Below are 71,513 nucleotides of genomic sequence, written 5' to 3'. Positions count from 1 at the left end.
AAATAAACAGATGGAAAGAAGAAAGAACTTATCGGTTGAGGCGTGATTTCACTATCCTTAATTAGAATAGATCGCGCTCTTCTGAGAATGAATATCGGCGTAGCAGGTAATGGCGGCCTATCCTCCAGGATACAACAACCGCCTTAGATCTGATAGGGCTTAAATAAAGAAGTATAAAATTTAATAATCATGCTCAAGCCCAACTCCTGCACCCACGCAGGGGGGGTCCCCCCTGCGCGCGATGATCGTGCACGACGCGCCCAGTTAACATGTTTCTGGATCGGATCCACCAATTTTGTCTTGGACCTCCATTGGGCTTGTGCGTGCGTGGGCTACTTACTTTCTTTGCTTCACCAAGTTAAAAGGTTGAAGACTATTTAAAGACCTTTTGAGTTTCATCTCCTTCCAATGTGAGACTAAAGAAAGTATACTGGACAAAAGATAAAAGACAAAAGACAAAAGACAAAAACAGGGTAGATTTGAAATTTTGAAATACTCCAACACACAATCCAATAGAATAAGATTACTTGAACACAAGCAGTGATTAATTCATCTAGTAATAGAATTCTGAGTTTGTGCATGGAGAGTATAAACTTGTTTTTGACTATAAGAGGAAAACCAGTACAGGAATATAATAATTGAGCTAATTGTGCTTTCATCCCCAAAATCCTTATACATGCACCTTCTCTCAACCCAAAGAACATTCTCACCCCCTTTCCACTTATATGTACTTCTCATTCTCTCAATGCATATATGTACCAAGTCAATCATCGCTTGCTCACCAAATCTATCGCATGCTCACCATGTCTATCATTTGCTCAACAAGTCTATCTCCTGTTCATCAAGTTTATTTAGAATATGAGCAACACAACAATCTTCATCTTGGTGAATATTATTTCCCATCTTAAAGATTAGTTGTAGCTTCACCTGCTTGAAAATGCTACAGAAAATAAGAACCATTGGTTTCAAGTCCAGCAGCTACCCATAACCCAAATCAGCAGCTACCATTGGTCTAATAGGCTGAATGCTATTGGATAGCAAATTGCATTACCACTTTATGGAACATTTTGATTTTCACCACCCGAAAACCCAAACATCATAAGTAGGCCTATCACCAAGGGAAACTATAACTCTCGTTGGAACATATCAAAATATTCATTCCTAAAGCACCATGCAAAGCACAAGAAAAATCTAATATCTAAATATCATGAGAAATTAACAGTGCCCATACCTCTGGATACTGTGATGAGATCTCTAATATCTACCGCTGCTAAATAACTCAGACTTGAAGCATCACTATCCTTGACATGGCCTAATTATTTCCACTTATAATACTGAATACACCCTTCTTATTGACCCAGGATCTAGACTGGCCACTCACAAATCCCCTGTCAATTGATTATCCTTTCAAATTCTCACCCCTAGTAACAAATGCAAAATTATGTTCCTCTTCATTGTTTGATTATTTCTAAGTGTCATGAGACAAAAGGTGTGGCCTGTACTTGGTCTAGATTCACTGTGCCCTCACTATACAATAGAGAGTACTCATAAAACTACTATACGAATCGCAAAGCAGGTAAGAAGTAAAAGGGCTTTTTATCCTTTTCCTCAATCTTGACATCAACTTTCCACAAGTTATCTCTGTCGAACATGCTCAGGTGTTTCATGAGATTCCTGCCTTCGTCCCTCTTTAGCCTATAAAAATCGCCTCTTCATATGTAACTTCTTGATCAAGCTCTTAGCCCTATAAAGTTTTTCCAACTTTCACATATGGTCGGCACCGTATCTTCATCCATAACATTGTTAATAATGTTATTGGTAATACAAAGTTGAAATGTATCGATATACCTTGATTCCTACTCCTGCCACTCGCTGTCCCTCGTCTTCTTTGGCTTCCCATCATGTCCTTTCAATACTACAGCCAAGCCTATTGAACAAGGATATCTTTCATCCTTCTCTGCCAAAGAATGAAACTATTTTTTTCCAGCAAATTTCTCAACATAAAATTGATGATTGATATCCATCATCATAGCGCCACTACAGGAGAAAGAGGATTTTCCGACTCTTTTCCGCCGACGCTATAAAACAGCATCGCTAATTTACTCACCGCGCCAAATTTTACCTACGCGAGTGGATGGCGTTGGTATATTACAACGCTTAAAAGTGTGGATGCAGAAAGAAAGCTACGACGATGCTTTTAAGCGTCGTCGGAAACGTCATCGGAAACCTTAGTGCACCAAGGCGAAGCTTTACAAAGCGTCGTCGGACGCCTAATCGTTTCCAAGCCTAATTTCACCCAAAACAACGCTTTCTAAAGAGTCGTCGGAGGCCAATCGCGTCCCTCCCTCCCCCTTAAATCCCAAATCATCCCGCCCCCCACCCCATCAAAAATCTCAAATCGTCCCTTCCCCTTTTTTCCCCCTTCCGCCTCCCCATCAAATTCCTAAAACTAGCTGCCATCATCCCCAACCCCCCTTCCTCCCCGATCCCAGCCCTTTTTGCATCATCCCAATCCCCTTTTCCTGTACTGCCCCATCAGCCGGAACAAGAACAACGTAGCAGTGGATGCGGAGGAGGGCCGTCGTCGGAGAGAGGAGGAGAGCCTGCAGAAGAAGCACCACGAGGGCATGCAGGCCTAGCCCTTCCCCCCCTCCTTGATCCACACCTTCGTCCTCAAAAAGAAGGTGATCTACTTTGCCCTTTTGATCTGTAGTTCTAGGATCCTGGATCGCTAGATTGGCTCGACCGATGGGTTTGCTAGGGTTTTCCTAGTTGTAGGTCTAGGGTTTGGGATTTGGAGCTCACGATCCTTTCTTGTTTTTTTATGAATTTGTAACTGGAGAGCTAGGGTTTCGTGGTTGTAGGTCTAGGGTGATCTTCGTCCTCAAAAAGAAGGTGATCTACTTTGCCCTTTTGATCTGTAGTTCTAGGATCCTGGATCGCTAGATTAGCTCGACCGATGGGTTTGCTAGGGTTTTCCTAGTTGTAGGTCTAGGGTTTGGGATTTGGAGCTCACGATCCTTTCTTGTTTTTTTATGAATTCGTAACTGGAGAGCTAGGGTTTCGTGGTACCTCTTCTCAAGGAGTGGGGAGGAGGAGGAGCTCAAGGAGTGGGATAAGGACTTCATCGAAACGGAGAAGCAGGAGCTATTGGAGATTGCCATGATTGCCCACTGCCTCAACTCCCAGCTGTTGTTCGACCTTTGCTGCCAGGCGATGGCCGACACCATCAAAAGGGGATGCATTTGTTTTCTTGAGGTAAGGGTCCCCGCAAGAAAGAATTCTTCTTCTTCTTCTTTTTCACCATTCGTGTGGTGTCAAGTGTCATGTGCCAAGCCGTCAGACGTTGGATGCGTTTCTACAGAGGGAAGAGCGGAGAATTGTGTGTAGGAGAGCTTGAAAAGCATGATTCCAACATTAGTGATATCGAGCCAGAGTATGCATCTTGGAGTGCTTGCAACTGCATCACATGCTATTTCAACTGGCAGTCTGTTCATCGTCTGCTGCAAACTAAGGTTGGGAATGCTCCTTCAATTTGTCTTTTTTTGTTTTCCGTTTTGTGAGTTGATGTGATTATTTGCGCAAACTTGTGCCCTGCGTTTATGTTATTCATCGTGAGTGTTAACAAATACTTGGAAGCTGTTAAGAACGGATTCACAATTGGGATGAGATATAGAATGAGATTTGAGGTTGTTCGGATTTAAAATGTGATATTAGAGTTGGAACTCTAGTTTCCAATTTTAAAATTTTTTTAAATTATTTTTTAAAAAAATGTTTATAACGATGCTTTAAAGCAACGTTATAAATGTTGGTGGTGAACCGACACTTATAAGGGTCGACAAAGAACTAGGATAATCTAACAGTTAAAAGCATCGGCAAAAGCTTCTGTCCACCTCATTTGTCCGATGTTTTTGCGATGCTTTTGCACGAAAATTGCCGACGCCTATAGGCGTTGGTATAGGCTCTAAAAAACATTGGAAAAGACTATTTTTATTGTAACGTGCATAATCAATAACCAAAGCTTGTAATTCGGACATCATTTTGTTGGGGCAGACAAGACCAAGTGGAAGTGAGCTGATGGTGAGATTCAATAAAAACACCTTGTACACTCCAATTTAATGGAAAAAATAAACAAAGATAAATTAATACAAATGAATACATAAGATTTACATAGTTCAAGAAATACTTGCCTACGTCCAAAACGAGAATAATTTTGTTCTTCATTATGGGAGAATCACCGGCACAAGAATATAGCAACTGAGTTTTCATTCATAAAATCCAATCCATGCATATATTTATAGATACCAATTACTTGTTCAGCAAGTCAATTATTTGCTCGCCGAGTTTACCGCTTGCTCACCGAGTCTATTTAAGCGACATACGCAGCATTAGTAGAGCTCACCGTTGTGATCGATACCACATTCCTTCATGCCTAGGATGAAATTTGATAAGTGCTTAATAATCTATAATTTAGTTATCTTTCCATAGCACTTATCAATATTTTTAAGCTGATAAATATATATTTTACCATAAAATTAAATAAACATTGAAATGAATTTAAAATATGGTAAGAGGTAAATAATTTTTTTCTCAAAACAGACTCTAAACTTGTCTCTCTCCTGGTTATAATCTTTCATGAAAATATATAAGGAGAAGATTGTGTTGACCCGATTTGGTAACCTGATGGAGTTGTAATCAAGCTAATGTTATAATTAAATGGGTTTTGGTCCTGATTCGACCGAAAGTTATAATTAATTATGTATGGGGCAAAGGTTTGATTAACCCTTTTATTAAGTCACAGTCTGGTCTGGTTGAGTTCAATCTGAAGCGGTTTAGTAAGAATTAAATGTCATTGGGCTCAAGAACAAGTTCAAGCAAATCAACAATCATGATCCACCTCAAATCTAAAGTCAATTCCTTGCGTGCCTTCATATAAAATTTATAATAAAAAATAAAAATAAAAATAAAAATAAAAATAATGATAATTTCGGGAAGAAGCAATGTATTCACTGTTGATATGAACAGTTTCCCATGAAAACACTGTTCATATGAACAGTGCACAAAAAAATATATACAAAAAATATAAATAAATAAAAACATAAATAAATAAATAAATAAATAAATAAATAGATTCCACTGTTTATCTTCTTCTCCCGCTGCCAAACCTTCCCGTGATCTCGCCTCGCTCACAACCACGGCATCTTCCCGTGGATCCCGCGGCGCCTCTTCCTCCTCTCCCGCGATGCAATCCTCCCCCGCGTGATCAAAGGAGCTCGTCCCAGCCGAACGCCCCAACATCGTCGTCGTCCCCGGGTCCTCCGCCATCAACCGCGTGCGGCGTCTTCTCCTCCGTGATCCCGACGTCCCAACCGCATCCAGCGCCTCCGTTTTCATCCGGATCCAATCCCAGCAGCCATAGCCAGATTCTCCGCACGTTCCCCTTTCTCCCGCGATGCATCCAGCCAGGCATTTTCCGCATTCAAGCACCTGTGGCATCGTCGTTGTCCCCGGGTGTTCCGCCTGCGACCGTTCCTCCGTCGATCCCGCAGCCAGCCATTTTCCACATCAGCCCGTTCCAGCAGCATCCAACGACCACACCAGCCACCAGCATCTGCAAATCTCGTCCCGGAATCACAGCATCCGCGTGCCAATCTTCCGCCCGAAATCCAGCCACGGATTGACGCCCTCCGCCCTCTCCACGCTTGCTGGGGACCTATAAAAGGAGGCCATCGTTCGGTGGCAAGGGGAAGAGGAGCTCGGATCGATTCAAAAGAAAAACAGGGGAGACCCCCTGTTTCAGTGAAAAGAAGAAAGCCGAGATGGAGATGAAGATGGGAGGACTTCCGGCCACCATGAGCAGCTAAGCCTCGGTTTAGGGATTTGATGAAGCCATGGATGAGTATTTGTGTTGCATTTCTTTGATTTTTAGCATTGTAAGACAGTTGCATACTCAATGAAATTATGATCTTAAAATGTCTTGTTTAATTTATGTAAGATGTTTATCTTGTAGAAAGTCTTTGTATGAATTAATCTAGTTTATCGAAATTGAATCCAATACCTGTGGTTTGGAAAAGATTGCTATGCAACTATCGGACTTATCTTTGAAAAATTAATCATCAGATGAATCATGCTAAATAGGACAGACCATGCCTATCCTTAGAAAAGATGGTTTGTGCCAGGCTTAGATGACTCATACTGTGGGTTAGATTTCAGCTTTTTTGTATGATTGCCCTAACTTGTAGTTAAGAGCAATCAGATCATACACGCATCTAAGTCATTGAAAGCATCACACTTACGAATCCATCGGTGGATTCTAGCCCTAAACACCTCTCTCCATAGATAATTCATACTACTACACCCATATTAATTCTTAGTTTTTATCATTTACTCTAGCTTATCCCCTTTGAAGTAATCATTTAATTAGAAAAAATAACTTGTCTCCAATCCCTGTGGACCGACACCCGTAATCACTATCCTACAGGATACGTGCTATTGCGTGGTTTATTTTTGAAATTGAAATAACCGATCAATTTTTGGCGCCGTTGCCGGGGATTGCTAGCATAGTTATTTTTCTTATTAAAAAAAATTATTTAAAAATTAAAAAAAAATTCTTTAAAAAAAATTTTTTCTATTATTGTTACTTTTCTTATCTTCTTTTTCTCCCTTACTAATTTTTATTTTATTTTTTATATATTATTTGATCAGGAATCGAGAAAAAAAATCTGGGATGATCAAAAGGAGAACTGCCGGAAAAGAAATGCTGTAGAGGTTTGCAAAAAAAAAAAAATAAATAAATTGCTGGAAAAATTCTCTTTGGTAACCTCTAAACTTTTCTTATTTAAATTAATTATTGGTTTGAAATTTTGTGGTGATTGTTTGATTTTAATTATAGCAAAATTGTGAATGCATGCTTGATACACATACACAAATCAATTTGCACATAGTAAGGGCAATCACCCCAACAAGATAAGAGCCGGATTTCATCACCGGACTCTTGCCCAACTTAGGTGAACTCAATCTCACATAGTGTCATCTTTAATTAAAATCAATTAGACGTTGGCCCCTAGGGACATTCGAGCTCAATAGGACGAAGATCACCGAAAGTTGCACCAATTTCGCTCTGTGGCTTAGTTGATGTCTAGGCAAGCTTTGTCCCTATAAGGGAGACAGTTCATCTGTTCGAGGCAAGTGGGTTTTAAGTGGGACCTTTGCGAACGCATCGTGACCCCTCCACTTACCTGGGAGCTTACCTGGTCAACTCGGTTCATTAGACCGGATTGGAGGCTTAGGTGCCCTCTTCAAACCAGTTAGGAGCTGTCTAGTGATTTTAGGACAAAGACTAGGATTGATATGCTTTTCTGTTTTATTGCATGCTTGATTGATCGAGTACTAGTGTATGCACGGTAGTCGTTCTAGAGTACAAAACCTATTACCTATTGACCCTGAAATAGAACGAACCCTTAGGAACATTCGAGCTAAGATCAAAACATTAGGATCATCCCCACCTCTTAAGATGGCTGAAGAACAACCCAAACTCCTGAGGGAATATTTTACTCCCACTATTTACACTTCCCCATCTTGCATTCGATTACCTGAGGTAGCAGCTGTACAATATGAAATAAAGCCTAGTATGATCCAAATGCTTCCATCTTTTTATGGGCTCACCAACGAAGACCCATACAAACACCTAGATGAATTCCTTGAGATTTGCACCACTGTCAAGATTCAAAATTTTACTGATGATGCGTTAAAACTTAGATTATTCCCCTTCTCCCTTAAAGATAGAGCTAAGCAATGGCTGAATTCTTTAGAGGCCAATTCGATTCATTCCTGGGGTCAAATGCAACAAGAATTCCTTAAAAAATACTTTCCCATAGGAAGAACGAACCAGTTTAGACGTGCCATTACAAGCTTCTCCCAAACTGAGGAAGAAGAATTTCATGAAACTTGGGAGAGATTTAGGGACCTAATCCGTAAATGCCCTCATCATCAAATACCTAAGTGGCAACTAGTGCAATGTTTTTATGACGGATTGACAGAACGAAACCGTCAGATGATCGATGCTGCATGCGGGGGCACTTTTATGCTTCAAAATGAGCATGAAGCATGGAAATTATTTGAAAATCTTAATGAAAACTCCCTCCACCATGCTTCATGTTCTCGTCAAGCACCCCCGAGTTCTCAAAGAAAAGGGACCATTTGTGAAATAAGTCATTCTATGGACCTGTCTAGCAAGGTAGATGCATTGTCCCATAAGATTGACCAACTGATGATAGGTGGGCATTACATGAACTTTTTCCAAGCACAAGTGTGTACTATTTGTTCTAGCCCATCCCACCCTATTCATGAGTGCCCCTCAGCGCCCCAATTCCCCGAACTCGTGCAAGAACACATCAATGCTGCTCAAACACAACCCAGACCGGGTAATGACCCATTTTCCAATACATATAACCCGGGATGGCGAAATCATCCAAACTTTTCTTGGAAGCAGCAAGCTTCGAATACTGCCCAACCTTATTCCCAAAACTTTCCAAACCCTCAGAATTTTCAAACCCCACAAAATATTCATCCCTACCGTCCCTCGACTCAATTTCAACACACTCCTCCTCCACCCCAAAGAAACACAGCCTTTGAGGAGAAAGTGTTGAACGCCCTTCAAGGTTTGGAAACCATTACACAATTAGTGCACTCTCATACGCAATCAATCGCCAAGCTAGAATCCCAAATGGGTCAACTAGCTAATGCACTAAACAAACGAGAGGAAGGAAAGCTTCCAAGCCAACCACTAAGTAATCCTAGGGGACAATACATAGCTCAAGAAAATCAATTAAATGCAATTCATCATGAACAAGCCAATGCTTTGACTACCCTAAGGAGTGGACGTATAATAGATAATAAGATTGGGGAGGACAACAATAAGGAAGGTGAAGAAGAGGATAGAAATGTGTCAAATGAAAATCTAAAACCTTCTTCTTCTTCTTCGGCTAGTCCATCTTATGCCAAAACTCACATCCCAAAGGCCCCATTTCCTGAAGCTCTTACTTCACCCTCTCCATTTGGCAAAAAGGAAACTTCATTAGAAGAGATGATGGAGGTCTTCAAACAAGTTAAAATCAACCTCCTACTCCTTGATGCCATCAGACAAGTTCCCTCCTATGCCAAATTTCTCAAAGACCTTTGTACACAAAAGCGAAAATCTAGGACACATGTGCCTAAAAAGGTCTTCCTAACTGAGCAAGTGAGTTCTATTCTCCAACACAACACCCCTCCAAAATTCAAAGATCCTGGTGCTCCCACGATCTCCTGTGTCTTAGAAAATAATTTCATTGATCGAGCACTCTTAGATCTAGGGGCAAGTGTCAACCTTTTACCTTATTCAGTTTATGAGAAACTTGGTTTAGGTGAGTTAAAACCAACCTCGGTATCCCTTCAATTGGCTGATCGATCTGTAAAAACACCACGTGGGATAATTGAAGATGTTCTTGTCAAGGTAGACAAATTTTATTTTTCAGTAGATTTCATTGTCCTTGATATGGAATATGAGCCCAATCCTAATAAACAAATCCCCGTGATCCTTGGGCGGCCCTTTTTAGCAACAGCCAATGCATGCATCAATTGTAGAACAGGGGTAATGAACATATCATTTGGGAATATGAAGGTAAAATTAAATGTGTTCAATGCAGACGACCAACCCGCGAGGAAAGTTGAGTGTTTTATGATAGACAAAATAGATGAACCCATAAAAGAAGATGCAAAAACTACCTGACTGTGTCTGGCTGAAGACAATAAACTTAGCGCTTGTTGGGAGGCAACCCAATTCTCTTAGATTTCTTTAACATTGAGGACAATGTTAGGTTTAGGTTTGGGGATATTTTTGAGTATTTTTAAGAATTTTTGGTTTTGTTTGCATCTCTTGCATTCGTTTTCACTTCACAATGTCAGGTTTAGGTTTGGGGGTATTCATCTTGATTTTCATCCAAAAAAAAAAAAAGAAAAAAGAAAAATATGTTCATTTTCATTTTTATAAAATAATAAATAATAATAAAAAAATAAAAATAATAATAAAAAAAAGTTTTTGTTTTTTTAAAAAAAACAAAAAAAAAACCTAATTTCTATACATTAATGTGAGAATGATAAACACACAAGGTATATAAAATCTAAAAAGCCCAATGACTAGTCGGAAGTTATACAAATTTAAGTTCTTTTTATTAAGTCTCTCTTAGGGAGTTGTAAGCTAATTAATACTTTGGAATTTCACTACACTGGCCGACTCTTCTAAGGTCTAGGCTCGACATTATGTTGAGAGTATGGTAGCAACCTTGGACCCTGATGAATCATACTTATCTAATCCAAAAAAAAAAAAACATCAATAAAAATGGATTTAGTCAGAAACATCGAAAAGGGCTACCTATTGTCAAAGATCAAGTGGGCTTGTGATGAGGACTCCGAGCATAAGTCCGTAGGGGAGTCTTGATGCCCGACACCTTATGCCAACTGGTGTGAGAGTTGTCGACTGATTGCTCGTTACACAGAGAAATCACCACAAGAGTAAAAGTGCACAATTTATATATCTTTCTTGAAAAAAAAAAGAAAAAAAAAGAAAAAAATGTTGTATTGATCGAAAAGACAATAGTGTGAAAGCCGTCGTTGTAAAAATTCGAGTAAACTGGAATATTACAGATAAAGCCCGTGAGGTACTAAAGTAAACATCCACAACTCTCGAAATCCTGCAGATAAGATGATTTTGAATCAGTGAGTAGGTCTTTTCGACCAATCCTTGGAAACTACTAGTATTAACAATATTTTGGAGATCCGAACCCTTAGCTTGTGTACGGTCCAGATTTCACCGAGCACTCCAGTATAAATAAGTCTTACAACTCCCTAAACGGAAACTTAATGACTTTAACTTAGATTGCATACTAATCTAGAATTTGGGCTGACTTAGTAAATAAAACCGTGTGTGCTTTGAAATTCTTATCATTTATGTATCTTAAATTAGATTTTAATTAAAAAAAAAAAATTTCTAGCTAGGATGCACTTGGAATTTGAAGTTTCATCAATCAAATAAAAAAAAATAAATTAAAAAAAAAAAACAACAACAACAACAACAAATTAATCATAACAATAAATGATATTGAAGTTTGTGGGTATCTTCACTGGAAACCCTCACGAGACTATAACTCGTCCACTAGGGTAACCTAGGGGTTTAAAGCTTTGTTGCATATGGTAAATGCAATCGCGATGCCTGCGAAAGTGAGTTAGAGCTTTTCTTTAATTTCATTTTGCTCGAGGACTAGCAAAACATAGGTTTGGGGGTGTGATAAGTGCTTAATAATCTATAATTTAGTTATCTTTCCATAGCACTTATCAATATTTTTAAGCTGATAAATATATATTTTACCATAAAATTAAATAAACATTGAAATGAATTTAAAATATGGTAAGAGGTAAATAATTCTTTTCTCAAAACAGACTCTAAACTTGTCTCTCTCCTGGTTATAATCTTTCATGAAAATATATAAGGAGAAGATTGTGTTGACCCGATTTGGTAACCTGATGGAGTTGTAATCAAGCTAAGGTTATAATTAAATGGGTTTTGGTCCTGATTCGACCGAAAGTTATAATTAATTATGTATGGGGCAAAGGTTTGATTAACCCTTTTATTAAGTCACAGTCTGGTCTGGTTGAGTTCAATCTGAAGCGGTTTAGTAAGAATTAAATGTCATTGGGCTCAAGAACAAGTTCAAGCAAATCAACAATCATGATCCACCTCAAATCTAAAGTCAATTCCTTGCGTGCCTTCATATAAAATTTATAATAAAAAATAAAAATAAAAATAAAAATAAAAATAATGATAATTTCGGGAAGAAGCAATGTATTCACTGTTGATATGAACAGTGTCCCATGAAAACACTGTTCATATGAACAGTGCACAAAAAAATATATACAAAAAATATAAATAAATAAAAACATAAATAAATAAATAAATAAATAAATAGATTCCACTGTTTATCTTCTTCTCCCGCTGCCAAACCTTCCCGTGATCTCGCCTCGCTCACAACCACGGCGTCTTCCCGTGGATCCCGCGGCGCCTCTTCCTCCTCTCCCGCGATGCAATCCTCCCCCGCGCGATCAAAGGAGCTCGTCCCAGCCGAACGCCCCAACATCGTCGTCGTCCCCGGGTCCTCCGCCATCAACCGCGTGCGGCGTCTTCTCCTCCGTGATCCCGACGTCCCAACCGCATCCAGCGCCTCCGTTTTCATCCGGATCCAATCCCAGCAGCCATAGCCAGATTCTCCGCACGTTCCCCTTTCTCCCGCGATGCATCCAGCCAGGCATTTTCCGCATTCAAGCACCTGTGGCATCGTCGTCGTCCCCGGGTGTTCCGCCTGCGACCGTTCCTCCGTCGATCCCGCAGCCAGCCATTTTCCACATCAGCCCGTTCCAGCAGCATCCAACGACCACACCAGCCACCAGCATCTGCAAATCTCGTCCCGGAATCACAGCATCCGCGTGCCAATCTTCCGCCCGAAATCCAGCCACGGATTGACGCCCTCTGCCCTCTCCACGCTTGCTGGGGACCTATAAAAGGAGGCCATCGTTCGGTGGCAAGGGGGAGAGGAGCTCGGATCGATTCAAAAGAAAAACAGGGGAGACCCCCTGTTTCAGTGAAAAGAAGAAAGCCGAGATGGAGATGAAGATGGGAGGACTTCCGGCCACCATGAGCAGCTAAGCCTCGGTTTAGGGATTTGATGAAGCCATGGATGAGTATTTGTGTTGCATTTCTTTGATTTTTAGCATTGTAAGACAGTTGCATACTCAATGAAATTATGATCTTAAAATGTCTTGTTTAATTTATGTAAGATGTTTATCTTGTAGAAAGTCTTTGCATGAATTAATCTAGTTTATCGAAATTGAATCCAATACCTGTGGTTTGGAAAAGATTGCTATGCAACTATCGGACTTATCTTTGAAAAATTAATCATCAGATGAATCATGCTAAATAGGACAGACCATGCCTATCCTTAGAAAAGATGGTTTGTGCCAGGCTTAGATGACTCATACTGTGGGTTAGATTTCAGCTTTTTTGTATGATTGCCCTAACTTGTAGTTAAGAGCAATCAGATCATACACGCATCTAAGTCATTGAAAGCATCACACTTACGAATCCATCGGTGGATTCTAGCCCTAAACACCTCTCTCCATAGATAATTCATACTACTACACCCATATTAATTCTTAGTTTTTATCATTTACTCTAGCTTATCCCCTTTGAAGTAATCATTTAATTAGGAAAAATAACTTGTCTCCAATCCCTGTGGACCGACACCCGTAATCACTATCCTACAGGATACGTGCTATTGCGTGGTTTATTTTTGAAATTGAAATAACCGATCAAAATTCTTGCAAATAATGATTTAACCAAGGATTCATAACTAGCAATATCTACGCCACATTGCAAAGAAGCATGCCCAATTATGGAGGCCGTTAATGGCAGAGTTGTCAAGATATACAAGGAGTATTCGCTGGATTCTAAAGACCAGGTACCATCAATCTGGTTGAAATATAAATAGATATTGAGGTACCTGTAGGAATGCAGTTTGGAGTCTCTATAAAATCCTCCCTCGCGGATCGGCATGCAGGCACTCTCCCAAGCAACCATGCTTTTCATTGCTTAGGACATCAGGAATGAACTCAAAACCATACAACTATTCAATGCTTCTCTCACTTTCTTTTCTCAGTTTTCTCTAAGGATGAACAACCTTACTTTCAGTGTCATATGCATTCTTTGGAATAAGAAACACTCCATACTCCACCCCTATGCATTGCTTCCTCATGAAAAAAAGGAAAAAGTGTCAGTAAATAGCAGCTATGAATATTAAGGGGCTGAGAGCTTCAGAGTGCTCTTGGTGAAATGTTCCATAGATGAATGGGGGGGGGAGCACAACAACAAAGTGTGCAATATACCAACTGCCCCAGGTATTGGTCTTAGCCTAGCACACATTGAAATCAATACAAGAGCAGAATAACTTCATGCTCGTAGCTTTGTTTCTCCCTTACCCCTCTCAGCTACTGTTAGCAGCTTTGTTCCACAAATTCTTCCACCGTATGCCGCTGATGACAAACTCACCACCCCTCTCTTCAGCCTTCTCTACTCCAAAACAAAGCATGCAGCCTCCTACTGACAGACACAGACCAAACCAAGCCGTATCAGAAGGCAAGACCAAGGCCACGGGATGATGCGGCGCAGGCTCCGCCTGATTGGTCCCGCCAGTCGAGGATCACGGTGGTGGCAGCGTGGTGGGTGAGCGCTCCGACGAGCACGAGCACATGGAATATCTGATGGCTGTGGCCGACGATGTCGAACGCCCCGGGGCGCCACCTCTCCGGCACCCGGCTGACATAGACGCCTGCCCCAATGCCGTAGGCCAGGCCCATCACCACCTCCAAACCCAGCGCCACATGGCACTCGCGGTGCTCCCAGTGGATCCACAGTGCATGGAGCGCCGGAACCACGCCGGAGAGGCCCATGGCGAGGAAGAGGGAGGCGCGGAGCGGACGGAAGCGAGGGGAAGAGAGGGCCGGGGCGAGGAGGGCGACGATGGCAGAGAGGCCGAGGGCAGTGATGGTGGTGAGGTAGACGAGGCGGGCGAGGGGGTTGCAGAAGAAGGCGTAGTAGATGGGAGGGACGAAGGAGGAGATGATCATAATGGAGATGCCGGTGTAATCGAGCCGCCAGAAGAAGAGGTTGAAGCGGCGCGAGTGGCACGCGAGGAGGTGGGAGACTGCACTGAAGGCAAGGCAGCTCATGGAGCCCAGCATGAATACTAGTCTCGGCCATCTCGGCACAGCTCGATCGCCGGACGTCAAATTCGACCCGAGGGACTGCACCATGAGAGGCTCCTGAAGAAAAGAAGCACCAGGATGAGCATGGTGAAGTTATTAGAAGTTCATATATGGTGCCCTCTGAAGACAACAGGCGTTTGATACGTTGCAAATAATACTTAGAAATTTATGAATCATTGAGAGTTCCTCCTTTAAATGCTTCTGTTGCTCGAGATTATGATGCAAATGCTTACTACTCTTGCATCATATTCTTGGACAACAGTCATGACAATAATGATTTAAGGATTACCAACAGGTAAAAGGAGAATACATCAATTGTAATGCATTTGTTTGTCAAAAGCTAGTTGTAGAAGTGTTCTTAAAAATAAAAAAATAAAAAAAATAAAAAAAAAATCAGCTGTTGCACAATCTATGTACTGAATGTGTTTTCCACGAGAAGATCCCTTGCTACTCCGAAGAGGAAAAAAAGAAAAGAAAAAAAAAAGGAGCTGCAAGAAAAGATCATCCAACCCATACTTCGAGGGAAATCCTCTTCAATTTTTATTATTATATTTACCTAAGGATGTGCTTGGAGTTAGGCTCCTTGTCCACAAGCAAACTACCATCACAACCATCAATGATGGGTGCAACGACAATGATTAGATGGTCCCACACCAATAAATGGGATAGTATATAGATGAGACCTATTTAATCACGGTTATTGTGCTACATATGGATGGCAGTGATTGGACGACTGGCCTCTCAAGCTTGGATCCTTATTTTAAAATTTTTTTGTCACAAATGAAAAAAGAAAGCTAGATTTTATTCGCTCCTTCTTAAAATATTTTTTTAAAATTTTTCTTTTTCTAAAAACACTTTTCACACATTATCACCAAAAGCTTATGTTTCTAAAAAAGCACTTTTTTGGTTTTAAAAACTACAAATATGCCCTAAAAGCATTACACTTTATTCCAGGTCTCTAAACTATGATTATTTTTCTTCCTTTATAACACTTTTTTTCTCTGCTAAAGCATTGCTTTCTTTTGCTTCTTTTTGTGGTTATCTCATTCTCGGTTCAGAACTGTTTGGCTAAATACCAGTGGCTGCCCTTTACTCGCAACCATTGTGAGCTATATCAGCCATAAAAAGATTGAAGCAATTCACGAGATTGCTTCAAATATAAACTTTATTTCAGAGTAATGCCATGAAGTATAATTCCGGTCTAAAAGAAAAATATACGCAACAGACAAGTTAATTAAAGAGCAATATAACGAGACTGTGGTAGACAAGTATCAACTTTTTACCACTACACGGAACGCCAGTTTTGCTTAAGGCTCATCTTCCTTTTGTTACAAAAGTCCTTAGCTTTAATCTGTGGTGGGACCATCGCTTTTTGGATTTAATGGATCGTAAACGTTGGGAAAAAGCACCATGGTCCCAAATGCCTTCACATGCGCTTGCTACCTTTTGTACACACTACAAGAAAGCTGTTCCATCCAATCATAACCATCCACGTGTCCAAGACGCTGGTAAGCTATCGCAGACACAAAATGGGACCTTTTGGCCTCTACCTTGCGTCACGACAAACATGAACAGCTACCCTCAGAGTCTAGATGATTTTTTTATTTTTTATTTTTTGGAGGAAAGAGTCTAAATGCTTAAATCCTATGAAAAATGGCCCTGATACAATTAGATAAATAGCTAAATTTCCCCTTACTTCAGCCCTAGGGTTCCTTTTGGGGCCATCCACTGGAAGTCTAAACTTTCGCTATCAAGTTGGGTGTCAGAAGAGAAATACTGCCAAAAAAGATACAAAGAACATAAAAATTGGACAGATGAGATAGTCATGAATATATTCCCAAGCAACAGAAAGCTGTATAAAAACACTATAATTACATATAAACCCCTAACTTTCATGTATTTGCATGCTGATCCCAATAATTATTTAGATTAGCACGCAAAATAAGTCGCAAAATATTTTCTAATAAAAAATTAACCCTCACTAGCGATAGTTGTTTTACTACTATTTCGTGGCTCAATTGAAAACGATGGAACTAATCCAAAAGGCAATAATCATCCATATTTAGTTGACCGGGACCGGGATTTAATTTTTTATTACAGAGGGACCTTGTATAATAATTTCACCGGTTTACATTGCATACATGGATAAATATAATATTAAGCCGTCTACGTCTCCTCTTATGAACAAATTGTCCGTGTCCAGGAATAGACAAGGACACCAGGAAGGTACATTCATGAATTATTAATAATTTTTTAAATATTTAATTTTCATAAAAATTTATAATTTAATTTTCTTACCGAGAAAAACTCCCATGAAGCCTTTCCCCCAAACGTGGCGTTCATCGATCGAACCATAAAACTGCAAAATTATAGAAATATATGTATGTAATTACAAAAAATTACGATATAATAATTTTTATTTTAAAAGTTCAAAAAAAAAAGAGAGAGAGAACTGGTGGCGAACCTAGAGAGACCGGGCACCACGGCATCGCGAACCTCCTCGATGGCGTCCATCGACCCCGCTACCGTCAGCCCCAGGAAAAGCAAGAACCCTCCCAAATGCCTGCCCCAAAATTTAAACGAAAAAAAGAAAAAAAATCACCAACCGTATGATATGTGTTCGATGGCCCAGATCTCAAGATCACCCAATCCCAACCCCCAAAATCGGACGGGAAGTGCTTCTTACGTCCAGACGTTGAGGGTCTCGTTGTGCCAGGCGAAGGCGCTGAGGAGGGCGTCCCAGACGGGCCACTCGGCGCGGTAGTGGTCCAGGATAAACTCGTTGTCCTTGAGGTAGTCCGGAAGCTCATCGTACCTCACCAGCCGCGGCCGGTGCCCCCGCCGGTGGTGGTGGCGGCCGCACCCAGTCTTCCCGTCCTCCGCCGCCGCTGCCTTCGCCCTCGACATCTTGCCGCCGTCGCCGCCGCTCCTCCGCCGCCGCCGGCTGTCCGTTCCGGCCTCCATTCCTTCCGGTCCGGCCGAGATCGCTCCGCCAATCGCACGGATCCGGGATCCGAACCGATCGGCCCCGCCTCCTATCTCACTCTCTCTCTTTTCTTTTTTCCGCTTTCTATTTCTATTTTTTCGCCGAGAAACGGATCGGGTTTGTGTTTAAATGGAATCTTGGAGGTGAGAAATTGGGGGGAGCATGGAAATGCGGGTTATAAGTCGGGGAGGGCCGGACGCGTGGACGGACTTAAGGGGCTCCGCCTTAAACCCCACTCGCTTCATAAGTATGGGTTCTTAAGCATCGGCGGTCCGGTGGACCGTTCAACGGTCGCGTCAACCGGCAGGTTCTAGGTTACCAACTTGACGGAAAGAATAACTACCATCTTAGCTCGTTGGGATTTTCATCTTTCCTTCTTTTTTATATATATCATTGTTTTTTAGAGGAAAGTTTAAAGGAAAATAGGAAGGTATAGATTGATGGAAAGCCAAAGGAGAAGGGGATTAGGAGAGGGTTAAAGGGAAGAGAATTGGACGTTGAAGAGGTGATATGCATCTCTAGGGTGGTGGCAACTATTAGATATCAAATCTTCGATATTTCTATTTTTGAAGCAAAACTAAAAGTAATCTGGGCTAATTTGTATTATGCTTGACACGTAGGGCTCATTTGGTTCGCGGGAAGCATTTTTTCTTCTAGGAATATGATTTCTGAAAAACAAATTCATACGAAGAGATGCCTAAAAAAGTACTTTTGGCATGTTTGGTTGACCATGAGAAAGTGATAAATTTCCAAAGTGCTTATGTTTGGTTGGCCATCCACTTTCCTAAAAAAGTTATGTATAATTCCTATTATGCTCTTAATAAAAATTAGGTCTTTAATGCCTCTTTAATGCTTCTTTAATGCTGAAGGGCCTTTTTGAAAAAAAATAAAAATGGAGTGATTCCAGCCTCATGGGAAAGTAATTTTTCCATGTTTCTCATGGGAAAGACTTTCCCATGAAATGTGGGAATCATATTTCCATGGAAATATAACTTTCTTATCTCTCTCTTTTGAAAACTCCAACCAAACAAGAGGCATCTCATTACTTTCCCGTTGACTACACTTTTTCCCCTTCTTTTCCTGCGAACCAAACGAGCCCGTACTGTTGGCCAATGTAATTCTGCTTGAAGATGACTTAGCTACGGTGATCGGCTCAATTCAGAGGGCACTGGTGACATGGGTGGCTACCATCCCCTGCTCCGGAACATTTGGGGCATAGTAGACGGAGACGTTGCCTTCCGAACCAATCATGATTATAGGGAGACTAACGAAGCTGCAGATTTGATGGCTTTATTTATGGCAAATCATTCTGGAGGAGTTTTTGGACTAATGAGAGAGAGCTGCCTAGAGCGCTCTATGATTTGTTACTTTCTGACTTTTTTTAGATATATTCACTCTAAAATGGTATGCATGTAGCAAAAAAAAAATAATATGGACAATTAAGAGAGCAAAAAAAGAACTGAGGATACAAAATTATTAGTTTTGTGTTGCCAAATTGCAACATGGTAGCATTTTTTTTTTTGTTTAAGCAAGACTTCATAGTTCCAATCTTTGGAGATGGCCCAAAGGGCAGCATCAACTAATTGGTTACAAGCAGCTCTAAAAGATTCCAAGCAGCTCTAAAAGAGGTAATTATTGCCTTGGTTCAATGGGAAATAAAGGGCTGTAGACCAAGCAATCGAGATATTTGTTAGCCTAGATACACAAATATAATTGATAAATTAAATATTTCTAATATTCAGAAACAATAAATAAGAAGAATAAACTAACAAATAATTAACTTGACAATATATTAATAAAATGAAGAAAGAGAGAGAAGATGGCATGTGGATCGAAGCACGCTAATGCGCTGTCCCAGGAAAGTTTATGCCCCCCACGCATGGGTCTGCTGGCACAGATCTTCTATAGATACGACGACCCAATATAGAACCACATCTTCCCCGTCAGTGCGCCTCTAGGGAAGAAAGAAGAGCACGTTCACGCTTATAGATAACTCAAAAGAAACTTAGAAAAATTATGAGGAGAAGAAAATTTTTCTTTATTTCTTTTCTCCCCAATGATCCCTAGAGCCCTTTTTATCTAGACTCTTGGAATAGGGAGGAGAAATTTTTGATTGTTGTTTGAAATGATCCCTAGAGCCCTTTATATAGGCTCAGGCTCGTCAAAAGAATAAGATTCTCCTTCCGTGGATTGATGATGTATCTTCTTGTACTCCTTTGATTCTTCGGCTTATTGCATCTTAGTCGTTCATCCTTCCTTCCTTCTTCGAGGGGCCTTTCCATGCTTGCTCTTGCGCTGGATGCATTACACTTGTCATGGTTTACTTTTTTTGAGAATTTTTTCATGTTTGCTCCCTTACTTGTGCACGGATGCTTGCCACTTGGCCTTTGACTAATTTAGTTTTCAAAATTTTAAAACATTTAATTTTAATTCAACAATCCCCCACATAAATTAAATATTAAAAAAATTTAAAATCAAAATAAAATTAAAAAAATCAAAATAAAGTGCTGAGTATCTTATATTATGTAATAGGTGTAGGTTTGAACCTTCACTTAGTGACAATTGATTATTTCTGTGGAGCCAAGATGGACTATGCCTTGAACCTTGGTCCATGACTCAGATTTCATCAATAGCACACATAATATAGCGTGAACATGCTCGAAGCGGGTTTGCGCTTTACGGCCAAGGTATCTCTTCATGTGTGTTATTAGGGAATAGCCCACTTTACACAGTCGCGGCTTCACGACTATATGCATATAGGTGAATCCTAAAAAAGGGTACGAGCAAGTAGGTACCCTGCCTCATGGGTCTCGGATTCATTAAGAGTAAAAACTCAACGTAACCCTTAATTTTTATGAGCATTGTTGCCTTAGGGATGGGAAAATCAAATAGTGCTCCTCATTAGTCACCTATCTAGCTTGTTTCTACCCATTGAACCTTTTTAGGTTGGGTTACCACCGTGGTAACTTTACTTATGGGCTTAGCCCCATCCCCCTCGACAACTCTAGAACCATTGTTCTAGACAATCCTTTAGTAAGCTGAAAAGCTAGATTCCTTTCGGATCTTACAAAATTTAGTGCAATCAAGTTATTCTTTAATTTGTATCTCAATGATTTCTGGCGCACTTTCAAGTGCCTATTCATTTTCACATTTGCATTTTCTTGATTGCATTTATCTATAGCAGATCTGCAGTCATAATGAATAGATATAGAAGGTAATGGTGAAATCACAAGAGGTAAATCTATCAATAGATCTCTAAGCCACTCGCCTCAATGCTAGTGGTATCTAGGGCAATCATTTCAGATTCCATGGTGCTCCTAGCCACTACAGTTTGTTTGGTAGACTTCCATGATACAGCTGCACCTCCTAAAAGAAAGACAAAACTAGTAGTGGATTTGGTGTCAACTATATTACTGATCCAGTTGGCATCACTATAGACTTCCAGAACAGTAGGATAACCACAATAGTGTTATCCTAGAGATATGGTATCCTTAAGGTACCTGTGAATTCTTTCTAGAGCAGTCCAATGATCATTATTAGGATTATGAGTATATCTACTCAGTCGATTCATAGAGTATGCAATATCAAGTATGGTATAATTTGCAAGAAATCCTAAAGAACCAATGATCTGGGCATATAAGCTTTGATTGACTGGATCACCTAAGTTCTTCTTTAGATTAAGAGATGGATTATAGGAAGTAGATGACAATCAGAGTAGTAAAACTTTTAAGAATCTTCTCCACATAGTGGCTTTGAGACAAAGTTATTCCATCTTCATTCCTCATGATTTTAGTATTAAGGATTAGGTCTGCTTCTCCTAAATCTTTCATGTCAAATTTTAGAGATAAAAATTGTTTTACTTCATTAATAATTTCTATGTTTGTTCCAAAAATTAGGATATCATCTACATATAGACATAAGATTATAATTTTATTATTCTTCTTTTTATAATATACACATTCATCTGTGTTATTAATTTTAAATCCATTAGTTAGGATTATTTCATCAAATTTAAGGTGCCATTGTTTAGAGGCTTATTTTAGACCATAAAGAGATCTAATCAACCTACATACCTTTTTCTCTTGACTTGGGACAATGAAACATTCGCGTTGGTTCATGTAGATCTCTTTATCTAGGTCCCCATTCAAGAAAGCGGTTTTAACATCCATTTGATGTATAACCAGCTTATGAATGGTAGCCAAGGCAACAAAAATCCTAATGGTAGTGATTCTAGCTACAGGGGCATAAACATCAAAGAAGTCAATCCCAGATTTTTGAGCACCTGAACTAATTAACATAGAGTTAATCGTATCCATTAAGGTTCTATTCTTTCTCTCAGCTACTCAATTAGATTGGGGTGAATAAGAAGCTGTCACTTCATGAATTATCATATGTTCTTCACAGAACTGGGTCAACTCAAATGAGGTATATTTACCTCTTAAGATTTTAATCTTTTTATCTGGTTGGTTTTCAGCCTCTGTTTTATAGACTTTGATTTTTATTTAGGACCTCATTTTTAGCTTCAATAAGATAGAGGTAACAGTATTTAGAAAGATCATCTATTAAAGTTATAAAATATTTGTTTTTACCCCTTGAGGTTTTTCTTGAGTCACATATATCACTATGTATGAGTTTAAGAAGATCAGAATCTTTACTTACAGAGTGGAAGGGTCTTTTAGTAATTTGGCCTCTACACATATCTCATATTTGTCATTATTCTTAAGTTCTGATTTTGGGATTAAGTTCAAGTGCATTAAAAATCAAATATAATGATCAAAGATATTTTCTCACAAAAGGTCTATGACTCTCTTTTATAGACTTAAGACTCATGTGCCATACATGGCTTGTTGGCGGGATCATTGAAACTACTTCCTAATCAGCCATATGAGGTGAAATTCAAATTCAAATTCAAACTTCTCCCATGCAGGGCACATACTGAAAATCAAATGGAGAAGAAGAGCAAATGGGTTAGACCCATTATTGACTTTAGTAGTACTCTCACCAATGGCTAAAATCAAGCCTAGGGTGGTGAGCAAGAACCGCATTTGATTCCGCCACCTCCTAAAGTTTTGACCATCAAACTTTTCAGATTTAGCACTAAGATTTTCAGATGTGTGGGAAGCCATTAATTTGTAGCTTAATACAATTTTGACATTTGTAAAAATGAGAAGGTTTATGTCAAATTATTGCACCGATATCTAATTTCAACTTTATATGTCTAATTGAAAAATCCAAAGAATAACAGCCAAATCAGCTCCAGATCGGTTGTGGAGCACTTGGCTCACTTAAGTACTAGCTTTTCTTAGGCACGTATGTTTTTTTGACAAGTTTTTCTTAGACACTGTTATTCAATAGATAATTTTACTAAATATCGTTCAATTTTATCCTAAGTGCAATATTAAGCTAACTCCTATGAATTAACCAATTTCCGAATTTCCATTTGAATGGAATCTAGAAATTACTTCGTAAGGAGTCCAAATTGAGGTATTAATAAACCTCTTGGAGGTTAAGCAATCTAATATTTTGTTTGAAAAATTAAGTACTAAAGTAAAGCTAGCATAAATGTGTAACAGTTAAAATATAACAATTTACAATTATGCAGCAAAATATATAATAAATGTTGTAATTTAAAATCTAGTGCTAACAGTAAATAAACTTTTCTGGATTGTTAGCCTAGATGCACAAATATAATTGATAAATTAAATATTTTTAATATTCAGAAACAATAAATAAGAAGAATAAACTAGCAAATAATTAACCTGACAATATAATAATAAAATGAAGAAAGAGAGAGAAGATGGCCTGTGGATCGAAGCACGCTGATGCGCTGTCCCAGGAAAGTTTATGCTCCCCACGCACGGGTTTGTTGGCACAGATCTCCTAGAGATACGACGACCCAATACAGAACACGTCTTCCCCGTCAGTGTGCCTCCAGGGAAGAAAGAAAAGCACGTTCACGCTTGCAGATAACTCAAAAGAAACTTAGAAAAATTATGAGGAGAAAAAAAAATTTCTTTATTTCTTTTCTCCCCAATGATCCCTAGAGCCCTTTTTATCTAGACTTTTGGAATAGGAAGAAGAGAAATTTTTGATTGTTGTTTGAAATGATCCCTAGAGCCCTTTATATAGGCTCAGGCTCGTCAAAAGAAGAAGATTCCCCTCGTGCGGATTGATGACGTGTCTTCTTGTGCTCCTTTGATTCTTCGGCTTATTGCATCTTGGTCGTTCATACTTCCTTCCTTCTTCAAGGGACCTTTCCATGCTTGCTCTTGCGCTAGATGCATGACACTTGTCATGGTTTGCTTTCTTTGAGAATTTTTTCATGTTTGTTCCCTTGCTTGTGCACGGATGCTTGTCACTTGGCCATTGACTAATTTAGTTTTCAAAATTTTAAAATATTTAATTTAATTCAACAATATTTGTCTAGAGTCAACCGGCAAAGCAGCAAAAGAAGAGAAGATGGCCTAATTTTTCAAGGTCGTAGAGTCAAGAGGACTAGCCGAGGCAACTGCCCAACCTTTCCTAACCACGATTTCCCTAGTGAGAAGTATGTTCTTTGTAGCTAGCTAGATATTATTAATTCATTTTAGGATGGCACTACTCTGGATGGTTATACCGAAGAAGCACAATAAACTTCCATGGTTGACATAACACTTTTAAGTCTCAGCACCATCTTAAAACTTCAAGAGAGATCGAAAGTAAATGAAATGAATGTGGTCTACTGGAGAGCAATTGCTAGAGAGCTCGACTTGATTGAGAGGGTGTCATAGTGTGATGCTGCATATAATTAGTTTTCTGGTTTGACTGGAGATGTAGAAATTGATAATTGAAGCATGCTGATGAAGAGAGTAGCCAAAGAGAGGTTCCTTGAGCAATGATCATGCTAAAAGTTTATAGAGCTGCTATTATCTAGAGTGAAGGAGATGCTGGCCAAGTTGAGATCAAGAAGTTTTTTTTTTTTTTTTAATTCCTTTCCAAGTAAGTTGTAGATATTCATGCGATGCGGTCCTGAAGTTCAAATTTGGTACAATAGACAACAAATGAAGGACGTGATGGCCTTTTATCTTGATATCATGCAACATAATAAAATAATACAAAGCATAAAAAAGGATTGTTCTTTTCAATAAATCACTATAATAGCATAAGGCCTTGTTTAGGTGAGCTATTGGCAGTAGAGCTGTTGGAAGTAGAGTTGTCTGAAGTAGAGCTGTTATAAAAAGCTGTTTGCTGTTTGGTAACTACATTCGTAAAGTGCTGTGGTACTTTGTTTTGTGTTTGGTAAACAAACTGAGAAAGTACTTTTGTATGACAAAATTATCATAAAGGATATTGCATAGTATTATACAACAGAACATAATAAAACATAACATATATTAATACATAAATATATAATATAGTATAATATTTTTGTAATATAAAATAATATTATTATAATATAGCATAATAGTAATATAATTATTAGAGTAAATTAATATTTGGTAATATAACATAATATTAAATTATTTAACATAACATATTAATGTATTATGATATAATGTAACATATATTATATTTATAGTATAATACAATAATAAAGGTATAAAATATTATAATTATTAGTGTAAACAATTAATAATGTTGAAATATATTTATTTATTATCTTATTCATTCATTCATTCATTCATTTATATAAATATTTATTTATTTATTTTTTCTTTCTTTTATTTTTTAAAATTTTCTTTTCTTCTCTTTTTTTTCTTTTCTTTTCTTCTTTTTTTTTCTTTTTCTTTTTCTTTTCTTTTTTTCTTCTCTTCTTCTCCTTCCTCTCCCCCGTTCTCCTTTCTTCTCCTCCCGCGCGGCCAGCGGCGCCGGAAGGGGGCCAGGCCGCCACGGCTGCGGGAGGGGGCCGGGCCGGGGCCGGCGGCGGCCGTGGGAGGGGGTCGGGTTGTGGCCGGCGGCGGCCGCGCTGGCCCCCTGGGAAGTGCTCTCCTCCCGCGAGGCCGACAGTGCCGGGCCAGGCCGTGGCGGACGTGGGAGGGGGGCGGGTCGTGACCGCCAGCGGCCGCAGGAAGGGGGAGAGCACCCCCTTTTTCTTCTTGTTCTTCGACCCCTCCCCACCGTGGGACCTCCTTCTTCTTCGACATCGCCCCTTTTCCGTGACGGGGACATCGTCGCTGGCAGCGGCCGCGGGAAGGGGAAGACCACCCGTCTTCCTCTTCTTCGGCACCTCCCCACCATGGGGGCGGGGGAGAGGGAGGGGGTGCGACGGCGGGGCAGAGGGAGAGGGTGCGGCTGCGGGGGAGAGGGAGGGGGTGCGCCGGCGGGGCAGAGGGAGAGGGTGCGGCTGTGGGGGAGAGGGAGTGGGGTTGGGTGGGAGAGGAAGAGACGGTGAGAGAGAGGTTTTTGGGAGGAAATTTTTTTTTAAATGGGGGTATTTTGGTCAAAAATACAGCTTTTCGAAAAAGCTAAAAACAGCATTTTCGGAAAGCTCCAAATTGGAGCTTCCTCCAAAAAGTTGTTTTCAGCTTCCCGCAAAAGCTGAAATAGCTTTTCAGAAAATTTACCAAACACCATTTTTTAGCTAAAAGTACTTTTGGAGGGTCAGAAAGTGCTTTTTGGCCCTCCAAAAGCTTCCCCAAATAGGGCCTAAATATCATGCATAATATGAAAAAGTATACCTACTAAGACATACTGAGGCCACAAAAGTACACGGCCTTCTGCAAATTACAATCCCAGCCACTTCAATACATGCAATGACCTAGAGCTTTGTCTAGCTCTGACTCTCATACTGCAGGTCAAGAGGATACTTTGCAAGATAAGCTTGAATTTTGGAGAATGAGAAACATTACCTTTGGTGCCTCTCTCTCTCTCTCTCTCTCTCTCTCTCTCTCTCTTCTTAGTATGTGTGGTGGCCTGAATTAGTTTGGGACACCCTACTTAAGACTCTAAGAGGCCGCCTTTCTTATTTAATAGAGAAGGGAATGCCTCCTTTACTTAATCCGCATTCTACCTTGGATGCCCCTCTTGGAGAATCCTAGGTAAACCATAAGTCCAAGAGAGAGAGGAAAGGAGAGTCGGCCCTCGAGGCTGCCCCCTACATATGATGGTGCATATATGCACCCGCCCTATAAGGCAAGGGCACCAAGACCCGACCGTCCTCTCATCTTCCAAATGCGCGCCCTATTTATGGTGCTTGGTTTCCCACCCCAACTTGGATCTAAACCATATGGCATAGAGTTAACCCATGTTCTGTCCTTCTTGACCCAACCTAGCTTAATCCATGTATCCAGACTATTTCTTTAGCCCAATTTTTTTTTCGATTGAATGTAGACCTTACTCGATCCAATCTGTGAGAGAACAATTAAATGGAATCTCATTCTAATAGACTTGGAGACAGATAACATATGCTTGATGTATTACCAAGGTAGGTCAACTAAGGTTCCTACTCACTAAAGACCTGCCCCTTCAAGTCCACTTAGTCACACATCAGTAATGGTTCGACATTGGGATATGGAGCCCATATTGTATTATTGAACCTCTTGGTAAATAGCATGAAATCGGTTGATCATCCTATTCCTGGACAAGCCACGCCCTACAATTCAATCCCTATATTGCAGGATTCTCTCATGACCATCAAGCATGGTACCTTCAAACTCTTGACCACATGGTTCATAGTCCATTAGAATCCTGGATCATGTTAGACACTTTTTATGAAAACTATTCGCACAGATATTTTTTAGAACATGATTCATTATTAACAATAATAATGTTCCACAGCAATTATTTTTAAAACTTTTCAAGTTACCATCTAATTGGGTTTGATATATTTGACCATGTCTCTATTCTAATATTGATACTATTATGATGATTTCCACGTTGGAGACTCTTATCCTCACTTGTATCCAAATCTAGTAAACTAATATGCTCCCTAGCTATCAAGGACAAAGTTCAGGTGTTATTGTCAACATAGGGTTTGGCCACAAATTTACTAGTCTCTAAATATATCAAGGGGTTCCGACCTTCAAGTCAAGAGACTATTTGTAAGTATGTGCATTTCATTTGCACCTCTACCACTGGCTGTACTTTGTGAGTAGATTGCAAGTGTTCACTATTCAATATGATGATACACCTGAATGTTATTGCGAGGTCTAATCTCGATGATAGAGGAACTCTACTCCATCATTGTCTACCTCGAAAATTTTATAGCTACGATGCCTGCTATGAATAAACTTCAAGTATGTAGGTCAATCCAATCCTCCTATGGATAAAATCCTAACCATTTGAATAAATGTCCATAGTACTCATGGAAACCTCATCCATGATTTCTCAACTATTCTTAATGTTAAATATGCAATTGCTTTTTAGGTCATACCCCACTTTCAACAATAAAACCATGTCCACTTCAAGAAGAAGATGGGTCATTGAGACGTCTTTATGTCCACTTGGTCAGAAGTTGAAGTTGATCAACCAAATTTTAGCACTTTATGGCCTTGATTCTTCTTTGATTTGCAAATTGTATTCCTATTGATGTGGCAAGCAAGTTGCTACCAAGAAATTGACCTTCTCCCTTTCTCTCTCACACGCACATAAATCTTGCTAACTGGCCTTACATAAACATAGTCCATATATCCTATCCAAGTTGACCAACCTTATTAAGCCAAATTCAACCAACTAGGTTAAACTTAACCTAAAATTAACTTAGATTATACTCAATAAACTTGGCTAACTAATTATCACTTTGTAAATTAGCTGTGGAAAAAGGCCCTATGTGCTGAAACATCAATTAAATTCCAATAATTTGCTTTGGAAACACAAAGTCAACTATGAAACCCTGAACTATTGTGCAAAATGCATGATTGTCTGTGCGGACTACACTTGCCTTCCTTTCAAAGGTGTCACAAAAATTAAATAGCAAAGGAGCTTCGAATTTGAAAGTTCATTTGGCTGCGAAAAACATGAAGATTTTCCGAAATACCAGTGCGTTAGGACTTTGTAGCTATAGGTTTGGTTTAGTTGGGGCCATTTGTGGCAGATACACTAAACCTGTTTTGAAGCCATTCTAGATAAACTTTGATGGGTTTGTTGTATATAGTGATGGTGTAGGCTTTATTATTGGATATCATTATGGATGGTTAGCACAAGATGGTCCTCATTTAATCATGAAGTGTAACGTCCCTCAAGTTCAACTTAATGTCGCATGAGAGAGAATTTATGCGACTATTTCTATACTGCAGGTGTGAAGACCTGTGTGGACGTGTGTTTAGTCCCACATCGGTTATTCGCTGGGTAGATCTTGAGTACTTATACATGATCAAAGTCTAAATAATATTTTCTGGCTAGCCATTTTGGGTGAGGTCCTGCGTTGTAACAAATGGTATCAGAGCGGGCCCGGCTCAAACCTATATAGACTAGGGGACACTGCAGCACGAATCCACAGGGTGATCGTAGTGTTTGTGATTAGATTTGAAAAAAATTGATCCCTTAACCTGACGAGGATATCAGGGCTTGAACGGGAAGAGTATGTGAGAATCCGTGCGGGCGCGTGTTTAGTCCCACATCGGTTATTCGCTGAGTAGATCTTGGATACTTATACATGATCAAAGAACCCAAATAATACCTTCCAGCTAGCCATTTTGGGTGAGATCTTGGGTTGTTACAGCAGGATTCCAACATTTAGCTCGAGGGAGATTGTATAACAATTAACGTTGTTCTATGATAGGATGATTCCTGACAACCATGTAGGTTGTATTAGACACCTATCATGAACCGGAGACGATCTCGTTCGAGACCTTCTATCAATTCATTTAGACTTTAATGACCATGTTTTTTCAAGAGCACAATGACCATTTTTTCTGAATGTTTGTTGACAATATTAAAACATAATTTGATAGCAGTGGAATTATTTATTTTAGAAGTTCTCCTCCACAAATTCTGTCGTGAAACTTTACCCTAGTGATCTGCAATCAATTCATTTATGTTCAAAACCATCTATGCTTCACGTAGTAGCTTGCCTTTTTTAAGGGTACATCGCGGGGTCATTTGACCCCAAACTAATTAAATCCTTTGCGAAGAAGTTCTTACAACTAATTTATTTTTATTTTAAATTTAAATTTATTTAATAAATCAAATAAATTACAATTTAAATACCTTTATAATTTGTCTTGTAAGATTTTCATATACGAAACAAATATAATTGTTATATTTTTATCTGTTTTATAATCATCCAACCTATTCTCATGCCGACTATATACGTGGAATAACCTCTAGTGCCAGCTCCTCTAGCCTACTTCCATTAATCAACTTCTTTGGCCACTGTCGCATAACCCATGAAGCAACCTCGTACAGTGCAAAGAGAAGCGCAAACGTACAAAATATGGTCCAAGAACAAGGTATGAACCTACATATTATCAATCTATTTATTAAAATATATCTTCTCCCGTGATACAATTGCTAACTCTAATACTTGATGATTTAATTAATAAGCATGATAACTGATACTAGTCACGCGCATCATCACACTTTGCTTCTTCTTCTTCTTCTTCTTCTTCTTCTTCTTTAGTACAACGGTTACTCACATAACTCTGGTGTGAATGCACACAAGTCTAGCATGAGTGCAACCAATAAAGTGGAGAAAAAAGAAGTTGACATAGAGATAGAGGGGCAGCTACATAACGTGTTCAAAGAATCTTTTTTAAATGTTTAGTAGCAACTCTGGTGTGAATGCACACAAGTCTAGCATGAGTGCAACCAATAAAGTAGAGAAAAAAGAAGTTGGCATAGAGATGGAGGGGCAGCTACATAACGTGTTCAAAGAATCTTTTTTGAATGTTTAGTAGCAAAGGAGGCGACCTATTCTACGACTTTATTCGACTTTCGGTACATATGACCGGTTTGAAGGGAACTGCAATCTCTAACCAGCCTACGAATGTTGCTGAGCAGCGGATGTACATCCCTCGCCAGTTCTCATTCCAAATTCACTCGATGATCATGACTGAATTCTTTTTAAGAAAGATGCTATCAACCTCTAGTACATGTCTCATATATGTATCCTCTTGTGCAACCTTGAGCTCCGCCCCTATATCTATCATATCAAAGATGTGTCTCCTCCAACTGCAAGCAGTCTAGAGTCATAACTCTTGATGTCGAAGGCTTGGGTGTCCAGGAGATTAGTTATCCCAGCCGAAACTCCAAGATTAGTGAGAGGAAGGTATCCGCTTTCCATCGCTCCCCGATCCCTTCGAGGGAAGAGAGGAGGAGGAGATGAGGGCGGTGAGGGGATCCGTGGTTTCGTCAAGGCCGATCTCCATCTCCAAGGCGGCGGCCATCCTCGCCCGCTTCGCCGCTGCTAAGACGGGGGCCCGGCCGGAGACCGCCGCCTACCTGAGGCGCGCCTCCACCGCCTTCGACGAGCTCGTCCAGTTCCACCGCGAGATCAAGGCCGTCCGGAGGAGAACCGAGTTCGATGCCCCGAGGAAGGAGGACGAGGACAGCGGCAGCGATGGCTTGAAAGAGGAGAAGAAGAGGAGGGGGAAGAAGAAAAAGGAGAAGGCTGGGATGGAAGACGGTAAACTGCGTGGAGAGATTGGCGCCGTGGATGGTAGGGATTCGATGGAGGATGAGGGAAACAGTGGAAGAGGAGTCGGATTGGAGTTGGAGGATAGGAGAGATGGGAAGAGAAAGAAGAAGAAGAGAAGGAGGGAGACCGAGGAGGGGGACGAGGGCAATCTTGAGAGAAAGGAGGAGGAGGTGGACGAGGAAAGGCATGGGCAAAGGAGGAAGAAGAAGAAGAAGAAGGATAACGGAGAACGAGAAGAGGAAGGAGTTGGAGTCGGTTTGGATGGTGAGGGAAGGGATGGAGATAGGAAAGAACGAAGAAGGTTGGACAACGAAATCGAGTGGCGCAAGAAGAAGAAAAAGAAGAAAAGGAAGGAAATCGAGAAAGAGGATTAGAAAATCTGACAAGGAGGTCTTGGATTTCATTGTTATTTTTGTGACAAAAATGCATCTTTGTTTTACTATTATCTTCCCCTCCAAAAGAGAACATTTTTAGAAATACTCAAAGACGGGCATCACGCTATTGTGATTGCTTGTGATTTCATTTTCAAATGAAAGATTTGTGGATGGCTTGTTACAAGTAGTGGCTGGATTTCCTACATTCTACAGCAAGGTGAGGGCTTTTGAACTAGAAATTTTAGAGCATTTGGATCGTTTTATGGTAGAAAGTTCATTAATCGTAGTCTCCAATGATTTTGTTTGTTAGCTTTACAATTCACAATCAACCTGGTGGAGCTTGAATTGAATAGCATTGTATCTGTCTTCTGAGGTCACTTACGAAAACTTCCAGCTTGTAGTCCACCTTGAGCGTGAGATATATGTTTCAGACGTGTCTGATATGCTTGAGTGCTGCTGTAATGTAGTTATTCTGTAAAGATGATTTTTCTGCTATAATTCGTTACATTTTAGGTGATGGGCTTTATAGGAAGAGGGCTCTCCATTTTTGAGATCTAAAACAATCTAATATCCTTGTATCAATTGATCTATTTGCCATTCTACTGTATTATACTAGTGCAATTTTGTGAGTCCGTGGCATTGTGTACAATTGGTAATACATTTGTTCTGATGAATTTAACTGACAATGCCTCTGTTGCTTCTATCCCCTTAACTCTTCATGGAAAAGTAATTATGCTGAAACTTGAAAGCTTCTGTTTTCTATTCCAAAGCAATTAACATACTTCTGTGAATCATGATCACGAAGATGCTAGTTGCAAAATATAAAGTTTCTTTTCTCCACTTGTTGCTTATATCAAATTCTGCAGTATATTAGGAAAAGAGAAGGTACTGTCAAGTGTTGAATTTGTGGTGCAGTAGATCACTTGAAGCTTGTTGGTTTAGTGGGAATAAACACCATGCTACTGATTGCAGAGTAGGAAAATTAAAAAGCTGAGGAATCATTCTTGTGGAACATTTTCTTCAGTTTAACTAATTGACTTGGAATTTTCAGCTCTCTTTACTTGAATGTGGTCCAAGCAAAACAAACTTACCAAAATTTGTTACTTATTGGGAAATGATAAAATTCTATCTCCACTGTCAGATATGATACGAAGAAATGGATTGGTCTATCTATGAAGATGATGTAAGTGCCTCCAAGGTCTATCTCTCTCCCCCATTAAATTTCTTGACATTTCGAGAGCCGAGTTTTGTATTTACGAAACTTGGTTTTGAATTTTATTTTTTTGGTTGGTTTGTCAAATTTTGAGCAAGCGCATTAGGTGGTAGAGAAAATTAATAATATCCTACTACCCTCTCTTCATGCATACAAAACCTATCCTTTCTAGTTTGGTTGGAAATTATTCTTGTAACGGTAATTGTCATCTCTATCTTAACCTTCTGATGTTAGATAAAATTTCATGTAATTGTTGTATATATTTGTTGACACCTTCCCCATTACAATCAAAATTAAATTTCATGTAATTGTTGTATATCTTTGTTGACACCTTCCCCATTACAATCAAAATTACAAAGAGAAACTAGTAATCTCACCTTCTAGTGATAACCCATTCTTTAACTTGATAAAAATGAATTCTTTTGGCACAAGCATCGCACGCTGACATTTCATAAGTTTTGTGAGGAAAGAGTCTCTCTCTCCCTCTCTTCCTCTCTCTCTCTCTCTCTCTCTCTGGCTCTCTCTGACACACATGCTTGCACATTTTCTTATCTCTAATACATGGGTCTTCCAAACTACCGCAGAAATTGGAAGGGAGAAGGTCTTGCTTTTCAATTAAACCCTATAAAATCAGAGGAATTTGGAAGAAAGGATGACATAGGTTGTTATTGAAGGAAGGAAAACATTTTTTCCTGCATGATTATGTGTTGCAGGCAGGCTCCATTTCTTGGACTTTCTTTAAAGAGTCAGAGAGGAAGATGACGGGTTCATGTATCAGAAGGGTTGCCTTTTGGTGTCTGCTCAACGAGATTTCGCAGCAATGCTTTGTTATCCTTGATCTGTTGATCAAAAAGCAGCACTGAGCCAAATCTCAAAGCAACCATATACATTGAAGGGTGTCATCCATGGAAAATCTAGGGCTACATCTTTTTACAGTTTGAACACAACCAAGCAAGTGATCAAAACTCAAATCTAGAGTGCACTACATCTGGTCGACGGTCATGGTAAGGATTTTATTGATTAAGAACAAAGTGTAAGATTGCCATTGGCATTGTAAGGTAGACCTTGTATTTGTTATCTCTGTTGCCTCCTGGATCCTCTACCGCCAAGGATTAGAACTGGACATTACCTGTTAGAACACCAGGGAATGAAGTTAGAAGCTCAAATCTCAACTTTTGGATTCATATGGGATTGTTAATGATATTTCAACTGAACTTAATTATTTTCACACAACAGAGACTAATAAAGGAGTCGCCGACTGGTTCTTCATGGATCTATGTTTTGCCAATTTTATAGCAGGATAAGTTTCTTTCCATAGAAAAATTGTTAAGCTGGTTGCAAACTTCTCTTCAGGAAAATAGAAAATCAAATGCTTGTTAATATGTATTTATTTTTTTTGAGAGGGAATGAAGCCCAAATTCACCAAGGGAATGAAAAGTGTTAGTAAGTAACACTGTTGCAGGGGTTGCAGAACTAAGATAGCAATTAGACCTGGTATTCCCTGGTTACGATTTATAAAACTTGCATGGCCGCATGAACATAAGATCTGGTTTTAATTTCTTTCTTCTAGAATATATTCAAATTTCCGGGAAATATGAAAGCAAATGGATATTCTACAATTGTTTTGCCTGAGCTGCGGAGAGTTTATCGTGCCCTTCAACTTCTTTTTCTTTTTTTTCTTTTTTTTTTCTTTTGATTGAAAGATAAAAGAAGTTGGAGGGGTCCTTCAACTTCTAAACATTGTTGTTTTCCATGCTACCCCTTGAAATCTGAACAGCAGAGTTTTTGAGGAGACAAAAGTGGGGAAAGCAGGGTTTGCTTGCTGATTTCTATCGCCTGATTCTCCTGCACAGATAGAGCCCTCAAATGGTGACTTAAACTGGATCGTTGTTAAATATATGGAGTGCAATAAACTATTTACAGATTGCAACTGTTCTATTCTCCCTTGAATATAACTACTGGCAAGCTCAATAACAGTTTTCTCCTACATCTAAACATCATCAATCCCTGGTTTAAAAACTAAGCGTCATAGTATTTTTAATTTTTCTATGAATGACAGCTGAGAACTTTGTGAATCTCCTCGACATAAAATTTGTAGTCTGGTCTTTCATTTGATGATTTTAGGTGACATGAGGTATCGACAAGGATATTAATCACATACTCAGCATTTGCAAAAATTTACAGGGCCTAAATTTCTCATACGACCTTCAGTTCCTTGAGCCAAGCTGTGTGCAGTGGGCATGGATCTGGCTCTCCTTGCGCGAGCGCCTTCTCTGTCAGTGAGTAAAACCAACCATTCCTCCACTTGAACTGTAGCATTTGGCAGGGCAAATATATCAAATATACAAGTTAAAAACCATGAAGTTGGATATTGTAATCAGTGATCATAAGTTACGTCTCTGCTGAACTTGCCTCTTTTACAGCAGTTGGAAAGTGTGAAACAGCCCTAGAATAAGCACAAAGCCTCTCTTCTATTCCTTCATCAAATACTATACCCTTCTCTGCAGCTGCAGCAGATGCTAGCTCCGCAATCAGGTTGGCAACCTGCAACCAGGAACCAGGAACGTTACTTGGAGTCGAAGAGGAAAAGTATAGCACGCTAAGCACCTATAGACATTACACACATTTCATATGTTGGTTCTCATCACAATGTGTGAAGTACCATCGGGGCTAGAAAGATGAATGCTAAAGCTGCATCCTTACGTACACAAATAGGCCTCCAACAGCTTCTCCAATCAACAGATGGATATGCACAACCAGATACCAAGTTGCAAACTAGTCATAGGTTATCAACATCCCAAAAGGGAGCTGCAGAATATGCTCAGCTAGGGGGCCATAAAATACTTAGGTCAAATGCAGGACTCTAGGAAGGTTGCACTAAAATTAATTAACAAAATTCACAAACGTATAGAGATAGAAAATTAGAAATGAATTGAGAAAAAAATAATGAATGAAGAATTTTTTTTTTTTTGACAACCAATTTTTGTGCAGTGCAACAGGTTCAATAATCAAATGATAATTTTCTATCGCACATTGTACAATCTATAGCTCTAGAATTCTAGTATGCAACTTTGATGGTTGAACAATGTATGGCAATCTCCAAAGTTTTTGCTTCTATCCTAATGATGTTCTTCAGAAACTGTCGGGTGAAGAGATGATTACAGCACATCTGTATGCATGTTACTATTGTTACTAATGCGAACAGAGAGCCAACACAAACCTATGAAATAACACAACAATTTTATACCCATGCCAGGGGAAAATTCGTACCTCAGATCGATATTCCTTCTCCACAGCACCAACCGTAGCCCCTGGATGTCGAGCTCCAACAAGCATGAAAGCTGAGATCCATATCAATTTCTCTAGCATTTGTTTCTGAAAAGGTTCCTTTTCAAGGACCTGAATCCAGTAAAACGTGCACATGGTGATCTCTGGGAAACTCTTTGTGGGGTTAATGAGAAGGGGGGAAATACACTCATCAAAATTAAGTTGTAATTTGCAAGTAAATTTAAGTTCTGATTTGCAATTAAAGTTAAGTTCTTCATGTGAGATCTAAAAGATCAAGTTTGACAGAAGACAAATGAACACTAACATAAAAATATGAGTAATAGGTTTATGTGGTTGGTTGTTACTACATGCATACATACATACATACATACATACGTGGCTGCATTGAAGGATGAAAAGAAAAATTTGAGATACAAGAACATTAGTTGCAAGCTATAATTTGATGTGGATAACCTGAGATATCAGTTGCAAACTATTTTGTCAGCCATGAAGGCTACAAGAATAATTGTTATATTGCTGAGACATGCTTAATCTTTCCACGCAGAAGATAGTGCAAAATTAAGCATGCATGCATAATTTCATTGTTGAGTTTGTCATGAGCCTTAAATTTAAATCAAATAGGAAAAATTGCACCAGCACATATTCATAAGTTGGCAATAATGAGCCGACTTGACAGAGTCATTCTTGATCATATCAAAAATTGATGCCACGGAACCCTTGGCATGGAGTTTCAAATTGTGACAGCTGATGAAAGATGGACTATTCCTTGAGGAAAAAGCATTCGTAACCTAACTTGCTGAACTGAGAATGATCTACTTCTGAATGCCATAACAAACAACAGGTTGGCAACCATAGGCAATGGAAGACTGGCTTTACCTACTGCTACAAATTACTGGCCCTAATAACAGAGAACATCAACAAGTCAGTCAACGCACACTTGTATGCGCCACCAAGACAAGGTGGAATATCAGAAGCAAGGAAGGCCCGTGGAACATTTGATTAATGTTGCCATTGGTGAGATATCTTCATAGACTTCATTTTGCTTTGCAACAGCTAATTCCCTATGTTTGCACATTCAGTGTGTTCATGGATTGCATAGTGGATACCATGTGTCTCTTAATCAAGCACGAGCCACCACAAATACTTAATTCTATAAAGAGGTGCTCCATATGCATACCATCCGTACAAACTTCAGAATTTTGCCAAGTACCTAGTCAAGTAAAAGAGACTACCAAAATACAAGGCAAACTAGAAGCATTCAAACATAGCATTATCTTTCTCCATATGCCGGTGATGCACATGAATACAATAGGTGGTGGTCATGCATGAAGTGATTGGAGGTCATCCTCAGCCCATGCGCAAGGGATCTTCTTGGATTACAAGGCTGGTCCTTCTCAAATGTTCTGGACCTCTTATATGTTCCCATGGCTATTTTGTCACAGTGTAAAGTTGTGGATTGTCCATAAGATTCAGTTAAGCCCGGCGGAATATTTCTAGCCATTGATATAGCTTGAAGATGCTTAGCCAAATCATTTTTAGAATAAGAAGCATTTTATCCTTACAAAATAATAAAGCCTTTTTTTTTTGTTATGTAAGTTTTTGCTCCCATTTTGTCTCTTCTGTACTTAATTTTTTTACATCAGTTTTTTTTCCAATGGCAGAATAGAAGTTAAACATGTATTTCCACAGGAACTTGACCGCTCGAAATATAGAACAAAGCACACTACAATCATATTCACTCGAAATAGAACTGTGAAGCAGCTACCTTGCAAGAAAGGCCTCCATTATGGAGCCGTGTAGCTACTGCTGAAGCCCATTTACCATATGCTGCCGTCAAGCCTTCTGGATTGGTATCAGTTTTCCCATCAACTGGAGCTTCTCCAAGTTTGGAGATAGCAAAATAAGCCAACACTTGGTTTGCGTCACTTAAACCTTTACTTTCAAGCCATGGCTCAAGCATTCCATTCTGGAAAAACACCAAATCTGCTAAAATGTTAAGATCCCAGCCATTCCACCACCCTTTGATTACATTAACATCTCTTCAGTAATTCATTTTGAGTAATATAAACTAAGTGCTTGCTATTAACTACTAGAGGGCCAATAAAAGTTTCTGAAAAATTACAGCTCATATAAGCAATAACTTGTTGGTGACATCTTTTTTTTTTCCAAAAAAAAACAGCAAAATGGTATTACAATCAGTCAAGGAAACAAAGTAGCAGACCATATAAAATATCAAAATAAAAATACAGTGGGCAGGAGAAAGCAATGGAAATTTACAAGACAGAACAGGCAAAAGAAAGTCATAAAATTAAACTTCCAAGTCCAGATATCTTCTTGAAATGAAGTTCCAGCATATATGCAAGACAGCAATCAGTTGTAACTTAGAGGCAGCAACCTTTCATCATAATACATTCAATTTTCTTCTGTTTTGCTGCTCTCAGTTTTCCCAGCAGATAGCATGTGGAACATCATTCTATGTCATTGTGCAAGAGGAACACCAAGAATACCAAAAGAAGACAATGGACGAAGGCTTGTTTTTTAAGGAATAGACACTTATGATTTTCTAAGTTACATCAATGAACAGTTGGTAGCCTGCTAGCAGAAGCAGATAATTCAACTTTAAGAGGGTTCGCAAACTTCTTTTGCGAAATTCACTGGAAAGGGTTTTTCATGAAGAGATCAGATAGACAGATTTTTTGAAGAGTAACTAGTTTCAGGTGAACCTATAGATTGGATCCCCATGTCCCATGAAAAGCTTTTGTTTCACATAGGTAACATCCGCCCTCCCTCTTCCTTGCCCTCCCTCGCCCATGAAAGGCTTTTGGTTCGCATAAGCCAAACCGCCCACAGATGGAGGAAAAATAAATTCAACATGTGGTATAGATTTTCAGTCCTGAAGCAAGGAATCTGACACAAAAGAGAGAGACCCAATATACACCGTCATAAGCCGAAGTGTGCTCTTCCAATGGGGTTATATTATTCAAAACCACTTTCCGATCTCCCTCTCAGATGCAAAATCGTTGGAAAAATGCAAATACTTATAGGGCTCGTTTGGTTCGCGGGAAGTATTTTCCCTTCTAGAAATATGATTCCTGGGAATCAGATTCCTAGGAAGAGAATACTTAGGAAAGCACTTTTGGCATGTTTGGTTAACCATGGGAAAGTGACAAATTTCCAAAGTGCTTATGTTTGATTGACCATCCACTTTCCTAGGAAAGTTATGTATAATTCCTATTATGCCCTTAATAAAAATTAGGTCTTTAATGCCTCTTTAATGCTTCTTTAATGCTGAAGGGTCTTTTTGGGAAAAAATAAAAAAAGAGTGATTCCCACCTCATGGGAAAGTAACTTTCCCATGTTCCTCATGGGAAAGACTTTCCCATGAAATGTGGGAATCATATTTCCATGGGAATACAACTTTCCCATCTCTCTCCTTTGAAAACTCCAACCAAACAAGAGGCATTTCATTACTTTCCCGTTGACCACACTTTCCCCCCTCCCTTTCCTGCGAACCAAACGAGCCCATAAGTTGCAACATATGATTTAGGAGCTTAGAGAACAGGCCCAAAAAATAGAAACTTAATGTACACAACCTTTCAATATCTTTTCACATTTAATCTTTCTTCTTCTTCTTCTTCTTTCAATGACTGCAAACAACCTGTTCTGAACAATGTGTATCAATTCTATGTACTCTAATTACCATTACATGTAATCATTGCTTTCATTTATAGCACCAATTCAATTACGAATAATTGCAACGAAAAAAAAGAGTATCCAAGATAAGGACTTCCCATCCCATGTCAGTATCAATTTCTTCACTATGACTTACCCGGAGAAAAAAAGATCATCTCTACAGGAAGATCTACAAAACCGTAGATTTCACAAGAGACTAACACTAAACGGGAAAAGATTAGGGCTTTGATGGAATTGAAGTACCGTTCCATCGAGATGGCGGGGTGGCCTCGAGGACCGCGTCGAGATCGTCGTTCCGGGTGCAAACGAGGATGGGGCCGTCAAAGTCGGCCGGCACCGGCTGGCCCCTCCCGACGATGACGTCCCGGTCGTCGCCCAAGTCCCGCAGCGCCGTCCCGACCCTCCCGCCACCTACAATCACCGCCGGGGTCACGGCGACGCCCGCCATCGCCGCACAAGCTCGAACCCTAACCCTAAGGAGAGGAGACGAGGAGGACGAGGGGAGGGAGAGAGAGCTGAGTGGAGAGGACAGAGAAACCCTAAGGCTAACGGCGGTGGCCATCTTAGGCGGGCGGGTGTAGGCATGGTGTTACGCGGCTCGCGGTCTCTCTATGTTGGGTGCTCCCGCGTCATAAGAGCCACCCGTTTCCCTGCGGGCGTTATCTGATCTGGATCATGTCTGCGATGATGTTCCCGCTCTTGAATGTGTTGTGGTTTAGGATAAGACATAGAGGTTCGTCTGAAATTAAGGGATTGTGGAGTCTAGACTTGTTCATCGCCAGGCCGGGCCGGGCTCGCGCTGAGCTTTGCCCAAAGTTCGACTCGAGCATCATATCCTTTCTTTAATTTTTTTAAAAAATAAAAATATTAGAAAAATACTAAATTTAAATAATTTAAATATTCTCAATAAGCTATAATATATATTATCCAATTAAATTCACATATCAATAAAAATCATCTATTAAGTCTACGAATAAATCAAAAATATATAATGCAAGAAAAATAAAAAATAATCAGGTCAGACATGCCAAAGTTTAGGCAAGCTTGACTTCCTAAGCCCAAGCCCAGCCCATTTACTTAATAGGCCTCTTTCTAGGCCTAGCTCGGCCCATCAAACCTAAAACTTTTGATCTAAGTCCATCCAAAAGGCTTTGGGCTTGAGAAGGCTGGTGGCCGGTCTAACCATTAAACAAGCCTAGTTGAGTTACATTTATGGAGTTTACCTTGAAATGTTAATAATTTAAAAAGAGTAAAGCTAAGCATACCCATTAATGGGACAATTGAGGTGGCTTCATGAGCAAGATGACCAGCTGGACAGATTTAAATAACCAAGAGGGATATTTTTGAAATTAATAAAAACTAGCCCCTTCATCTTCATCTTCTATTTCAGAGTCTAAAATTAAAAAAAAATGCATGAAGACGATGTCATTTAAAATATTAAAATACTTAATATTAAAATAGTTATATATTTTAGATATCTCTAATATATGCATCACTTATCTATCTAATGGTCAAAAATAGAGAGAAGAGCTAATATGTAGATGCCCATACAATAATTTAAATAAAATTGGTCCCGACTAATATCAATAAGTATGGTCAACATAAATTAGACGGGTCTAGATTCAAACTAAATTAATCTACTCTTGGTATAACTTTGTGAATGCAAATCAGTCATTGATTTTAAATTAGTCTACCCGTTCATTAATTATATTTTATCAGTAGTTAGCTCAAATTGCTCAAATCCAACCCAATCTACAAAAGTGATGAGGAAAGAAACAAGGATATCAGCACGCCCCGGCCTACCTAAGCCGACCCCAAGCCTAAATCTACTCCTAGATCCATCTGACCCTGACCAATCAATCGGCTTGAAAGTTGGAAGGAAAATGCTATGACAAACTCATCCAATATTCAACCTCATCAAAAAACCTTCGCACGCCTTCGTTACCTGCACCCAATAGAAACCGTCTACTTGGAGCTATAACCAATTTCAACTATAGCTTGATCTGATGCCGTCCACTCAAATGAAACTTTCAAAGAGACCAATCTAAAAGTTCACCTCTTTGATCAATGACTAATGATTAAGTCATGCAAGCGCTCACAAAATCCTTGTAAGCCAAAGAAATATGGCACGTAATTGTCTTTACCCTTATTTTGAAGCAAATCTTTTGACTTAGGCACCTTTTAATATCTTGATTCTTCATCTCATTCAGTTCAATACAGCACACTTACCAAAATGATCTGCTACAATCATATCTCACTACAAAGATTTGTCTAAATTTCTTCTGGCGCCAAAGTTGCAAGTATCTGAATGTTCTCCATAGCCATGAGAAGGCATACATACAAAACAAAGCCTTTTGACTCTTTTGATGAAGGACTTCCTATAACCCTTATTAGCCCCCACATATCCCGGCAATTATAGAACAAAGTTCCAAAAATATAAAACCACCAGTTCCTACGAACCAATGGCTCATTATAAGCTTCAAGACTAAAGCCAATCAAAGAGAAGCTCACCTCATCCAACAGCCAGGATCAACCCCTCAAAGCCAAATCACAGTCTTGATCTGCGAGGCATGCTACCCTGTACTGCTCCTCGAGAACAACGTACCAGTACACTTCGAAATCTTCCTCTTCCCGCTCGCTTGCCTCCATCCAACACCATCATTAAAAAAAGTCCAAAAGAAGTTTACCAAGAAAGAAAAAGTCCAAAAGAAGAGACGCTGGAACGATCCACTTCCCGAGAAGACGACCGTTAGTCTCATCCAATTCAAACTCCACCGCACATCTCCCAACGCTCTATTCAAATTTGAATCCTTCCCTCTTTTATATATATACCCGAGACGCAGTTCAGACCTTTGTTTGTCAACCCCACTCTATCCTAATGACCGGACCAAAGAAGACTTCTTTGCTCTCCCACCGTCCCAACTCCTCCTCCACCGCGTATAAATCCCTCTACCTCAACCCGCTCACCGACGTCGGGGTCAACTCCGCCGACAAGGAGAATGTGGTGCCCGACGTCGGCCCGAACAGCTTCAGCCAAGGCCGTGGCCGTGGTTTTGTTCCCCCTTCAAGCAAGGAGAAGAGCCTGCAGGCCTCTGGAGCCAAAGCCATCCATAACAAGATTGCACTGAAGCCTTCCTCTCTGCAGCTGTGCATGAAGCTGAACGAGCCTGATTCAAAGCTTGGGGGAACGAGGCCGTGGGAGCCAATCTCGTCGTCTTCGGATATGTGGGAATTCTCGGACTCAGAATCTGCGCCCGCTTCATCCTGGTCTACTCTTCCCAACAGGTCTTTCCTCCTCCTCCTCCTCTTTGTTATTTATATGAGAGTGGTGAGGGCGCGGTTGATTAGAAACTGAACCACTCGAGTGGAGGGGCGTGGTAGTAACTGATCAGCTAGCAGGCCAGTTCTTTGTAATTAATGTGGAGATTGGTGTACGTTTGGCATGCAGCCATGCATGGACTAAGTTATTTTATATGGTGGTTTCAGGTCATTATTGTGTAGGCCACTGCCATTGGATGTCGAGAGGTGTACTTGCATTATAGTCAAGGAACAAGCACAGGGGAGGGGAGGGGTGGCCCTCTATTCTCTTTATACCAATGTGAGGTCACTCTTCTTGCTCTTAGAATAAAATTTTTGGGAGTTACTGATGCTCGCGAATAATGGTTGTTAGCTTAAAATGGATTTGTTTTTTTGTCATCAGTACCCACACTTCCTTCTTCTTATAATAATTTTTTGGCACTTTTTTCTTTTCTAGGGGTAAAGCTATTTCCTCTGCTCCTTTTCTGGTTCCATTTCATGTATTTTTTTTTCCTTCATAATTTCACTTAGTGAGAACAGTAATATCAAATTCCCTGGTTGCATCTGGGTTCCATGACTAACTGGAAGAAGGAAAAGTTTTTGCTAGATTGGGACAATGTTCTCAGATGAGTCTCAAGATGCATACCAGATTACACTGCTTCCTTCTCAACTACTCCACACTTTATGGTGCACACCTTGATACTATGTGATTGTGATCCATATGCAGTGAGAATGGATTGTCAGCTAATCTGTTGCATTTCCTATTTTGACTTGGGGCAGGCGCAGGCACCCCATATCAACAGTTGATAGTTGAGGTCCAGGGATTTTCTTTCTTTTTCCCCCTTAGGCCTTCCATAGTAAATGATATTTTTATCTTTTTTAAAATGAGACACTTATTTCAGTCTTATTGGAGATAAGAGGGAAAATGATATAGGGACATATAGGGAAAGATCATCTTCAGTAATGATGTTTTGCATTTGTGTAATCCGAAATATTAGGTTCATGATTCTCAAAACATTAATGACTGAGCAACTCATCATGTCCATTTGATTTCAAAACATTTCAATGATTGCGACTTATCTAATATTTGATGCTTAAAACTGTGGTCATAAATATAATTATGACATATAAGATTGTGCATTTGAGGGCAGAGGCAAAAAGAATGATGAAAAAATAATACTTGCAAGAGGCATAGTAAGTTATCTTGGACTCGCACTGCCTAAGAAAGACATTTGAAATAAGATTCTGCATTATATCACTTGTTATAATGGAAAAAAATAATGAACAATAATGCATCTATATATCTTCCCAATGGACAGGTGACTGTTTTCTGAAAACACACATCTATGAATCGAACATCCGGGGGTTGTAGGCATCAATCCGGGGGTTGACATAGTCAATGAAGGAAAGCAGGTTCAGTGCATTAGTAAAAGGACTTAAACCCTCTAATATGATGCAAATATCGTAAAGAAAAAAGGGAAACTGCTAACTTGAAAGTAGGGCTGCAAATGGATCGGGTTGACCCGTGACCCGACTTGCGTAAGACCCGACCTAACCCTTGAAAGTAGGGCTGCAAATGGGTCGGGTTGACCCATGACCTGACTCGCGTAAGACCCGACCTGATCCGATTTTTAGGATCCGTAGGGCCGGATCGGATCCTAAATTTGGACCTATTCTATTTTTCGGGTCGGGTCGGGTCCACCCAATCTCGACCCGGACCCGACCCGACCCATTTTTTTTGGGTCAGTATTTTTTTTAGAGAATGTTGCCTTGATGCTTGGGACCGACTTGTTGAATTTAAAGAATGTTGAATTTGAATATGTAAATATAGCTTAACTAGTAAAATGTCTATTTTCTTTTCCAAAAAGAATTAGGGCAATAATTGCTTGATGTTTCTTACTATTATATAGTGAAACTTTGAATATAAAAATATATAGAACCGGACCTGACCCGGACTTGACCCGGACTTGTTGAATTTAAAGAATGTTGAATTTGAACATGTAAATATAGCTTAACTAGTAAAATGTCTATTTTCTTTTCCAAAAAGAATTAGGGCAATAATTGCTTGATGTTTCTTACTATTATATAGTAGAATTTTGAATATAAAATATATAGAACCGGACCCGACCCGGACTCGACCCGAACTTGTTGAATTTAAAGAATGTTGAATTTGAACATGTAAAAATAGCTTAACTAGTAAAATGTCTATTTTCTTTTCCAAAAAGAATTAGGGCAATAATTGCTTGATGTTTCTTACTATTATATAGTGGAACTTTGAATATAAAAATACATAGAACCGGACCCGACCCGGACTCGACCCGATCCGAATGACTCGTCGGGTCAAAATTTGTAGGCATGGACCCAACCCGACCCGATCCGAATTTCAACCGGGTCGGGTCTGGGTCCAAAATTAGGATCCAAACAAGAAACCGGATCGGATCGGGGTCACTCAGGACCCGACCCGACCTGACTCATTTGCAGCTCTACTTGAAAGTAGAGAAACAACAATGAAGAGATTAATTACATGAGGGAATATTATTGACTATGCTAACAAGTGTTTCTTGTAGGGCTGGAAGTGGGCCCATTTCCAGGCTAGTTCCTTGGAGTGGAATATCCAACATACTAGAGAAAAGAATCCTGTTGATGCTCATTTCACGTTGGAGAACTTTAGGACCAGGTCACCGACGTAGAATTCTCTTGGCACTTATTATGGTGTAGAACAGGCATAGAAATCTTGTCCAATGCCAGGATAGTTAAATGTTCATGTGTGTAGAGAGTGCCCTCCAAACGAAACCTGTTTCCCTTCTTATGTAGATTGATAGTTATTTCCAACAATAACCACACTCTTTTGATGCTTCCTTGCCCTGGTAACTCCCCTTTGGTAGTTGCTGAGAGTTACCTGCAAGAATAACTCCCTCTTGTCCTGATGACTCCTTGTAGAAAGTTAATTCCGGCAATTAGCTATCCAAATATGGCCTCTTGTATAAGTGACAAGTGAGCAAACATAGCTCCTTCAAGTGTTATGCGCAAATGATTAACTAAATCTTGATCAGTCTTATGCTTTTTAACCATTTACTATAGTTGGTCGATAACGGACTAATTTTTGCATATAAACAGTGACAATTTTTTTTTACATCAGAATAAATATGTACTAGGTGATTATAATTGTCTACAGGTCCACCGTATAGAAGTCTCCCATGATGTTTGCTTGCAATTATATAAGGAGAAATCAAACTGGAGGTGACTGTCTAAATGGTTAAGACTTTTTCCCAAGTATACTTGTTGGCAGATTGGGATATCCTGTGATCTGGTTCTCTTGTCTGATCTTCGGCATGGCCATGCCTAGAGCAAGAGATAGGAGCAAATGAAAACCATGGAAAGACAACTAAAAATTTAGTGGTTTCAATCAGAAAAGTTTTTTATAATTTAAAAAATTAAATGGCTTAAAATGGAGCCATAAAAAATCAAGTCTGCTTATTTTGAATCTGCATAGCTTTTACTAGATAGAAAGAGGTGATGTACAGATTAGCAGATCACTAGATAACAGCTGTCTTATTACTGCTATTTTTCTAAATGGCTATTGTATGAACAGAAACATTAAACAGCTACTATAGACATAATGCAAAGATAGGTAAGTGGCAATTTTTATAGTTTTTGATAGGTGTAAGGGTAGAACCAGTTGTTTATCAGGTAAAGAGAACCAACCTGAAATAAACAATAGTAGGCGATCATGTGTGGTGAATGGTCATTTTCAATGTTTTTTATGTAAATTTTCCATTAAATAATTCTGCTGGAGATGTGCAAAATGTTGTTAATAAACATTTTAAGGATTAGATGTCCAATTCTCAGCTCATATTAGATGTGTCGAGCGATAACATACTTCAATAATGAGCCCTATGATAGCGTTGTTTCTTGCATTTTAAAATGTTCCCACAGCTAGCAACAATCAAATTAAACCACTGTCGACTACAATGAAATGCATTAGAATTTTTTTTTTCCCCTATGATCACAACTCAAGTATTAGAGCTGCCAAAGTTAACACATCGGTTCAGCTTCAGCACTTTATACAAAACTTCAGCGTAGGAGAGTGGAGAGCAAGATGGGATGAGAAGAAAAGTGATGGTTAAGGAAAGAAGAAAAAAAAAAAATGAATAAAAGAAAAAAAGTTTCAAATGCCCATAAAAGTCATCCAAATTTTAGAAATACAATTTAATGAGCTGGAAGCAACAGAAGAAGCTCTAGGGTACATCACAACTCTTTCCAAAGTTCATTTTATAAAGTAATTCCAAACTAAATCAATATTCCGAGTGTCAAGTTCAATTTTCTGAGATGACAAAATAAACAGATGATGTGATAATGATCACTTGGAAATGCTACTAACTTTTTTTTAAGGATATGATGGTCAAGATAATGTATAACATAATTGGAAATCCAGAATACGTAATCATGGTGATGCAGAAAAAGCTGAAATGTTTTCCCCAGTTAGCCTGGATTTCTCTTTCTGAAATGCTTTCGTCCAAATTTTTTCATTGTAATTTGTAAATGTCAACTTGGAAGGATTGTTTATAACTCATGTCGGTTTTCATTCGGCTCCACTCCTGCAAGCATGATAGTAACATTTTGGCTTTACTCTGATACCATGATAATATGGCCCAAAATTTATAGGCTTACTGTTCTTTTTTCTTTATTTAAAGTAGTTTTGACAAAAAAGAGAAACAATGGTGAAAATCGGGATACTAGTTTTTAACCATCTTATGAAATGACAAGAGGCAGGCTGATTAGGAATGATTGGCAAATGAAATTCAAAAACTCTACTATGGACAAGGTTGATGGTGTTTACAGCCATGATTCATAAACCCCACTAAACAATTTTTGGATCCACAATTCAAAAAAAGTAAAAAGGAGATTTAAATGAATAATGAATGCAGAAAGTATTTCTAATGTTAAATCTTGTGCACAATATAGTTATAATCAGGTCTTCTAACAATGTGGCCAAGTTAGTGATTACTCGTTTTCGAGCTTTACTATTTATATTCATAAAATCTGAGATTGTGAACCACAAAATAAGTGTTCTAGTGATATTTTAGCTTCATGAGTCCATTATCCAGAAATAAAAAAAGAAACTGCGTAAGTTTGATGCAATTCCAATAATCTTTTGATATTATAGAACTAGTACCTTCCCTTCTAGAGTCTTGAGCAATGACAACTTTGCAGCTAAAGTATATTTTTTTAAATGTGTATAGTTTACTGAAGTTTTATCTGAATATCATCATTTAAAATAGTTCATCACATTTTTAACAGGAGGGTCATGGACGACAAGATCGGAAACTAGCTGCTGCCCAACATGCAAGGAGAAGTGGTAGGTCTCAGTTCATTGTTTCTCAGAATCCAAAAGGGATATTTGGCAGCTCAGATGACAGCTTCTTGGGTACCATAACGACTAATCTCATGGGATCAAAATACCAAATATGGGATCAGGTTGAACTATCCTTTTCTTCTTCGTTCTCGATCAAGTTGGATGCAATTCTCATTTTTAAATTACCATCGATATTTCTTTTCTTTTTTTTCTTGATTTTTGTCCATATTTTGATCCAAAGTCTTTTTTTTATAAAAAAAAGGAAATTCTGAAACTCTTTAATATTTTTCCTTCTTTTAATAACTTCTTGTGAGGTGACCACCCTCTCCATTATAGTCAAAAAAAAAAAGGGAAAACCCACATTTGAATTTCTAAAAGATGTTTTCTGCTTTTATAATTCTGAAATTTTCATTCCATATAAATACAGTCAGGAAATGGTGTCTTATGAACAAACTTGAGATGGTACTCTATACTTTTTAAATATAATTTTTGAACACCTTTCTTAATTCAGTTTATAAACAGAGTTATTTTGGAAAAAAGAAACAGCCATTAGACCTGATAACATGGTCAACTCTTAATGCCTGCAGGGAAGCCCGCTCGATTCCTTGAAAAATCAGTCAAAGAGACTTCTTGGTGTTGTTGCGTAAGATAACTTCTCTTACTCTTTCCATAGCATAGCAAAGATTTCATCTTGCTTATTAGTGCTATACATGATATGGCAGGTTTGTACCTACTATAACTACTCTCACAGGGAGCTTTAGAAGCATGAGGGCTTGGATTCCCAAGCACCAATCAATGCAACTTAAAAACACAAAAACAACTCAGGTGACTCATAGTTCGGATCATCTAATATCTTAATTCAGAAAAGGAGACCAAAAGGAAGCAGAAATTAAAGAAGAGACAATGCAATTGGGCTCTAATTTTAAGAACATTGCAGATTCAGCATATCAATGGACTTCCCAAAGACTGGGAGGAGAAAAGGAATAGAGCCTGTCAACTCGTCTCAAGAGTTCCATACTACAACAATGTAGGCCCTTAAAATTACCATCCTGAATTTTAGATGGGAATCTTTTACCTTGATATGCCACTATCCATGCTATATTTTACCTCCTAATCTCATTTTTAGGTTACAAGGCGATATGAACTCGACTTCAGAGAGAGGGCAGGAAGAACAGGTCCCAGAATTCAGGCGTCAGCGAAAAATTTTCAGCTGATCATGGAGGTACCTTCTTTCTTGTTCTGCAAAATCCTCGATTTTCAATAAAACTATACAATTGTATATATAATTCGTATCATGTTAGGTTTTCGATATGTAGTAAACTTGCAGCGTCCTGCGTCTGTTAATAGTTTGCTAGACTGTTATGCATATTTAGAATTTTCTGTATCGAGTTTCTCCGAAAGATCTGACTTACGCTTTCATGGAATGGGTAGGAGAAAGGAAGACAAACAATTCTACAACTTGGTAGGATTGGGAAGTCGAAGTATCTAATGGATTATAGGTAAATAAGTACCCATACTTGCAGTTGCTTGTTTGTAGGTATATGTAAATAGAAGTATAAACACCAAATTTCTGTTCTGCAGATACCCCTTGACTGGTTACCAAGCATTTTGCATTTGTCTGGCCTCCATTGACTCCAAACTCTGTTGCTCGGTGTAGAACTTCAACTTTCTGTATTTCAGCCTCTGAATACAATGCCTTACAGTACTTTACAGCCCTTCTTGGACTCTCAATGACAACGATCGGAGTTTCTGCAGCTCAAACACTGTCACATAGAGAAGCATAAACAAAGATGCAGGACCATTTCTCTTGTGCCATCAAAATGTTCTAGCAACATAAATGCACTGTATATTATAAGAGATGATATAAGTGTTCGTACATGTAGAAATATCTGTCATCTGGTAGCCTCTCCAGCGCATTCTCATAGATGAAATGATCCGGGAAAAATTAAGGAAAATTTATATGATTGATGGATGCTATGCTGTCAAGTGTGGAAAACCAGTTAACACCATACACTAACTACACCAATGGAGCAATTTTTAACTGAGAAATTGTTGATATCAGTAACCAAATTCCAGCTACCGATTCCTTAATTGGTTATATGCAATTAAGATGACCTCCGAACATGGCTGATAATGCTTCAGCTTCATCTGGTTTGGTCCATTATACTTGCATCCAAGTTCATGAGCTTAACCCACTCTTTTATCCTTCTGCTGGTTCAAATTCAAACTTACAGCCCTACTTCGGCAATACAATAATTCAACTACACCCTCATACCTCCTTCAAGTTATGGCTGTTTGAAAGTTGAAAAATTAAAATAATATGTTGGCAGGAGTCCAGACATCTTATTTCTTTTGAGGCAGCAGTATTGTGTGGCTTGCACAGAAATTTAAGGCCTTTACCTCAAACATTCACAAATCTAGTTCTCTTCCCTTTCTTTCTGTTTTCTTTTTTTTTCTCCTCACCTGAACATGTATGGGAAGAAAGGTAACTGAAACTACAGTGATGATAGATTTGAACCGAGGTCCCTGTATCTGACAAAAAGATCTTGCCGACTAAGCCAGTTGGCACCCTCACATTTGAAGTAAGGAAGAAAGAAAGATCATTTATAAAAAACACCACGTTTTGATAATCAGGTTCACCTGAGAGTTTTTGCTCATTGAACATATTCTCAATCATAGCTTACAACAATTTGAGGTGCAATTCGCACAATGCAGCATCAGGAAATGCGGCATCCAGAACTTGAGGAATTAAATCTGAATCCTAGACCACAGAAGTACCATGCCATGAGTTTCGAAGAACATTTCAAGTTAAGATAATTTCAATTTTCCTTTGTATAAAGAATATTTTGCTTCACAAAGTGCCTTCTCAGCTCCAGACTTTTCGGAACAGGGATCTGAGGACCCTAAAGTAACTGCAAAGTAGAGATATATTGTGCACAGAAATGCCAACAATGCCATCATTGTCAGAAGGAAACGATGCCGCTCAAGAATGGTAGACCAGCTTCCTAATTCATCACGACCTGATAGCTTCTTGGAAGGGGATGATGAAAACAATGTGTTTTGCGATTTCCTATTTGGAGATGGTAATGAAGTGAGAACCATGGTCGTTAAAACCTATTTAGACTGACCAAAATCCTGCATGAATGATAAAACGAGCTTTTGTCAGCCAACAGAGTACATCATGCCAAATAAACAGAGAATGCGACTTTCTGAGTTGAATGTTTGTTTGCCGCGCAGCTCAAAGACAACATATCAAGTTGTTACAACTACAGGATTTGCTGTATTATTTTCACATGAAAGATAATGATAAAAAAATATGGACCAACAAAAGGAAAGGACAAAGTATTGATGATATTTAACAACTACAACATCCACGACGCTCACATTCTCCCAATAAAGAAGAGCAACAGTATTCATGATATTTAACAACCTACATTAATTTTTTTTGATGCATCAGGATGACAAGGATAACTTTATGCAATTTTTCTGGGATATATATTACTTAGTTATTGATTATTGCAAGAAATGGTGGATAACCTTTTCACTTTCTATGATGCAATCTGATCAACTTCCAACTTAGTTCATCCTGTGAAAACAGTTGCCAGAAATCCTAGCAGCAGAAAGTAGTTTAGCTAATTTAAACATAACCGTGGTCATCCATCCATCCTTTTTAAGCAAGAAGGATGGACAGGCATTAACTATAAAAAACTATCTGCAACAGATGCACAGCAGCTCAAAAACATGAACACTCGATACTAGCACAAAGATCACAAATGACATTTTTTAACCTACATTTTTTTTTACAAACACATACCTACATTTCTACACCTTAAAATAATTTATGTCATATAACTTGAGAATCCAAACACTTGATCTTGTTCTACAAATTTTGAGATGCAGAAAAACCAAAATTCAATTGATTGTATGTTTCTAAAGTATAAATCAAATCAAAGCATGGTATCATACAATGAATTTGTCCATTCAGTAACCACTAGGTGCACAAGTAAGAGACCTTCATATCACATGATTTTTGTTCTTAGACAATTTAAACATTGCAAAATATGATCAATCATATGGATTCATTTTAAAAAGAGTATCATTGATTTTAAGCCAAATAGTTTGGATAGTACTTTAGCTTAACTCTACCTATGTTTTAGAACCAGTGATCCAGACCAAACCATCCGGGCAGCTTGATGGTGGATCCACAAATTCACCATCCATTCCATAGTATGCCATACCGTACCGAACCAGACATCCAGACATCACATACAATGGAATCTGTGGATTATTATTTCCTTTTTAGAGCAGAACAATGGCAAAGATAACGAACAGTGTATGACGGTCTACAATTTTAAAGTTAAGAAGCTTGCAAATGGAATTTCAATGAAATTGGTTTAGAGAGTAGTAGATATCATCAACTTTCTCAGGGAAGTGATAATAGATACAATTTCTTCAGATTGAAACATGCTTTCAAAATCTATTTTAGTACTTTGGTACAATTATTAAAACATGCAAAGAGGGCTCCATATTATTATCCTCATCACATTGTTTTGAAGATCAATTAAAGATCTTAGGAATAAAAATCATTCCTATACTGCAACAATAGAAGATTAATTTGTGTAATGTCGGCTGACATGGTACAGCTACATGCATCGATGATTATGTATGAAATTTTTTAGTGAACATGATTCAGGTCACAATGATTTGTGAATTCCCATGCATTTAAATCTCCTTATTGCAATTTTAAAAGTTTCTCACCAAGAATCAAAACCTCTCATTATAATCCAGCCTAATTGCCTATGTTTGAACCTATGCAAAAATAGAGCAGACCATGAAAAGTATCCTTGTAAAATCAGCAGTGCATTTGAGCAACACATTTTTCAGGACACTTAAAGATCAAAATCCAGAGGTTAAACAAAGGGACGGAAATTTACTCCACAAAAATCAGAGAACAAGTCATTTTTCAAAAAAAATATCCCAAATAATCTTCATTCACATCTATAACGCCACAAAAGTCAACAATTAAAACTCCAAAAGCATTCTTGAGGTCACGAATTAAACAAAAAAAAAAAACAGGAAAGGAGGGAAATCTCTGAGAATGCCTCACTCATCCCAATCATACCGATCCGATAATATGAAGGACAAGAAGCTACACAGCATCAATCACAGAGCAGTATCAATCAACTTCCAAACTAAACAATAATAAAAAGAACTCCAAATTCAACAGCTCGAGAATCCCGGACGTGTTTGGATGCCGGAAGATCTCAATAAGATCTTCCCGGCCAGCTTGTCTTCTGAAAAATACGATGACAGAAGCAGCCGCATAGAGACTTATCCTTAAATTTCAGGGATAAGTAATCCCTTTTGAAAGGCGATTTATCCTATCCTAAAAAACCAGTGTCGCCAGGAACCGCTCCCTCTTCCTTCCCCTTTCCATCGCAACTATTAAAAGAAAACCCCTGCCGGCTAGATCCTGTCGGACCGGCAAGATCTCCCGGCATTCAAAGAAGCCCTTAAAGAGAAGAAGAAGAAGAAGAAGAAGAAAACAAGAACTTGAAGAAGAATCGATCCGAGAAGAGAAATTAATAGTGCATACCGCGACGCGGCGGGGAAAGGATTAGATCCGACGAGGGCAAGAAGTGGAGTGGTGGTGCCGGATGGTCGTCGAGGGAGATGGAGGTCGGAATACTGCCGCGAATGCCGGTGGAAGGAGAGGGGAAGACAGAGAAGAGAGGGAGACCATTGGCTCCTCAACTTGCATTCTATTCTGGTGCGCGGGTTAACGCCTTGGCCTCTGATCCGACCCCTAGAAAGCAAGTTGGTGGGGACCGTTAAACGGGCTCTGCAAGTGCGGTTGGCAAGATTCACACAGAAATAAATCAGAGTACGTTGGGTGGAAATTTTAAAAAAATATAGAAGGGAAGGTCTGGTAAACAGTTTATTTGGGAGATTTTGACTTTAGTAGATATTTAGTTTAGTCAAAAATAAAAAGATGTTTTAATCCAATTCTTTTCAAATCAGCGAACAACCCATATGGAACTAAATACGGGCCTCCTCATATACTTCTTCATTTAAGTCTTGAGAACCTCACTAAAAAAAAAAACATAACTAGAAGGTATATTTGGATTTCTTGATCTTATATAAGTACTCAAAATCTACCTAGCGAATAATTGATGTAAGACTAAACACACGTCCGCACGGATCCTCATACTCGTAAAGTTGCTCTCTTTCGTGAATTGGATGCAAGCATAGATTCTTTACGATGCATTATAAAGACCGATGCAGCACTCGATGTTTGTCATAAGAAAATTGGCGAACGTATCTTGTTTGATTACCGTCCATCTTCTAATGACGGTCGTCAAATGCTGCATCAGACTGCGGCGCAAACAGCGCACTGCAGAAAATCTCGGATCATCGGATGCAGGTTGGAGTTGCTTGGTTGATAAGAGTTTGCCATGCACTCCATTCATGGGAATTTCCTCTAAGATTAGGTTGGAGATGATTCACTCTCCCAAACATTTCAGATGAACAATATGAATCTAATCCTCTCGGGTACAATATCATTATAAGCTACAACGGATACATGTGCTTGAAGAGTAACATGCACCCATTAAGGGCATTAGTTACGAGTCCTTGTCATATGATTAAGTGTATGCAAAAGTTGGACATACAATGCAAAGAGCATGTTGTACTGATTACCATAGGAGCAAAGGAGCTAAACTTCGTTGCTTTCCTTCTCAGACAAGAGATGTCCCATCCGGTGAAAGAAGGGCTCGTCTTGTGGGACAAGAGAAGATTCCCAATATTCGTCGGTTTGGCTGTCAAGCAATCAAATTCAAGTGTGACGGCATCTACATGTTTTTCTTTCTGCTCTTGAAGGCCCTGACTAGAAACGGGATAAAAAAACTTTGGGGATACTTTCTACTTAAATGCGGTAGGTACAATTCCTTTTAGGAAAGGATCGGTAGGATACCGCAAACTGGCCACCAGGGATGCTGCTTGACGCCCCGCACGGGGGGGGGGGGGGGGGGGGTGGGGTTAGATCACCACCAAATACATATTGTTAAAGCACATGAATCCGATAGCAAGTCTAGTTTGAACGGGCATAGTCTCGGCAAAGGTGACCTCGGTAAATATGGTCTTGGCGGACATGGTCTCGATGAGCGTGATCTCGGTAAGCATGGTGTCGGTTAAGCAAAGCTTGATTAACCTCGAGACCAAAAAAGATCTAGTCAGAAACTGAAACCGATCCCAACTCCACCGAAAGTCAAGCCGATCTCTAAATCGGAGCGTCTGCATAAAGAAGGGGTCACAAAATCCTCCATATTCGGGATCAAATCCCGCAGTCTTCGCTACAACAGCTGTCAAACCTGAATCCTTGCAATCTCAACCAATTGCCAGCTAATCTGAATTTCCGTGCCATCTAAGGTAATCTATTTAACCCAAGATTTGTGCAATCACATCTGATTACGAATAACCACCACACCCCCTCCTATAAAGAGGGAGGAACTTCGGGGAGAGAGGGGACTTTTTTCCCCTCCACAACAAGATTTCTCCATTAGAATATCTACGAATACTCTCTGACTTAAGTATCGGAAGGCCTTCGCCGGATCCTCTGACCTGTGCTTTTTACAGGTCTACCGGAGACGGCCGTCCGCCACCGCCTGTGGCAGAAACTCCTCCTCTTGTTTCACAATCACCTCCGGATCCGATTTCTAGCAACAACACTGCTATCCCATGCAATTAGTTTGAAAATACTGTTTTAGATCCTTTTGTAATGATGCGATAGAATTAGGTGATTTCTTTGGGGGATTGGACAAGTTTGCTGTTCCTATTCTCACTGTTTTCTGTGTAATGTGATGAGAAATGTAACTGGAATAAGGTGTTGAGGGCTGTCTGGAGAAAAAATATGGCTAGAAAACATGTTTTCAGGTTGTAAATTTGGTTACTACTTACTAGTGCTTACATAATGCACATTAAAAAATTATGCAAGGCAGGCATACCATAGGTGATTGCGGTAGGTTGGAGGACAAAATAAGCTTGCATGGAGGGTGGGTGGTTCAGCATTAATGCATCGGATTGGTCTTTGTCTTAGGACAGGGTTGATAGGAACTAGAGCAGGGTCGATAACAACAAGAGAGGGCAATGGTCATCATGGCCTGAGGCTGAGAGGTTGGACTGGATGGGGACCGGAGAGGTAATTGACAAGCGAGGAGGTAAGCAAAGAAAGCATATAAGGCAAGGTATACACCAGGATTAGGCTCCTCATTTCATTTCCAAACTGGACCTTAGTTTCTTATACAACATCCTTTAGCAGTTGAACAAGCTTTGTCCGTAACAGATATTGTTTTATCCACCTTTTTTATCAAACACTAAACTATGACATAAGACCAGACTAGCAGAGAAATGCTGTGCTGAATACATGAGTGGTTACAACTACTAGTTGGACAGTCATCTTAAATATGGTAACATCCTTGCAAAGTAGAATGACCTAGCAGATGTACCTGCCGACAGGGCTTCAAGGCATGAAACAATGAGGTTGAGGGATGCGAATATGCCAACACAAATGAAATTGTGGAAAGGGAGAAAGATGGTGCCTCCTCTTCCATCTTGTAGCCATGGATGGGGTCGTTGTTAAGTGCCTCAATCGCATGATCATGGTTGCAATCCCTCATGGGTTCTGATAGAGGATTCTGCAACAATCATGGAACTGATTCATGTAGTGGAGGTGCATAGGAGCTATTGCATTTTGGAAGTTCTGCCATGCAGAATTGACCTAGAGGTTGTCAGGTGCTCCAAGATCTTGGAAAAATGGAGACTTTGGCTGGAACCAAATTCTGGCATCCGTTAGTAAGGGTTCCGGACTTGCATGCCATGATCATGAAGGATCTAAATATGTGAGAACGGGCCTTGAATGGATCATATTGGACTGAAGTCGGTAGGCCTAATTAACAGCAGCCCATGGTAGAAGGAGGAATCGAAATAGAGGATCGTGAACATGATCCTCTGCTCCTTCTTCCTCATTCGTTGAGGTGATAAGGCCGCGGAGTCATGGCCGGTGACGACTCCATAGACCATTCGAAAGGCCGCCGGCCGTTCAATCGTGCTCATCTACCACGAGAATCGCAGGCGGTGCAACGACCGCCAAGTTCATCCTATTCAAAAGCCCCCTATATAATCCCCCTCATCCTCTACGATTGATCCACCACCGAGCTCCCATCTCATCTTCCTTTCCTCCGGCAACTAACATGCCACCACATTTGAGCTTCACCACCCTCGAAAACCCCCTCTTGATCACTTACTTTTCCTGTCGCTCTATTTTTTGCAGGGCCGGCTCAACCCTTAGACGACTGCAACAAAGGCGGTCGCCTAAGAACCTCGGCCTAAAGAAGGCCCACCGCAGTCCAAATAGAGCTACAGTGAAATTGCTGTGAAATAGTGAGAGCTACGGGCCACCTCATGCCCTTAGCTTCAAGATAACGAGACGTGAAAAACTGAAAAGTAAAAGTCTCCGGCACAATCCCATCGCAGCCAGGAATAGCCGAATAGAAGATTAAACTCTTCTTTGTTCACTATAAAGCAAATCCCAGCAGCTCCCTTCGTCATTCCCGAATCCCACAGGCACTTTCCCATTGCTTTTGCGGCTCTGCCTTCTCACTCAACCGCTCAGGCAGTCAGGCATCAGGCTTCTCACAAAAGCGTGAGTGCGTGACCCGGGCCCAGGCCCCGGTGAGGCAGTGACAACCTCTGGCTTCTCTCCCCCCTTCTTGGCTTCTCTCCCCCCTTTGCCCTTCCCAACAACCTCCGGCTTCTCCTCCCCACTTCGGCCCTTCTCGGTTTCTCTCCAGTCTCCCCCCTTCTCGGTGCGAAGTCAAAGCTCCTCTCTGCCCTTCTCGGCTTCTCTGAATTCTCTCCTCTCCTGAGCCAGAGTGGCAGAGTCTAGAGAGAGCATGGGATAAAATAATAAAAAGCGGAGCTTCAAGCCTTCGACTTGGCCCACTTGGGGTTTGCAATGTTGTTCATTTGTTGGCTACTTGCCTACTTGGCTTACTTAGTTACTTACTTAGTTACTTGGCTAGTTGGCTGCTTGGCTTTTTCTAGGGTTCTACTTCGTTAATTGTCTTCTTTAGTTCTTTACTTCTTTTTTCTGGTCTTGGCCTCTTGGGGAGCCACCGAGCTAGAGAGAGCCAGAGAGTTGAGAGAGGCTTTTCATTTCTATGGACAGTGGACTATACCTATTACGTATTAACCTATGTTACCTACCAGGTTGTTTAGATCATTTTCTAGTTTTCTTTTTTGTTTTAATTTTCTGTAAAAATAGTGATTTCTTGATTATCAATTTCTTCATCCAAAAAAAATATTTTTAACCAATGGAATATATATTTTTTTTCTGTTCTTTTTCTAATCTTTGAAGTTTGAATCCAAGATTGTTTTGCTTCTTAGGATTTCAGCTATTCAGGTGTGTTTTTGTTGCGGCTTCGACCTCTTCTCCAACTCCACCAATTAGTCTCCGGCACTGCTTCTCGCCATCGAGTTCGGTACCGGTTGTTGGGACTTGAGTTCGTTTCTCTTAACGTGATCATGTTTTATCATTTTCAATTCTTTTATATTTTGATTTGTTTGTGGTGATTATCTTAATTGCTTTGTTTGATAATATTATTTTTAGATTCAAATTCTAATAGAAAATATGAATGTGGGTATGAAAAACTCAAAAAAAAGAAAAATCAAAAAAATCATTCAATCTCAAAAAGGAGCTCTAAATAGATTTGTTGTAAAAAGAAGATTATTGAATATAAATCCTAAAGTATTTTACACACCATGTTGATGTCATAACTTAAATTTAGTATTATGTGATACTGCTAACTTATGTTCTAAGGCTATATCTTTTTTTGAAGTGATTCAACGAATTTTTACTTTTTTTTTTTTACAAAACAATAAAATTTTACAAGATAATGTATCTACATTAACTTTTAAAATCTTATTACAGACACGTTGGAAAAATCATATTGAAAGTGTCAAAGCAATTAAATACCAACTTCTAAAATAAGAAATACCTAAGTTTAATTAGCAAAAATTAGTGAAGATCCTAAAACAAAGAGTAAAGCCACATGCTTAGCTCCATATGAGATTGAAAATTCTGAATTCTTATTGGGTATGAATATTTGGTATAATATATTGTTTGTTGTTAACTCAGTTTGTAAGAACTTACAATCTGAAGATATACATATTGTTGTTGCTATAAATCAATTAAAAGATCTTCTTTCTTATTTAAAAAGTTATAAAAAAAATGAATTCATGACTGCTTTGATTTCATCTAAAAAAATTGCAAATAAAATAAAAATAGAACCTATATTTTGTGAAAAACATGTGATCCGTAGAAAAAAATAATTTAATGAAAATAGTGATGATGAGACGGTAAGATCAGCTAAAGAATTTTTTATAATTGATTATTTTTTATATATAGTAGATCAAGCTATTTTTTAATTCAAAATAGGTTTGAATAATTCACTATATATGAAAATATTTTTGATTTTTTGTTTAATTTTAGAAAATTAAAATCTTTGAATGAAGAGATTTAAAAAAGTGTTGTTTAATCTTGAAAATTTTTTAAAGCATGGTGAATATTCTAATATTGATGGTCTTGATCTGTTTTCAGAGTTCAAGTTTTAAAAGACGGTTTACCAATAGAATCTAGTACCCCTATTGATACTTTAAGTTTTATAAAAAATAATTTTTTTTAAATGCGTGCATTGCTTATAGAATATTGTTAACAATACCTGTAACAGTTGCTTTTACTCAGAGAAGTTTTTAAAAATTAAAGTTGATAAATCTTATATGCAGTCAACTATGTCATAAGAAAGATTAAATAGATTAGCTATATTATCAATTGAAAATAGTATTTTAATGAATCTTTAGTACAAAAAATTGATTAGTAATTTTGCATCTCAAAAATCTAGACGAATTATTTTTAAATAAAATTTTAAAGTATTTTGCACTTGTTAAATTTTTTTTATCATTTTTCAAAAAAAAGGTCTCCTTTAGTGAGTTCGCCTGAGGCCCCCAAATACATTAAGCCGCCTCTGATTTTTTGGACCAAGCTTTGTCGCCCTCTTTCCACCAGAAGTCGCCATCGATCGAGCTATCCTCGACTGAGATCCTCCAACTTCGTCACCTGTTGGTAAGCTTCCTTCCCTCTTTCTTCTCTATTCCAACTCTTGTTGAGCTATTTCTCTTGTTTCGGGCCAACTGAGAATGTTCTTGGTTTCTCCCTTCTCGTCAACCACCGCAGCCGCTGCCGGCTGCTGCTGCTAGCAACGGCTGGCTGTCGACCACTTAGGTCTGGCCGCTGCCACCCTTCCTGGCTTCTTCCCTCTTCTCTCTTCCTTCTCTTCCCCCTTCTCCTTGTTTTCTTATTTCAGCGGGCCCCTATTCATCCCCATTTTGGGCCGAGAGGGAAGAAGAAGAAAAAAAGGTTGAAGAAGGAAAACTAATCCCTAACTCTCCTCTAATCGAGTCAAATAATCGAGTAAGCTTAGACTTCCTCCTGATGGTCGACCCGAACCACACAGATTGGGCCTAAGACTAGAATCAGACCAAACCTAGGCCCGAGCCAAAATTCTCTCTCTTCACTCTTTCTCTCTCTAGAGAGGTTCGAGGATTATAGTGTAAGCCTTGCTTTTCTTATTATCTAGTTCCAAGTTGAGCCAGTATGGAGGCCCTGAATCACCCCGATATCCGGACGGTAGCCTGGCCCATTACTTCAACTCCAGCTAGATCGTTAGAAATTTAACCACTATTGATCTTCCCCTGATCACTTGAATTCTTCTTGCTCGGACCCACCTAGGCAGTCGGGCACTGCCACTTGATCAACCTAATTTGGAGGCATGAGGTCGTTTTCCAAAAATGTTTAATCTATGACTTTGCTTGGCTTTTAGGATGATGATGAAATTAATGATATTTTAATGATATTAAAATAGGTGTACCTGACTCGACTAGCTAAAGTAAAATTTTTGAAGCGAGAAGAGGTAAGTAACCTAATGCTTCAAAGTATATTTTTCAAATTTCTGCTAAAATACTAATTAGTTGATTAAATTTGATTATAATATTTATTTTATACTTAGTTAAATGGGTGAGGCATATTAATATTATGATAGTAATTATTTTAAAATATGTTATGTGCTATGTTATGAAATCTGAAAAATGTGATCGGACAAATTACGAAAAATTTGTTTTATATGTATGTATCTTAGTACAGCTATGATCTAGCTCCGTCAATGGAGATTATTCGTTGGCTCTGTCGACTTTTAATTTGAGAAACTGGTTTCAACACCGCATCACCGGTGATCAGAATAGTGGTATTTGAACATCGTACCACTGGTGGTTAAGAATAGTGGTGTTTGGCACTTTGTTCATTCTGATCTATGCCACTGGGTTACGTGGCCTTAACCTAATGCTGAATTTTTGGTATTAGTTTATAAAAATAATAGTATACTTCAAAAAGGGATATATGTATTATTCGATAATTGATTTATTTTTTAATTAAAATCTTGCTTTTTAACTTATTATTTAGCATGCTTAGATCTCACTTTGGTGTGTTATGTTGCTTACTAAGCTAGTGTAGCTCATTATTATACTTTCTCTATTTTTTAGATCCAGATGCATGATTACTCAAGACTTAGGGGAATGCGCTAGATATTCTAAAAATACTTTCAATTATTGGAGTCCTAATCATACTATTTAGACTAGTTAGAAGATTTTATTTAAATTAAGTAAATAGTTAGCATATATTGACTTATGTCACTTTGAAACCATTGTATTTGAATAAGTTCTTGATTAAATAAATTTTCAAGAATTATTATTGCTTTAATATAATCTGTAGCCTTATATGCTTGTATGGTCTGCTATACAAGAATACAGTGTCTGTTATATTCTGGGTTCGGAGCGTGACAATATATATATATATATATATATATATATATATATATATATATATATATATATATATATATATATATATATATATATATATATATATATATATATATATATATATATCAACCGCTAAACATGAACTCTGAATTTTGTAATAAGAAATTGTTTGCCTCTGAATATATAAAAAAAAGAAAAGAAAATCCCAGTTCTACAAGATATTTCATGCATCAGACACACAGACGGACCAAAGAAAACGGAAAAATCCCTTCTCATATGCAAGAAACTGACTTGCTTCCTCTGCAACTGTGAGAAGGGAAAAAACATCACTAGAAAATGGACACACTTGGAGAAGGGACACCGACTCCACGACTGCTAATAGCATGCATTTCCAGAGTTTGGATTTCCAAAAGAATTGTTATGATCATGTATCATCTCCTTACCTCAGTATACCATATGAGGACTAAATGGATCAAAGACACCTGCAAGAAATTAATTAGAAAGCAATCCGATCACCATAAATACATGCAAGAATCGTCTCCAGCTTCAGTGCCTTGCAGGTATAGAGACACAAACTCATGCCATTTTGTAAGACCAATTCCGTGAATAAGCCCCACCCGCCATGAAACATAAGGTGTTTGTTAGTAAAGAAGAGGTATTCAAAAATGATGATATAACTTGCACTGATTATCAGAATAGTACAAACATTCTGTACTCTTCTTCCCAGCCTTAGGTTAATATGAGCTCAGGCTATAGGAGATACTAGCGACATCATAACAAGACTATAGAAACCACTGAATAAATTTCAATTGTAAGCTTCCCATTGTTTCTTCTCACTGGTTCATTTGAAAGCGTTTTGTTGTTTACAACATCGTTAATGTTATTGTACTCCTAATTTATATGGTTGCATAAATAAAACTCATCGCTTTTTGGGTTTTGGATCATAAACTCAATTATATAAACCATGGTGATTAAGAATTTTCCGACAATAATAAAGCTTCTAGGGCAGAGTGGTCAGTTAAAGAATAGACAAGTCATGAGCAATGCAAATTAAAAAAAAAATGGCAATTTTTAAATGAAGTAGGTAAGCAATGAGCAATGTAAACAAAAAAAAATAGCAATTTTTAAATAAAATAGACAAACAATTTGCTGACTTCATTTAAAAATTGTAAAATTAAAGAGAGCATACCTCTGGAACTTCTATTTCGAACGAAAAAGAAGATCCAGAGGTGGAGACCCTCCTCCACCTCCTTTGCATGGCTTGCCAGCTTTTGAGGCTCTCTACCGACCGGCCTCCACCTTTTTCTCTCTTTCTTCTTCTTCCTCTCCCTCCCTCCCTTGCTTGCTCTCTCTTTCTTCTTGTCTTTCCTTCTCCTTCTTCCGGCTTTTCGTTTCGGTTGCCGAAACCGTTTCGATCCGTCGCTAGTATGGTTTCCTACTTTTCAAACCATCCAATTCAGGACAGTATTTTTGGTGTATGAAAATATATGTGCATTCAACAAGAATCAAATCCATCACTTTTCAATCCAACTGCATTTAACACAAGAAGAAAAGAAAACGGCAACGTATCTTTCAGTAATCTCGAAATTAGTCTATCAAAAAAAGGAAAAAAAAAAAAACAATGCCGCCGATAAATGAAAGAGAAGGAAGCGAAGGGGTGAGGTGGGGTTGGGGTTTTAGATTTCTGGACGATTTTAATTTTTATTTTTTTCCTGCGACCAAGCAGCAGTTATGAGCATAAAAGCCAGCTTGTTGGTGCGACCGCGGGTCAGGGCGCAATGCTTGATTTAAGCTGTTCACGTGGAATTTATTGGGCCTGGGACTACCCTTAGACCGGGCTGGGCCTGCCCGGGCTTACAAAAGAAATCTGAAATGGAAAAATAAATCTCATGCCGTGCTATCCAAAAATAAATAAATTCCATGTCGAATTATTATATATAATATAAAAAAATAAAAAATGATAAAATAAAAGATAGATTTGGATTTTTTTTGTTTCCATACCATATTACCAAGTGGACTAATCTGAATTTGTTAATACTCGGCAGAGACGCTTACACTTTTTTCATTAAAACCCACAAACGCTCTTTTTTAATATTGTCAGTCTGTTTACAATTCCAACTCAAAACATAATAATAACAGTCAACCATCTTTCATAAAAATACTAAGAAATATATTTTCTAATATATATAATTAATTTAAAAATATTTATTAATTAATGTAAATATTTTAATATTCAAAATGACTCTGACGGCCTTTGTATATAAATGACTAATAAATAGATTGAACAAAAAAATATGTCATGACTTGAATTATTTATTCAAAGGCATCATTAAAAATTTAGTAATTTTATATATAAAATTAACTCCAACTAAATATAGTAATATATTTTGATACTATTCTAGAGATTTGCGAACCTATACTACAGCTAACATCTTTATCTGGAATAAGTTTATACAGTAATTAAATTCTATATCTTTAGTTTTCTTTTAATTATAATTTTTTAATATTTCTGGTTCTGTAGGAATTTAAATCTTATTATGACCCCAAAAAAAAAACTTAGTATTAGCCTCGAAAAAACTATCCACACAAAATGGCTCCATGATTTTAACTAGGTCAAAGAGAAATTATGTGCAACTACCTGAGAGGTTCTTTTCAACTCTCTGGAGTTAAAAAAGCAGCCTTCCTTATTCCTACCTTCCGCTCCCTCTCAGGCATGGTCCAAGTAGTCTATGCCCCACTTATTCTTCCCTTCTCATGCTGACCTCCTTGGGACCCAAACTCCAGGAGCTCACATATAGAACCTTAATTGAAATATCTTGAGTTAAAAGGAAAAAAGAATGTTTTAGGACAAAAGAAACACCTCATCTAAAAAGGATCATAGTGATGCTCTTGGCAATAATTGGTTCTTGAGAGAGTGAAAGAGCTAGAGTGCAGTACCTAAGGTATTGTGCCTTAGAAAAACAAGGTTACTCCCACACAACTAGTAAGCAAGTTAATTTCACTTCATTCATCTAAATAAGGTTATTTTTATCAAATAAGTTTGCTTATAAAGTCTAAAGAACTAAGGATATTATCCAGAAAATATACTTAATTGTCAAATTTGCATTAAAGGTTATGCAATTTTTTTTCAGACATGGTCTATTTTAGATTCTGTTGGACCATTATACCCTATCCTTTACGTATATATCGCATAAAATATAAGTGTGCATTGTAGTCCAAACTATCTCATAGATATATCAAAAAGATAAATGTGTGCCTGTTTTAGGGAATATGAAGATGAAGTGGATTTTTATGTAAATTATCCAATAATTAAAGTAAGGTTAGTCTTTGCGAATAAACAAACCCCCGAGTTCATTGATGGAAACCACACTGAATCTATGTTATGAGATTCTTTGGTAAATATTTCAGTTCATTTGTTAAATATTTTATTTTTTGATTTCCATGGAGATATTAACCTCGTAGCCTTATTAGGCATGGCTGCTGCATGTAACCAAGAATTTTCCTGATTCTTGGACCAATGGGCATATGTTAAATTTGCACTGAGTGTTGAATTAAATTAAATATTTTAAAATTTTGAAAACTAAATTAGTCAACGATCAAGTGGCAAGCATCCAGCGTAAGAGCAAATATGGAAAAATTCCCAAAGAAAGCAAACCATGACAAGTGTCATGCATCCAGCGCAAGAGCAAGCATGGAAAGGCCCATCGAAGAAGGAAGAAAACGTGGATGGCCAAGATGCAATAAGCCGAAGGATCAAAAGAGCACAAGAAGACACGTCATCAATCCGCGGGAGAGGAATCTTCTTCTTTTAACGCGCATGAGCCTATATAAAGGGCTCTAGGGATCATTTCAAAATACAATCAAAAATTTTCTCTTCTCCCTATTCCAAGAGTCTAGATAAAAAGGGCTCTAAGGATCATTGGGGAGAAAAGAAATAAAGAAAATTTTTCTTCTCTTCATAATTTTTCTAAGTTTCTTTTGAGGTATCTGCAAGTGTGAAAACGTGCTCTACTTTCTTCCCTGGAGGCGCACTGACGGGGAAGATGTGGTTCTGTATTGGGTCGTCGTATCTCTAGGAGATCTGTGCCAGCAGACCCGTGCGTGGGGGGCATAAACTTTCCTGGGACAGCGTATCAGCGTGCTTCGATCCACAGACCATCTTCTCTCTCTTTCTTCATTTTATTATTATATTGTCAAGTTAATTATTTGCTAGTTTATTCTTCTTTATTATTGTTTTTGAATATTAGAAATATTTAATTTATCAATTATATTTGTGCATCTAGGCTAACAATCCAGAAAAGTTTATGTACTGTTAGCACTAGATTTAGATTGCAATATTTATTAAATATTTTGCTACATAATTATAAATTGTTCTATTTTAGTTGTTACACATTTATACTAGCTTTACTTTAGCACTTAATTTTTCAAGCAAAATATTAGATTGCTTAACCTCCAAGAGGTTTATTAATACCTCCATTTGGACTCCTTACGGAGTAATTTCCAGATTCCATTCAAACGGAAATTCGGAAATTGGTTATTCATAGGAGCTAGTTTAATATTGCACTTAGGATAAAATTGAACGATATCTAGTGAAATTATCTATTGAATAACGGTGTCTAAGAAAAGCTTGTCAAAAAGGCATACGTGCCTAAGAAAGGCTGGTACTTAAGCGAGCCAAGTGCTCCACCACCGATCTGAAGCTGATCTGGCTGTTATTCTTTGGATTTTTCAACTAGACATCTAAAGATCAAATTAGATATCAGTGCAATAATTTGACATAAACCTTCTCATTTCCACAGGTGTCAAAACTGTGTTAAGCTACAAATTAATGGCTTCTCACACATCTGAAAATCTTAGTGCTAAACCTGAAAAGTTTGATGGTTAAAACTTTAGAAGGTGGCAGAATCAAATGCGGTTCTGGCTCACCACCTTAGGCTTAATCTCCGCCATTGGTGGGTTTAGCCCATCTGCTTCACGACCTTCCACTCGCAACAACCCAAACCCTGCTCCTTCTGATATTGCCTCCTCCACTAAGACTCCAGAAGAAACCAACTACCACTATCTTCATAGAATCCTAGGAGCCCTTTCTGATTGGCTTTATGATATTTATTATATAGCTAAGAGTGCCAAGGATCTCTGGGATATCCTAGAAAATAAATATGGACTTGATGATGCCGGGGTAAAGAGATTCAAAGCTTCTGACTTTAGCAAGTTTAAATTTATTGATTCCAAACCTATGAATGATCAAATCCATGAATATGAAACATTGATTCTTCAACTCTAGGCAAATGGAACCCATTTAAATGAGTCTTTCCAAGTTGCCTGTATTATAGACAAACTTTCCTCTACCTGATCAGACTTTGCCAAGACTTTGAGCTACACCCAAGGTGATCTGTCTCTAATCCAAGTCCTAAATTCTATCAGAATTGAAGAACAACATCGCCTTAGAGAAAAATCCCACTCCTCCAACCATATGGCCCACCAATGCTTCTACAAGATCACTACTCCTTGTCAACCTAGAAGTAAGGGTCCTGCCACTTCTGGCGCCCAGGCCAACATGGTGACCTGTGGGGCTGACTCCTTTGAGATTGCTATCAGGTCTGTTTCCTTCATACCTGAAGTTAACATGACACAATTAGCACTTGACTGGTGGATTGATACCGGAGCTAGTATACATGTTTGTTCTTATCGCTCCTGGTTTTCATCTTATCAGATCTCATGTAGAGGAACTATGACCATGGGTAATAATGCTTTGGCGTGCGTGCTTGGAGTGGGACGAGTGGATCTGACACTTACCTCTGGGAAGATTCTTACTCTGCAAGGCGTGCACCACGTTCCAGACATCCGTAGAAATCTAGTTAGTGGATCCTTGCTTGTCCAGCAAGGATACCGAATTGTTTTTGAATCAAATAAAGTTGTAGTAACCCATGGTGTCTCTTTCATCGGAAAAGGTTTTCTTTGTGATGGATTGTTTAAACTCAATGTAATTATTCCATCTATGAATGAAAATTCTATTGTTCTTCATATTGACTCTCCTATTGTCTGGCATAGTAGGCTGGGACATGTAAACTATAGTTCAATTAAAAGATTAATGCACTTGAATTTAATTCCAAAATCAGAACTTAAGAATAATGGTAAATGTGAGATATGTGTAGACGCCAAATTACCTAAAAGACCCTTTCACGCTGTAAGTAGAGATTCTGATCTCCTTGAACTCATACATAGTGATGTATGTGACTCAGGAAGAACCTCAAGAGATGGAAACAAATATTTTGTGACTTTCATAGATGACCTTTCTAGATACTGTCACCTCTATCTTATCAAAGCTAAAAATGAGGTCTTAAATAAATTCAAAGTCTATAAAGCAGAGGCTGAAAACCAACTAGATAAAAAGATTAAAATCTTAAGGTCTGATAGAGGAGGTGAATATACCTCATTTGAGCTGACCCAGTTCTGTGAAGAACATGGGATAATTCATGAAGTGACAGCTCCTTATTCACCCCAATCTAATGGAGTAGCTGAGAGAAAGAATAGAACCTTAATGGATATGGTTAACTCTATGTTAATTAGTTCAGGAGCACCAGAAAATTTTGGGGGGAAAGCACTAGTAACTGCATCTTATATCTTGAATAGAATTCCATTCAAACATAATGATAAAACTCCATATGAAATTTGGAAACATAGAAAACCTAACTTAAAATACTTAAAAGTGTGGGGGTGCTTAGCTAAAGTAAAAATTCCAGAAAATAAAAGAAAGAAAATTGGACCCAAAACAGTAGATGCAATATTTATAGGATATGCAATTGAGAGTAATACTAATAGATTTTTAGTGTTTAACTCTCAAATAAATGAAATTAATAACAACACCATAATGGAAGCAAGAGATGCCATCTACTTTGAAAGTATATTTCCTTTTAAAACAAGGATAAATGATCAAATAAATATCAATAATAATTTAGGGACTAGTTCTAGCAGAACCAGATTTAGAGAAGAAGAAGAAGAAACTGAACCTAGAAGAAGTAAAAGAACTAGAGTTGAAAAGAACTTTGGAGAAGACTACTACACATTCCTAATAGAAGACTCTCCTACTTCTTTAGAGGATGCCTTGAAATCTCTAGATGCCCCCTTCTGGAAAGAAGCAATAGATAATGAAATGCAATCCATAATCCAAAACCACACTTGGGAATTGGCGGACCTACCCCAGGAAGTAAACCTATAGGGTGTAAATGGATCTTTAAGAAGAAACTTAGGCCAGATGGAACTGTAGACAAATATAAGGCTAGGTTAGTAGCCAAAGGTTTTACTCAAAAATATGGGATTGACTTCTTTGATGTTTATGCCCCCGTAGCTAGAATCACTACCATTAGGATTCTTATTGCATTGGCTTCCATTCATAAGCTGGTTATACATCAAATGAATGTTAAAACCGCTTTCTTGAATGGGGACCTAGATGAAGAGATCTACATGAACCAACCCGAAGGTTTCATTGTCCCAGGTCAAGAGAAAAAGGTATGTAGGTTGATTAGATCTCTTTATGGTCTAAAACAAGTCCCTAAACAATGGCACCTTAAATTTGATGAAATAATCCTAACTAATGGATTTAAAATTAATAACACAGATGAATGTGTATATTATAAAAAGAAGAATAACAAAATTATAATCTTATGTTTATATGTAGATGATATCCTAATTTTTGGAACAGACTTAGAAATTATTAATGAAGTAAAACAATTTTTATCTCTAAAATTTGACATGAAAGATTTAGGAGAAGCAGACCTAATCCTTAATACTAAAATCATGAGGAATGAAAATGGAATAACTTTGTCCCAAAGCCACTATGTGGAGAAAATTCTTAAAAAGTTTCACTACTCTGATTATCATCCTGTATCTACTCCCTATAATCCATCTCTTCATCTAAAGAAGAACTTAGGTGATCCAGTCAATCAAAGCTTGTATGCCCAGATCATTAGTTCTTTAGGATTCCTTGCAAATTATACCAGACCATATATTGCATACTCTGTGAACCGATTGAGTAGATATACTCACAATCCTAATAATGATCATTGGACTGCTCTAGAAAGAATTCTCAGGTACCTTAAGGGTACCATATCTCTAGGATTACACTGTTATGGTTATCCTACTGTTCTGGAAGGCTATAGTGATGCCAATTGGATTAGTGATATAGTTGACACCAAATCCACCACTGATTTTGTCTTCCTTTTAGGAGGTGCAGCTGTATCATGGAAGTCTACCAAACAAACTATAGTGGCTAGGAGCACCATGGAATCTGAAATGATTGCCCTAGATACCACTAGCATTGAAGCCGAGTGGCTTAGAGATCTACTGATAGATTTGCCTCTTGAGACTTCACCATTACCTTCTATATCTATTCATTGTGACTGCAGATCTGCTATAGATAAATGCAATCAAAAAAATGCAAATGTGAAAATGAATAGGCACTTGAAAGTGCGCTATAAATCATTGAGATACAAATTAAAGAATAACTTGATTGCACTAAATTTTGTAAGATCCGAAAGGAATCTAGCTGATCAGCTTACCAAAGGATTGTCTAGAACAGTGGTTCTAGAGTTGTCGAGGGGGATGGGGCTAAGCTCATAAGTAAAGTCATCACGGTGGTAACCCAACCTGAAAAGGTTCAATGGGTAGAAACAAGCTAGATAGGTGACTAATGAGTAGCACTATTTATTTTTCCCATCCCTAGGGCAACAGTGCTCATAAAAAGCAAGAGTTAGGTTGAGTTTTTACTCTTAATGAATCCGAAACCCATGAGGCAGGGTACCTACTTGCTCGTACCCTTTTTAGGATTCACCTATATGCGTGTAGTCGTGAGGCCGCGACTGTGGGAAGTGGGTTGTTCCCTAATAACACACATGAAGAGATACCTGCGCATGGCCGTAAAGCGCAAACCCGCTTTGAGCATGTTCACGCTATATTATGTGTGCTGTTGATGAAAT

The 71,513-nt window shown here is 38.6% G+C and overlaps 5 protein-coding genes, 1 long non-coding RNA gene and 1 other non-coding gene across 10 annotated transcripts; 2 read left to right on the top strand and 5 right to left on the bottom strand.

Moving 5' to 3' along the window:
* Positions 1-7,889: 7,889 nt before the first annotated feature.
* On the bottom strand, positions 7,890-7,995 carry LOC148714553 (small nucleolar RNA R71). Its single transcript, XR_015975971.1, has one exon. It is a non-coding gene; the product is annotated as a small nucleolar RNA R71 (small nucleolar RNA).
* A 5,859-nt stretch (positions 7,996-13,854) lies between these two features.
* LOC120112216 (heptahelical transmembrane protein ADIPOR2-like) lies at positions 13,855-17,955 on the bottom strand. Its single transcript, XM_039131078.2, has 4 exons — positions 17,534-17,955; positions 17,312-17,410; positions 17,146-17,206; positions 13,855-14,904 (listed from the first exon to the last, which is right to left on the bottom strand). Exons 1-4 carry the CDS (start codon positions 17,809-17,811, stop codon positions 14,212-14,214), a joined length of 1,131 nt encoding a protein of 376 aa, XP_038987006.2. The 5' UTR covers positions 17,812-17,955; the 3' UTR covers positions 13,855-14,211.
* Positions 17,956-30,852: 12,897 nt separating this feature from the next.
* Positions 30,853-34,244, top strand: LOC103722040 (uncharacterized). 4 transcript variants are annotated; one of them, XM_089928739.1, is made up of 3 exons: positions 30,853-31,979; positions 32,629-32,945; positions 33,560-34,244. In XM_089928739.1, the coding sequence occupies exon 1, from the start codon at positions 31,073-31,075 to the stop codon at positions 31,760-31,762; it is 690 nt and encodes a 229-aa protein (XP_089784865.1). In that variant the 5' UTR covers positions 30,853-31,072; the 3' UTR covers positions 31,763-31,979; positions 32,629-32,945; positions 33,560-34,244. The 4 variants fall into 4 exon arrangements, with proteins under 4 accessions (XP_089784865.1, XP_008810681.3, XP_088571471.1 ...); XM_008812459.5 differs by having other exon boundaries at positions 32,073-32,945; XM_088715345.2 differs by lacking the exon at positions 32,629-32,945.
* An 819-nt stretch (positions 34,245-35,063) lies between these two features.
* Positions 35,064-40,620, bottom strand: LOC120107770 (nuclear protein). The gene is made up of 5 exons (XM_039121201.2): positions 40,200-40,620; positions 38,029-38,246; positions 36,246-36,374; positions 35,388-35,519; positions 35,064-35,285 (listed from the first exon to the last, which is right to left on the bottom strand). The coding sequence occupies exons 1-5, from the start codon at positions 40,516-40,518 to the stop codon at positions 35,172-35,174; spliced, it is 912 nt and encodes a 303-aa protein (XP_038977129.2). The 5' UTR covers positions 40,519-40,620; the 3' UTR covers positions 35,064-35,171.
* LOC148714552 (uncharacterized) lies at positions 38,433-40,193 on the bottom strand. Its single transcript, XR_015975084.1, has 2 exons — positions 39,857-40,193; positions 38,433-39,265 (listed from the first exon to the last, which is right to left on the bottom strand). It is a non-coding gene; the product is annotated as an uncharacterized LOC148714552 (long non-coding RNA).
* Positions 40,621-42,817: 2,197 nt separating the features above from the next.
* TLP8 (tubby like protein 8) lies at positions 42,818-50,329 on the top strand. Its single transcript, XM_039121203.3, has 9 exons — positions 42,818-43,241; positions 43,443-43,554; positions 48,555-48,731; positions 49,197-49,252; positions 49,332-49,434; positions 49,547-49,636; positions 49,736-49,831; positions 50,041-50,108; positions 50,191-50,329. The coding sequence occupies exons 1-9, from the start codon at positions 42,835-42,837 to the stop codon at positions 50,264-50,266; spliced, it is 1,185 nt and encodes a 394-aa protein (XP_038977131.2). The 5' UTR covers positions 42,818-42,834; the 3' UTR covers positions 50,267-50,329.
* LOC103722042 (ephrin-A3 protein) lies at positions 49,329-51,711 on the bottom strand. The gene has a single exon (XM_088715343.1). The coding sequence runs from the start codon at positions 51,709-51,711 to the stop codon at positions 51,418-51,420; it is 294 nt and encodes a 97-aa protein (XP_088571469.1). The 3' UTR covers positions 49,329-51,417.
* Between the last annotated feature and the right edge of the window lie 19,802 nt (positions 51,712-71,513).

The sequence above is a fragment of the Phoenix dactylifera genome, chromosome 2 (assembly GCF_051530095.1).
Source record: "Phoenix dactylifera cultivar Ajwa chromosome 2, Ajwa_hap1_PhDact_Kaust_v1.1, whole genome shotgun sequence".
Lineage (NCBI taxonomy): Eukaryota > Viridiplantae > Streptophyta > Magnoliopsida > Arecales > Arecaceae > Phoenix > Phoenix dactylifera.
The sequence above is the reverse complement of the archived record's forward strand: the minus strand, read 5'-3'. Positions and strand labels throughout refer to the sequence as shown.

Excerpts from the sequence above, each read along its gene's own strand:
- LOC120112216 (XM_039131078.2), bottom strand. The coding sequence starts at position 17,811 with ATGGAGGCCGGAACGGACAGCCGGCGGCGGCGGAGGAGCGGCGGCGAC. Across the intron at positions 17,411-17,533 it reads GAGACCCTCAACGTCTGGAC|GCATTTGGGAGGGTTCTTGC; the intron begins GTAAGAAGCACT and ends ATTTTGGGGCAG. Across the intron at positions 17,207-17,311 it reads GTGGTGCCCGGTCTCTCTAG|TTTTATGGTTCGATCGATGA; the intron begins GTTCGCCACCAG and ends ATAATTTTGCAG.
- LOC103722040 (XM_088715345.2), top strand. The coding sequence starts at position 31,073 with ATGAGGGCGGTGAGGGGATCCGTGGTTTCGTCAAGGCCGATCTCCATC.
- LOC120107770 (XM_039121201.2), bottom strand. The coding sequence starts at position 40,518 with ATGGCCACCGCCGTTAGCCTTAGGGTTTCTCTGTCCTCTCCACTCAGC. Across the intron at positions 35,520-36,245 it reads AGAAGGAATATCGATCTGAG|GTTGCCAACCTGATTGCGGA; the intron begins GTACGAATTTTC and ends TCCTGGTTGCAG. Across the intron at positions 35,286-35,387 it reads TTCCAACTGCTGTAAAAGAG|TTCAAGTGGAGGAATGGTTG; the intron begins GCAAGTTCAGCA and ends CAAATGCTACAG.
- TLP8 (XM_039121203.3), top strand. The coding sequence starts at position 42,835 with ATGACCGGACCAAAGAAGACTTCTTTGCTCTCCCACCGTCCCAACTCC. Across the intron at positions 49,435-49,546 it reads AAAACACAAAAACAACTCAG|ATTCAGCATATCAATGGACT; the intron begins GTGACTCATAGT and ends AGAACATTGCAG. Across the intron at positions 49,832-50,040 it reads ATTTTCAGCTGATCATGGAG|GAGAAAGGAAGACAAACAAT; the intron begins GTACCTTCTTTC and ends TGGAATGGGTAG.
- LOC103722042 (XM_088715343.1), bottom strand. The coding sequence starts at position 51,711 with ATGGTTCTCACTTCATTACCATCTCCAAATAGGAAATCGCAAAACACA.